This window comes from Mesoplodon mirus, assembly GCF_964341445.2.
Source record: "Mesoplodon mirus genome assembly, chromosome: 13".
Classification (NCBI taxonomy): Eukaryota; Metazoa; Chordata; class Mammalia; order Artiodactyla; family Ziphiidae; genus Mesoplodon; species Mesoplodon mirus.
This window is the reverse complement of record NC_138989.1, coordinates 66,572,239-66,644,327: the sequence shown is the minus strand read 5'-3', so window position 1 is coordinate 66,644,327 and position 72,089 is coordinate 66,572,239. Positions and strand designations below refer to the sequence as shown.

The following is a 72,089-nucleotide window of genomic DNA, read 5'->3' as shown; positions in this document are numbered from 1 at the left end:
CTTATCTTAATCAACCCTTCTTCCTTTCTCTGTGCCTAAGAGCACATGTTTTCCCACTGGCTGGGGTTGTCAGTATAGTAGGTACATTAGGAGAACAGCATGAGGTGGCATTGCCCCCTGCAGTGAAAATTGCACTGGACAAGGGTCAGGAGACCTGGCCTGCCATCCCAGCCTTGTTTACCAGCTGTGTGACCTTGAGAAAGTCATGATGCACATTTGCTACTGGGTGATCCAAGAAGTGGCCCAATGAGTCAACACAAAATCCCCGAGGATCTCTGAATGTGAATTTCTAGACCAGAGGTTGGCAAAGTATGGCCCACTGACCAAATCCAGCCCACCACCTGTTTTTGTAAATAAGTTTTGTTGGAACACTGTCATGCCCATCGATTGCACATTATTTCATGTCGCAATGGCAGAGATGAGTAGTTGCTACAGAGACTGTGTGGCCCATGGTCGCTAGTTAGCCAGAAATATTTACTATTTGGCCTTTTATAGACAAAAATTCCTGCCCCTGTTCTAGACTCATGTCCTGATTCCTTTTGACCTTGGAATTCCAGTCCCCACATATCAGTTCCAGAAAACCTTGGATGGCCCAGAGAATAACTAAACAAGTGCTTTTGAAATAGGATGCCACCTAAGAGCACCATCTCACTACGGAGAGCTAAGGAGCGTCCTTCCACAGGAAACCCGCGCTCCCTCAGCCTCGCAGAGCAGAGGGTGGGCACCTGCCTGCTGAACGGTCCTCATTTACTTCTTTTTTAAATTTTTTATTTTTTAAATTTTTACTGAAGTATAGTTGATTTACAATGTTGTGTTAATTTCTGCTGTACAGTAAAGTGATTCAGTTATATCTATATATACATTCTTTTTTTAATATTCTTTTCCATTATGGTTTATCACAGGATATTGAATATAGTTCTCTGTGCTACACAATAGGACGTTGTTGTTTATCCTTTCTCTATATAATAGTTTACATCTGCTAACCCCAATCTCCCACTCCATCCCTCTCCCAACCCCCTCCCTGTTGGCAACCACAAGTCTGTTCTCTATGTCCATGGGTCTGTTTCTGTTTTGTAGATAGGTTCATTTGTGTCATTTTTTAGATTCCACATATAAGTGATATCATATGGTATTGTCTTTCTCTTTCTGACTTACTTCCCTTAATACGATAATCTCTAGTTGTATCCATGTTGCTGCAAATGGCATTATTTCGTTCTTTTTTTATGGCTGAGTAGTATTCCATAGTACAATATATATGTACCACATCTTCTTTATCCATTCATCTGTTGATAGACATTTAGGTTATTTCCATGTCTTGGGTATTGTGAATAGTGCTGCTATGAACATAGCGGTGTATGTATCTTTTTGAATTATAGTTTTGTCTGGATATATGCCCAGGAGTGGGATTGCTGAATCATATTGTAACTCTATTTTTAGTTTTCTGAGGAACCTCCATACTGTTTTCCATAGTGGCTGCACCAACTTAACATTCCCACCAACAGTGGAGGAGATTCCCTTTTCTCCACACCCTCTCCGGCATTTATTATTTGTAGAATTTTTGATGATGGCCATTCTGACTGGTGTGAGGTGATACCTCATTGTAGTTTTGATTTGCATTTTTCTAATAATTAACCATGTTGAGCATCTTTTCATGTGCCTATTGACCATCTGTATGTCTTCTTTGGAGAAATGTCTATTTAGGTCTTCTGCCTATTTTTCGATGGGGATGTTTGGTTTTTTGTTGTTGTTGAGTTGAATGAGTTGTTTGTATATTTTGGAAATTAAGCCCTTGTCAGTTGCTTCATTTACAAATATTTTCTCCCATTCCATAGATTGTCTTTTTGTTTTGTTTATGGTTTCTTTTGCTGTGCAAAAGCTTGTAAGTTTGATTAGGTCCTATTTGTTTATTTTTGCCTTTATGTCTATTGCCTTGGGAGACTGACCTAAGATTGCTACAACCTCATTTATTCTTAATGCTCTTGCAGAGCAGGTGTGCAGCAGCACAGGGCGGCCCCATCCAGCACGACAGTGGTCTTCTCTGCTGCCCCGCATTTTTTTCCTGTTTTATTTCTCTGGGTTTGAAGAAATCAACCAACGTGATAAAGTGGCTGAAGGGGAGCAGGTGTGCAAGGGTCCCTCTTGCGTTTATGGGAATAAGACACTTTTTCTATGGAACCTAAACAACAGGAAATGCTTTCTTCACTAGTTCACGGTGTGAGTGAAAAAAATGTTGCCTGCCATATCAGTAAACAAGGGATGTTGCAGTCATCAGGTCACTACAACCAGCCCTGAGGGAACTCAGGTTGGAGACAAACAGGCTGCCCGTTACCAAGCCCTCAGCCACTGCAGTCACGCCAATTGTGCACTCTGAGGGGATTCAGGATGGAGAAAAGCAGGACACAGGCACCAGATAGCTGAGGTACATAGCAAAGGAATGATTTCAGTGAGCCCAGATTCTTGCATCTTCACATACATAGAAAAGTGCTAAATTCCTTAACTTGACCTATTTGGTTTTCTTTAATTAACAGTAATCTTTTGATGTCTGACTGCCTAGTCTTTGTTGCAAAAACTCCTAAATATCCTGGTTCCTCCCTTCCCTCTTTGGAGCAGTCCCTCCGAGCTATCTGAGAGGCTGCGTCCCGTGGGCTTAAGTTCTCAGTTTTGTCCATCAAATAAAACATAATTCTCAACTTTTAGGTTGTGCTTTTTTTTTTTTTTCAGTTGACAATGGCATGTTAGCAAGAGCTGGGAGAGGCCATGGGGCATTTCCAAGTTCAGTCCTTTCATTTTATACATGAGGAGCCCAGGGAAGCAGAGAGTTTGGCCAGAGTCAAGGTTAAAGACAGAGTCATATTAGAGTCCCCATCTCTCAGTGTCCAGGCCAGTGCTCTCTACTCTCATTTGCTTAGTCAACAGCCATTAATGAAGTGTCTGCTGTGGACCAGGAACTGTGGTGGCAGCTTGTTGTAAGTCATGACAAGACAGATATCATGGGCCTTTCAGTTCACAGCCAGCTCTCCAATGAATAATATATCTATCATAATACATATTATTAAAAATTGGGCTAAGTGCTATGATGGGAGTGAACAAGGTACAATGATAGAGAATAACAGGAAAAACCTACTGGCCCTATATCATCGATGCTAGACATGCTTTTTTATTTAACACTTTAATATTTCTGAAATCAAGATGCACCTTATCATAGATGAGACCTTAGATAATACGAGTGGCATTTTTACTTTCTGAGTGGTACATGGAATAATGGTATGTCTTACAGTTGGTGGTGTCTTATGACCAATGATACAGGGTGGGTAAGGCAGTCAGGGAAGACCTTTGTTCATTTCAGCCAAGTACTGAGCCTGGGAAAGAGTCCACAGTGCCCAGAACAGGAGAAAAAACATTCCTGAGGATGGGATTAGCATGTGCAAAATCCCCAAAGGGCTAGGTGCCCTTGAGGAACGGAGTGAAGGGCAATGCAGCAGGAGAGAGGAGACATGTCCCGGGAGTGTCTGGAACTATGTGCCAGGTCAATTAGGGGTGTGAAAGCTGTGATCTAGAGTCTGGATTTAAACAGGAGAGTGACACAAACAGCTTTGTATTTCTAACAGATTACCTTCTCAGAAGGGAAATATAAAATCCATGTTATTTGTTTACAGGGCAAGATTAAAATCAGGAAGCCCAGGTAGGGGGCAGTGCAGGCAAGGGAAGGCCATGGCCTCCATCAGGGTAGGCAACAGAGATGGAGAAGAAGGGACTGATTTGCCAGATCCTTAGAAGGTGCCCCAGAGAGGACCCCCTCAACATCTGACCACAGGCCATGGAGATGATTACAATGTCGGGGAGGGGAGCCGGGAAATAAAGGACACAAGCCTCCTAATAAGTTTGCTCCAGGAGGTGGGTGTGGCTTTCCTGGTTTTCTGCAGTTACCTCCTCTGAGGATATTCTGCATTCTCCTTAAGTCTTTTTGTTATGTTGTGATTTCTTTTGTGTTATGATTCCTACTCATCTTGTGTGAAACGTATGGGATTTAACCTATGTTAAGGCATGTTAAGTGGTCCAAAATGGAGTCATGGTGATCAAGGTGAACTTCCATAGTAGTTGTTTTGAAATGTCCACTGTAGGACTGTGAGTGTTTTAGATGGATAAACTAAGAGCGTTAGATAAGAAATCTGATGGTCCAACATTATGTCACAGGAACAGAAGGAGCAACTGATTGAGCCAAGACCCCCTCCCCTGGGGTAACTTTTGCTCCTTAAAAAGAGACCACGGGGCTTCCCTGGTGGCGCAGTGGTTGAGAGTCTGCCTGCCAATGCAGGGGACATGGTTCGTGCCCCGGTCCGGGAGGATCCCACATGCCGCAGAGCGGCTGGGCCCATGAGCCGTGGCCACTGAACCTGCACGTCCGGAGCCTGTGCTCCGCAATGGGAGAGGCCACAACAGTGAGAGGCCCGCGTACCGCAAAAAAAAAAAAAAAAAAAAAAAAAAGAGACCACGGAGCCGACTGACTTGAAGGCTCTTTGCTGGAGGACCCGACCCCACGCTACTGAGAGCTGCCAGAGCCCTGCTGGAGCATAAGGCGACTTTCCACTCATGCTGGTCATGAGACCCCCTTGCCGGACCGGAGATCACTGATCAGGCTGAGACACCTCCCTCCCGGACTTCTCCTTGAAGTGGTCCGTTACTCCCTTTCCTCTACTTTGACTAAGCTGTGTTGTGTGTAATACACCGAGTGATTCATGAATTGAATACTGGCTACTGTTTCATGTATCTCCAATCCCGTGATTCTTACCTGCCCTTCCTGCTGGGCCCAGTGACAGACACTTTTCCAAGCTTTGAACCAGGGAGCCTTCTTTGAGGGGAAGGAGAGGGATCCCCAAGGTGAAGAGGTGAGGTTGCCTCTTTCCACTTCTCAGCGTGTCTTCCTCAGTCCACCTTTCCTTCGGCTCGTATTTGCCTGATTAACCACTAGACACAAATATTGCGGGGAAGGTAGAATTGTACCTAATGTGATTTACCCCAGGCTCTTTGCATCTTTGTCTTTCACTCCAAAATGGTCTTGGCCCAGACTGGTCAGGGGCAAATCCTTAGGAGTCCGCTAAAAACCAGGCCCGCTCCTATCCTGAGGCCCCACGGAGGCCTGGGCAATTCCCAGGAAATGGTAAGGCAAGGACGTATCTCTGCTCAGGCCCCAAGCCCCAGAAGAGTCCACGGTTGGGGCCAGTGTATAGGAAGCCAGGGCTTTGCTCCTGCTGCCCCAGCCCCTGTCCTTCTCCATTTTCCTAAGCCTACAGGCCCCAGCAGTTGTGAAGCCACCAGGAAACCTCGCAGAGCATGTACCAGCCTCCCTGACCCAGAAATGGCTCCTCTGCCTGCTGCTTTCCCAGGGATTTCAGGGCCCTGTGGGTGCAGCTGAGTTTACTTCGGATAATGGCAGGGAACCGCATGAATGTTCCTGGTGACTGGCGTTCCTTCTGCTCGCCCACTCCTGCCAGCCTCCTGCAACCTCCACCAGTACCAGCAGGCATCACTAAAGCCCTGTGGGCCCCGCCGGGCTGGCAGGGCACCATCTCCTCCTGCCTGCTCATTCCGCAGCACCTGGCTTTGCCTCCCCATCATCTGGCACTTGTGAGACCAGTGCCAGTGACTGGCTGCTGAATCGGGGGTGGAGCCCTGTGTGCTGTCTCTGAAAATATCTGCTCCTGTGGGTTTTGAATTCCTCCAGCACTTGTCATCCTCTCTGCTCATTTAGCATTTAGCTTATGATGCCTGGAGTTTTAGGTTCATCTAATGGCACCATATGATATCTCTCCAACTGGCTAGTAAGGTCCTGGGGAAGCAAGCCTGTGTCACCTGGGCTGCACCCAGTGCTGTGAGGAGAGCAGGACTTCTCAATATATTGGCTGACCAAAGGCTTGACTGGGCCTCCAAATTCCCAGAAGCACAAACTATCTCCATAATTCATATCTTGGAATTGTGGCTCAGGTAGACTTGGCCTCAAGACATCCAAGTTGAAGAGAGAAACCAGGAGTAAGTGGACTCGAGACCAGATGAGGTCCCAGGAATGCCAACAACCCAAACTGGAGGATTGTGGTGAAACGGAAGTCACCCTGGATAGTATCAACATCCGAGGGGGCAGGGCCCTTCATCAAGAGCGACAAATGGCCTTCATCTTGATGGCCAGTGCTAATTCTTGAGTCGTTTCCTGGAATACTGCATAGAAAAAATCTTGAAGCTGTCCCATGACAGTGGGAAAGATTGCTGGGCTCGCTGGCACTGCTTGCGTGGGCCCAGGGGAGTGGGGAGAGAGCATGCCTTAGCCATTCTTCTCTGGACAGTGCTGGGAGTTGGGTGAATGGCAGAATTCATGGTTCCAGGGGATCCTTCTGTGAGCAGCAGAATCATGTCCAGAAGTGAAGATGAGGAAGGATGTTCTGGCCTTCATGTCAGAGTGAGAAGGCCTAGAAAAGGCAGCTGGTCATACAGTAGATAGCTCAGGACAGCTCACCTTTGGACACCTGGAGCACATATCAGGAAACAGATACAGAGGTGGGCACAATCATGGAGATGAGGCAAAAAAAAAAAAAAAAAAAAAGATGCACCTAGGGGAAGGTTTGGGCTCCCTGGATTCACCTTACCTACCGCAGCCACTAAGCTCTTGGCAACTAGACCCATTCCAGACCCTGCTCATTAGTGGAGCTGAGTGTTTTAATATAATGGCAGCCAGTTCAGATTTGCATGTGAGGCTGGGCCTCAGTTGGGAGCAGTGCTGCCAGGGGCAGAAATGAATAAACTTTGAGATCCTGTTCTCATCTTTAACCAGATAAGCACAATGGCCTCCCAGTCTCCAGGTTTATTCCACTCTAATTCTTCATTACTAACGCTGCCAGAATGTTCTGTCTGCAGCACACATCTTTTCCTGGTAGCCCCTTGTTAAGATTCTTCAATGAATCTTCTCCATCTACAGAATAAAATCTAAGTTCCCTAGTGTGACATGGGCCCTTGATGAGACACCTTCTGTTTTACTCTCTGGACTGATAAGAGTGTCCTTGTTTACCTGGAGGCCTTGGGCTATGCTGGATAGCCTTTGCTAACAAAGTGATTTATGGTTGAGGGTTCTTGGGTCACACAGTAGCAACTCGACCTCTGGAGGGTCTGGAGACTAAAGTCAGCCATGCAGGTGGTCAGCTAGGTCTATGTGACCAAACGCCAACAAAATCTTTGAACACCAGGGCTCAAGTGATCTTCATCGGTTGCCAAAATGCCATTCATATTGTCACATACTGTTGCTGGGAGATATTGGTATTGCCTGCATGACTCCACTGAGGAATCAGGAGGGAATGCTGGAAACTGTGCTTGGTGTTTCCTGGACCCTGCCCTGTGTGCCTCTCCCCTTGGCTGATTCTAATCCGTGTTCTTCTGCTATGATAAATATAACTGTTAGTGTAATGGCTTTGCTGAGTTCTGCAAGTCCTTCCAGCACATTGTTGAAACTGAAGGTGATCTTGGGGCTCTCCAAACCTGCAGTTGGTATCAGATCAGATGGTGGAATCGGGGACTCTTGAATATACAGTTTTGCATTCTAATAAACATTGTAGCAAGGAGCATCCTTCTTCATATATATTTGGACAGTGGTATGTTTCTTAAGGATAAATTCCTAGAAGTCAGTTGTCAAGTCAATGTTTTTGAACATTTCCAATTATAGCAGATTACGCTACACTGACCCCATGCCCAATAGTCTACCCAATTGACACTTCATCTTGCAGGTTGAGAAAGTCTGTTTTCTCATATTGTCAATCTTTCCCCCCAAGTCTAACAGGTTAAAAAAAAAAAAAAGGTAATCCACAAAAGAGCCTATTGTTTTGATTTGTGGGTTTTTTTATTATTAGTGAGGTTGAGTATCTTTTCATAACACATGTTGATCATTTATATTTCTTTGGTGAATTGTTGATTTGTGTCCTTTTCCTGTTTTTCTACTGCATTTCCATTTTTATCTTACTTATAAGAAAAACACTATATACATCAGGAATCTTAACCTTTTGTCTTCGACCTGAAATGTTTAAAATCAGAAATCCTACTTCCCTTCAGGGAAGTGTTCCTTTCAAAAGGCAAAGGGGTGTTTCTGCATAGTTGAAAAGTGACTAACACATTTCTCCAAAGATAAAACGGTATTTCTGTTAAGTCTTAAAGCTCAAACCTAGATTGCCTAATAGAGTTTAAATACACACACAAGAAAACTCAATCGTTCTGAGTTTAGGGATAAGTAATTCCATGCCAAACAGTAATTTAAAAACTGAATTATTGGGCTTCCCTGGTGGCCAGTGCAGGGGACACGGGTTCGAGCCCTGGTCTGAGAGGAATCCCACATGCCACGGAACAGCTAAGCCTATGTGCCATAACTACTGAGCCTGTGCTCTAGAGCCCGTGAGCCACAACTACTGAAGCCCGCACACCTAGAGCCTGTGCTCCACAACAAGAGAAGCCACTGCAATGAGAAGCCCACGAACCACAACGAAGAGTAGCCCCCGCTCACCCCAGCTAAAGAAAGCCTGCGCGCATCAACAAAAACCCAATGCAGCCAAAGGTTAATTAATTAATTTAAAATATATATATATATATAAACTGAATTATTACAGCAAAAATGAGATCAAATCACAGACCTCAATTTAAAGCTTTACTGTGGTTTCATTCAAATTCATCACCCCCAAATCACAGTAAGTTGTCTTTTATAAAGCGTATACTGTTTGAGCCATGTTTCCATTCAAAGAGTTAGATTTACGCTAGACCATCCCTGATGTCCCTTGAGGCCAGTACCACCCTTATGCCTGGACAAGAGGGACCCCAGCCTTGGGCCTGTGCTTTCAAGGACCCGCATCACACACGCAATCAAAATTATGTGCCTCAGTCATTCAACGTAGTCATTTAAAAGACATAGCTTTATACATTGTGGGGTGTTTTCTGATACCACTTCTAACACCAAATGTGTGTGGGTTTTTCCAGCACCAACAACCAATTTTCCAATTCTCCAAGAATAACCAGATGTCCAACAATTCAATTCAATTCTTTCACTAACTATCCTGAATAAGTGCATACCTCAAAGGTAAGGGCTCAGCCCCACGAGACAGCCCCCATTTCAGATGCCACTGACAAGTCCCAGGGACCTATACTTCTGGCTGACAGGCTACTATTTGGGGGGCTCCCACAACCCCCTTCTCAGGTTCAACAATTCTCTAGAGTGACTCACAGAACTCAGAAAAGCACTTTGCTTACTATTATGGGTTTATTATAAAGGATAAGCTCAGGAACAGTTAAATGGAAGAGATGGACAGGGCAGGGTATAGGGGGAGGGTCTCAGAGATTACATGCCATCTCCCATCATGGGACACATCATCCTCCCAGCATCTTGAGGTGTTCACCAACCAAGAAGCTCCTTGAACCCTGTTGTTTAGGGGGTTTTATGGAGGTTTCATTACATAGGCATAATTGATTGAATCATTGGCCACAAACCAAACTCAAGCTCCAGCTTCTTTCCACTCCCTAGAAGTCAGGGGATAAGCCTGAAAGTTTCCATTCTCTAATTATGGTGTGGTCTTTTTGACCTGACAACCAGCCTCTATCCCAAAGTATCTAGCCCCTCCCCCCCATCTCTGGCGCCATCTCATTAACATACAAAAGACCGTATATTCCAAGGCTTTCAGGGGCTCTGTGCCAGAAACTGGGAACAAAGACCAAATAGTTATTTTTTATTATACCACATACGTATTATTAAGTTTCAGGGTTTATGAAGGTATATTTGTCAAGGCAGAAACAAAACTTTTTTTTTTACAAAAACTGTAGCAATTTTTTTTGGATCTGTCTCCTAAGGCAAAAAAAATAAAAGCAGAAAATAAACAAATGGGACCTAATTAAACTTTAAAGCTTTTGCACAACAAAGGAAACTATCAACAAAAAAGAAAAGGCAAGCTATTGAATGGGAAAAAATATTTGCAAATGATTTGACCAATAAGGGGTTAATATCCAAAATATATAAACAGCTCATACAACTCAATATCAAAAAAACAAACAACCCTATTAAAAAATGGGCAGGGGCTTCCCTGGTGGCGCAGTGGTTGAGAGTCCGCCTGCCGATGCGGGGGACACGGGTTCGTGCCCCGATCCCGGAGGATCCCACATGCCGCGGAGCGGCTGGGCCCGCGAGCCATGGCCGCGGAGCCTGTGTGTCCGGAGCCTGTGCTCCGCAACGGGAGAGGCCACAGCAGTGAGAGGCCCGCGTACAGCAAAAAAAAAAAAAAAAAAAAAAAAAAAAAAATGGGCAGAAAATCTGAATAGACATTTTCCCAAAGACATACAGGTGGCCAACAGGCACATGAAAAGATGCTCAATATCGCTAATCATCAGAGAAATGCAAATCAAAACCACAATGAGATATCACTTCACACCTGTCACAGTGGCAATCATCAAAAAGATCACAAATAACAAATATTGGTGAGGACATGGAGAAAAGGGAACCCTCGTATACTGTTGGTGAGAATGTAAATTGGTGCAGCCACTGTGGAAACAGTATGGAGTTTCCTCAAAAAACTAAAAATAGGGCTTCCCTGGTGGTGCAGTGGTTGAGAGTCCGCCTGCCGATGCAGGGGACGCGGGTTCGTGTCCCGGTCTGGGAAGATCCCACATGCCGCGGAGCGGCTGGGCCCATGAGCCATGGCCGCTGAGCCTGCGCATCCGGAGCCTGTGCTCCGCAGCGGGAGAGGCCACAACAGTGAGAGGCCCACGTAACGAAAAAAAAAAAAAAAAAAAAAAAAAAACTAAAAATAGAACTATTGTATAATCCAGCAATTCCACTCTGCTCCCAATGTTCATAGCAGCATTAGTACAATTGCCAAGATATGGAAGCAACCTAAGCACCCATCAACAGATGAATGGATAAAGAAGATGTGGTATATGTATTTATACAATGGAATATTATTCAGATATAAAAAGAATGAAATTCTGCCATTCGTAACAATGCAGATGGACCTAGAAACTATTATGCTTAGTGAAATAAGTCAGAAAGAGAAAGACAAATACTCTATGTTATAACTTATATGTGGAATCTAAAAAATAAAACAAACAAATATATGGAACATAACAGAAACAGACTCACAGATATAGAGAACAAACTAACAGTTACCAGTGGGGAGACGGAAGGGGGAAGAGGCACGATAGAGGTAGAGAATTAAGAGATATAAACTGCTATGTATAAAATAGATAAGCAACAAGGATATATTAATATAGCCATTATTTTATAATAACTTTAAACGTAATATAATCTATAAAAATATTGTAATATAATCTATAAAAATCTATAAAAATATTGAATCACTATGTTGTACACCTGAGACCAATACTGTAAATCAACTATACTTCATAAATAAATAAATACATAACATAGCTTCTTTAACAATTTGTTAGCTGGATTTATAACTTTAAAATATTTATACATTTAGTCATGTGGGGCACCCTTTGCAACCTGTGCAATCCCACAAATATTAGGAGCCAGCCTGCCTGAGGCTGGCCAGGTTAAGGGGAGATAGATTTTGTGTCTGTGGGTCTTTCCTACTGATTTCCAAAGATGGATCTTGAATCTCTAAATTAGAACACTTGGGAGCAGCAGAAAGTAGTGGCCAAGTAGCTTCAGAGTGAGACAGACTGATTTCTATCTTAGCTTTGTCATTTGCTTTGTATGACCTTGGGCAAATTATTTCACCTCTGAGTTTCAAGTTCCTCACCTGTAAAAGAGGGATAATACCCACCTCACTGGGTTGTTATAAGAATTAAATAAGAAAGACCATGAAAGGTTTAACACAGTTCCAAGCACTTAATAAACATTCAATAAATGGCTTCTATGGTACTGTTGACATTACTGCTACCCACACCACTCTGGGAGCTTTTAGAATAGACACGTTAGTAAATGATGCCCACAGTTCCCCAACTAAATACAATGCTGGAAACCTCCCACTAAAAATCTGTTCAGAAAGGAGGATCCCTGGAGTTGATCCCCTACTCTCAGATCCTAGGGACTCTCCCTATCCATTTTGGGGTGTGCTTAAGACCCAAGTCACTGGAAACCAAAAAGTAGAGAATCCCATGTGGATCTAGAGGCCCCTCCACAGGTTCCCAGGAAGGGAGACTCCAGCTTGTCGGATGGAGACAACAGGTTTCTGAGAGGACTGAAGATTCCTCAGCTTGTCTTGGGTCTGACCTCACCAAGTGTACTCAGCTTTGCCCACTTGGCTGATCAGGAAGCCTTAAGGAGGAAAGGAAGTTCTCTGAACTAATTTGTGGACTTGAATTTTCACACCAAGAGTCCATCTGATTGCCATAAACAGCTCACACTACTTACCACTCTGGCCTTTAATTCAAGAATAGGTAAAAAGCACAGTATTCTCACCATCGCCTATGGTCTGAATGTTTGTCTTCCCACAAAATTCATATGTTGAAATCTTAATGTCCAATGTGATAGCAGTAGGAGTTGGGGTCTTTGGGAGATGCTTAGGTCATGAGGGTAGAGACCTCATGAATGGGATTAGTGTCCTTACAAAAGAGACCCTGCAGAGCCCCCTAGCGCCTTCCACCACGTGAAGATACAGTGAGAAGTCTAAATAACCTAATTAAAAATAGACAAAGGATCTGAATAGACATTTCTCCAAAGCAGATACACAAAATGCCAATAAACACCTGAAATGATGCTCAACGTTATTAGCATCAGGGAAATGCAAATTAAAACCATGAGAAACCACTTCACACCTACTATGGTGGCTATAATCAGAAAGTCAGATACTAACAAGTATTGGCAAGGTTGTGGAGAAATTAACACCCTCATACACTGGAGGGGCCTCACCATGATCTCAGACTTCCAGCCTCCAGAACTGTGAGAAATAAATTTCTGTTTTTTATAAGCCACCCAGTCTGTGGTATTTTGCTATAGGACCCAAATGGACTAAGACATCATTGAATGGGATGCAGAGATCAACACTATGTGATGATGATGATGATGATGATGATGATGATGATGATGATGATGGTGGTGGTGACAGGACTTGACATTTGAAAAGCATCTGGACCTACCTAATGGAAAAAATTCAAACCATTATCATTGTCATTAATAATATTACAATAAATGAAGATAGAGCTTAATCTTGGGAATGCAAGAGGACCTGGAGCATTTTCTCCAAGAAAGCCTCTTGACTGTGCTCTTTCTTCCATCATCAATAAATGGGGATTATTTGTGTTTTCTTTTCTGCAGAGCAAGAAACAGTAGGTAACTTGTCTGTCAGCGTTCGAGCTGTTTCAAGTTGTTCTCACTCCCATCGTCCTGTATGAGTGAACTTCTCTTTCACTGATATATGAGCCCATGTGATTTCTTTCCAGCTTAACTTCTGACATATTTAATGGAGGGGGAGAAATCTCCACCACGGAAGTAATTGGATTTTAGAGGAAAGATGACTCTGAGTCTTGTATAATTGATTAATGGGAAAATGTGATTATTCCACATTTTCAGCTGCACAATCTATTTGACACCAGCCAGCTTGGTCAGCTTGCAAGAGCAGAGCCTGGCTTCTAAAGAAAAGTGAATGTGGAACAACAGCTGTGGGACTGGAATGGACCTTGGCCTTAGGCTTGACCAACTCTCTCTTTGTAGGTTAATGTGCCTATCCGGAATGCTGCACAGAGAAGATTCTGGGAGAAAAACATGACATCATTTCCCATGAAGGAAGATCATTTTATTATAGATAAATGTTCAAAGCATAAAAAAGCTCAGGAAATATTATATAATGAGCATATCAGAAATTCTCTGCATCTGAAAAATTTCTCCTTTTAAGATTAGAAGTAGAAAAAAAAAGAGATAGGAGAACCATCACCAATTTCTACACAGTTTCTTAAAATGGTGTAATGAGGGGAGTCCTGGATGGAGGCTGGTGGAGCTGAGTTATGTCACTTACTGTGTAGGATGTGGGCAAGTCATATCACCTCCTTAGGCTTCAGTTTCTTTTCTTGTAAAATAATGGTGTTAAACTAAATAATTTCTAAGGACTCCTACAACCATCAAAAGTTCAATGCAAAGTTATTCCTCCTGCAAATCCTCACCAGTTTCTTCCAATCTTATGAGAGCTTGGTTGATAATGATCACTTGAGAGAGTGCAGTGAGCCTTTATTCACTTTAATTAAAATCCTAGCCTGCCTGAAAACTATTTCTATCAAGCCAGGGACATAGAAGCCTATGTGAATTAACATAGATTGGCATTGCCAACATTCTTCATCAAATCATATTTTCCATCTTGGAGACTAATAATTTTGCAACTTCTTATTTCTGAGTTGTTTTTAATGCTTGACACTATTTTGGGTGGCCATGATGTGTGATTTATTCTCTTTTCCAGATTGTTTAAGTTAAAAAGAGTTGGGCCAAAGGGTAGTTCTTCAGCACTCTGTCAGATGCCACCAACCAAGCCACCATATGGTCTTTTGCCCTAAGTGTGGCCTTTCAGGCCGAGACAGTCTGTTTAGAATGAACAGATTCTGAATGTCAAGTCTCAGTGTACCGACCCTTGTATTTTTCTGACTGCTTTCCTATTTTAATTAGAAACAATAATTTGTATCTTCAATCTACATCCCAGGAACCTTCCTCACTTGCAAGAGAATAGGCCTAACTCAAGAAGTAATGGTGATGTTGACGATGATGACAGATGACATTTGCTGAGGCACCAGGCACTATGCTAAATATGACTGTGGTATAGGAAGAAATATATGGGGCTTCCCTGATGGTGCAGTTGTTGGGAATATGCCTGCCAGTGCAGGAGACACAGGTTTGAGCCCTGGTCTGGGAAGATCCCACATTCCACAGAGCAAAAAGGCCTGTGCGTCACAACTACTGAGCCTGTGCTCAAGAGCCTGCAGGCCACAACTGCTGAGCCCACATACCACAAATACTGAAGCCTGCACACCAAGACCCCGTGCTCCACAGTGGGAGAGGCCACTGCAATGAGAGGCCCACACACCGCAACAAAGAGTAGCCTCTGCTTGCCTCAACTAGAGAGGGCCCACGCGCAGCAACAAAGACCCAACACGGCCATAAATAAATAAATAAATAAATAAATAAATAAAATTTATTTAGAAAAAGAAAGAAAGAAATATATGTGGTCTATGTCCCCAGTTCCTGGCAAAGAGCTCCTAAAACAGTTGGAATTTCCTGAATGATAGTGAAACCTAGCAGGACCCTGAGGGGCTCCTGGGCATGGAAGCCTTTCCATGTCCCCCATTTTTTGTTTGTAGGGAACAGACTCCAGCCTCCATGACCTTTCCTGAGTTCCAAAGGGCAGATTCAAACAGTTGCTAACCAGGGAAGGGAGGGGATGCAGAAACAAAGGAGGAACAGCCAAGAAACAATAGTACAGCTTTGGGGCAGGGTCCTGGTTCCACCTCAAAGGATACACATAACAATACCTTTTGAGCTCTTTACAGAACTAAAACCCCCAATAAATGGAAGATGCCAGTATTCTTCATTCCAGAGAAGACCACCTGAGGTCAGAGTAAAGGAACCAGAGAAGCTCATCAAGAGATTACCTGAGACCAGCTTAAAGGAGTTCAGGCCCTGCACACACGCTAATTTTATCAGCAACCCCATCCTTGAACTATTGCTATAAAATTCCTCACCAAATCCTCCCAGGTTGGGACACACAGGTTTTCAGGGCAAGAGCCTGCTGGGTCCCCCTTTGCCTGGCAAAGCACTAAACCTATTCTTTTCTACTTCACCCAAAACTCTGTCTCCAAGATTCATTTCGGCACTGGTGCACAGAGGCCAAGTTTTCAGCATCAATAGGAGTGTCTTTTGTTCTTTTAAGGGACCCCTTTCATCACACCTGAGTTTATGCTAATGAGGGAACTTAGGGCGGGGTCACTATATAACCTCAGGATGGGGCTTGTCACCAGAAAGATCAAGTGATTAGAGAGTGGGAACTTTCAGCCCCACTCATCAACCTCTGTGAAGTGGGAGGGGGTTGGAGACTGAGCTCTATAAAAACTCTTGAACAAGATTCAGAGAGCTTCCATGTTGGTGACCACATCAAGGGGCTGGCAGTGTAGCGTATCCAGAGAGGGCATGGAAGCTCCATGCTGTGTCTCCCACCCCATCCCTTACTTGACCCTATGTATCTCTTCCATTTGGCTATTCCTTAGCTGTGTCTTTTAAAATCAACTAGTATATATGAGTAAAGTATTTCCTGAGTTCTGTGAGCCATTCTAGGAAATCACTGAATCTGAGGAAGGAGTTGCGGGAACCCCTTATTTATAGCCAGTTGGTCAGAAGTATGGGTGCCCTGGGACTTACAAATAGTGTTTGAGGTGGAGGCAGTCTTGTAAGACTGAACCTGAGCAGGACCCTGTGGGCTTCTGGGCACAAAAGTCTTTTCGTGTCCCCAGTTTTTTGTTTGTAGGAAATAGGCTTCATTTAGCCTCCATGACCTTCCTTGAGTTCCAAAGGGCAGGTTCCAACAGTTGCTAATCAGGGAAGGGAGGGGATGCAGAGACAAGTGAGGAGCAGTCAAGAAACAATAGTGCAGCCTTGGGGCAGGGTTCTGGTTCCTCCTCAAGGGATACACATAACAATGTCTTTGAGTTCTTCTGCAGAACTAAAATCCCCACCAAATGGAAGATGTTAACCCCTTGATGTTAACTTCTTTCCTCTTTCCAGAGAGGAGGGAGACATTCACAGTTCGATAACCTTGAGAACAACAGAAGCCAGATGATCCCTGGATTGGAGGAATGCAGGCCCTGCAGGCACCCTGATCCTTATTCAACAATCCTGACTATAACACTCCTCACAAACCACCCTCCCTCCCCCCCGGCTTGGGACACAGTTTTGAGGGCATTAGCCTGCTGTGTCCCCCTTTGCCTGGCAAAGCAGTAAAGCTACTTTTTTCTACTTCACCCACAACTCTGTCTCCGAGACTCAATTCAGTACTGGCGTATAGAGGCCAAATTTCCACTTCAGGACTAAACTCTTAAATCTGTGGTAGTTAGTGTCATAATTGAAGAATTATTGGGTACCCAGTTGGTGTCCAGAGAATTGGTTGTTAGTGTTGAAAAACACCCCAGAATGACACATATTATCCCATATTGAATCCTCACAACAGCCTTATGAGGTCAGTACTATTATTATGCTCCTTGGACAGATGTGGACCCCAAAGCTCAAAGAGGTGTCCTTGAGTGACGGTCCAAGGTCACACCATAAGTGGTGTAGGCAGGATTCAAAACCCCACCGTCTGACTCCTAACTTTTTCGATACCTCAAAGAATGAAAGGAGAATGGGATGGTCCCCATACGTGTGAGTGCTCGGCATAGCAGCAGCAGAAGTAAAAAGACTCTGTGGTTGAGTTGGTCAGCCTGCACTTGCTTCTGCAATAAGGATTTATGAAAGATCTACCATGTGTTTAACCGTATGCAGCATCTTTAGCACCTGCAGTGACCCGACAGAGTCTCTGCACTCGGAGAGCTTGCATCTAATGAAGGAGCCACTAAATGTGTAGAGATATGACAAAGGAGGAACAGAACATGATAAGCGCATGGAAGATTCAAAGTACAGGAGATTCAGGGCAGGTCAAGCCTTTCGAGCTGGAGGGACCAACAGAAAATTGCAGGCTCTATAAACAACTTTTCTTATCGGAAAAACTGACACCACCCACCTCGGGGCTTCCTTTTTTGTTTTTATTTGTGTGTGTTTTAACACAAATGCATGGAGAAAGTCAAATGCCCGTGACCTAGTGTGAGTGAACCAGCCGCTGTATGCTTTCTTCTTTTGGGTGGAACCCAGCAAGTTCTACCCCACTGATGGGCAGGAGGCTCTTCCTCTGGGGAGCAGGGTCTGCTGCCACCATAGCATCTAGCCCAGATGACCTGAAGTTACAGCATCTCCTTTTCCTGGTGATAAGGGAGGCTCTCCACCGTTAGCCCTGCTCACCAAGACGGCCCTCTTAAGGGTGGATCTTAGCGGGTGAGACCCTTGAGCTCAGGCACCATGTCAGTTTCATGCAGAGCTGTGAGGCTCTTTCCAGGGTCATCCTGGTTTAGAATGCTATCCTGCTGTCCTGTGGTACTCTCCTACTAGTCAGACACACTCCTACTTTTAATTTTATGAAATGTGGGTGCTGGAAACTTAACAAAGGATACTCTGAAGCAGGAGTCAGGAATCTGGGACCTTGGACCCACCTCTGGTACTAACCTGGATGATCTTGGACAAAAGACTTCCTATCCTGGAACCTCAGCTTTCTCATCTGTAAAATGTGACAATCAGTCTAAGCTGAGCACTACTGACCATTTAGTTGGGACGATTCTTCTTGGGAAGAATTGCTCATTGTGGCAGGTTGTTTAAGGTCCCTGAATTCTTGGGCTCTAACTGCCAGTTATAAGGCCGCACCCACAGTCATCATGAAAACCAAAACCACCTCCAAACATTTCCAGATGCCCCGTGGGGGGCGGGTAGGGGAGAGTGGGGTAACACTACTCCATTTAAGAGTCACTGAACTAAGTGATCTCCAAAAGGGCCTTCCAGCCATGATTCTAGTTGATAAATGTTAGGATAGAGGCTTGTCCCCAGGCTATTCCTCTGAAGTATATGAGGTGTGCTGTGTCCACAGGGCTTGCAAGAGCGTTATCAATAAAGACCTACTTGGTTATCAGGTGTGCTGGAGCATTCGATGTCTTAATGTTGATGTTTCGTTCCATCCAAATGCCTATAGTTGTACAGAGTGCTGAACTGAAGCCATCTAGGCCTCGGGAAAAGGCTACTCTTGCCAGCCCAGCTCTGGATTCTGACCAGGCAGAACATCCAGTTACGAGACAACGAGTTTGCTGCTTCTTCACCTTCTCTAGTAGGTTTGCTATTTCTAATTTGTACCTCTTCTTAGCTATCAAGAAAGTTCAGATACTAAGACCTTCTAGTTTATCACAACAAATTGCACCAAATTAAGAAAAACCCACAATGGCGCCAAGGAGGCCAGCATTTCCCATATTCAAATCAGCCACTAGAGCTTTGGGCCTGACAGCTAGCCACCTCCTTGCAGGAGCTCTCTCTACACCGACAGCTGGCAGAATTTGTGCTGCAAATGGTACCACTTTGCTGTTCATTGAAGTGAAGTGGCATACTGTGTTTAAGAGACCCGAATGCCTGTATGTGTTTATGAAGCATGAATAAGTTATGACTTTCTGTCTAAGAATCTCCTTTGAAAGCAGCTGCTCTGTGCTCCCGGCCGGGCCCCCGAGCTTTGAGCTCTGTGGCCGTTCCGGGCTGTGGCTTTGCTTAGTCAACACCTGTGATATGCAGCCTATTGTTTTTGTCTTTTGAAATCTCTTCTTCTAGCAAGGGCTTCAGAAAGCAACCTGTAAAATGAAATGCTTGTCACGTTTGCTTTATGACCCTCCCTCCTGAGCCACGAGCAGAGGACCCCGTGGCTGAAATTAACAAGCACTGATGGGGACCTCATCCAGCGTGTGGGGAGCCGGAATAGCTCCCCTGTGTCTTGGGTTCCCTCTGCTCAGGCCAGCAGCCCCAGGGGGCTTTTCTCCAGCAGTAACTGACAAGATGAACCGACTCAGAGGGAGTGCCAGGAAGCCAGCCTCAGGCAGGAGCCAGGACTTCAATGCTTCCCAGGCTGAGGAGGACGGGCCAGGCACAAGCGCACTGTCTGAGCCAAGGCCAGAGCTGGCCTTCATCAAGGCAGTTAGAAAAGTGGCACTCTTGCTGGTATTACTGCTAGGCTGACATATGAAATACTCTGCTCTGTAGAGAATCAGTCTTAAAATGTGCCTCTCCTGAGAATGTCCACTATGCAGGAAATGGAAGCATTTTCATTTTTCTCTGTCCTCGGCCACTGCAACCTCATTAAGCGCTGTTCTTTATCTCTAGTTTCAGTTTCTAGTCTCCTCTCTCTTTCCCCAACTCTGGCCAACACCCTGATCCAGACCCTGACTGATGCACACTTCAGTTACTGTTGTAAGCCCTAGGATAGAAACCAAGTAAAGAGGGCTATAAATGTTCCTCTTCCCATAGACCAAAAACCTTACAGTTTCCCAACAAAGACCACTTAATTCACTGATAATCATGGTAGAACAAGTCAAAAGCTCTGGTTATCTAGGATTATCTGAACACTCTCTGGGGAAAAGACATGGGAGGGATTCCCACTGTCAACTGAAAAAAAAAAAAAAAAGAGCACAACCTAAAAGTTGAGAATTGTTTTATTCAGTGGACTTGCTGAGGATTTATGCTGGGCACACAGCCTCTCAGATAGATCTGAGGGACTGTTCCAAAGAGGTAAGGAAGGAGCCAGGATATATAGGAGTTTTTGCAAACAAACAAACCAAAAAACTCAGGTAGTCAGAACATCAAAAGATTATTGTTAATTAAAGAAAAACAAGACGTCTCAAGTTACTGAATTTAGCCTGTTTCTGTGTATGGGAAGATGCAAGGGTCTGGGCTCACTGAAATCATTCCTTTGATATGCACCTTAACCATCTAGGGCCCGTATCCTGTTTCGCTCCATCCTGAAGCCCCTCAGGGGGTGGCTGCAGTGGTGATGGCTTGATGGCTGCAACACCTTTAGTTTACTGATATGGCAGGCGACATTTTTGGTCCACACGTCCCTAATCTGTTTCCCCACCCCCACTTCTAAACCACACTCACAGTGCCCTGTGCCATAAGCGCTCCCAGCTAAAGAGTATCTGTCTGAGTCGCTGCCGTAGGGGGATAGGGGAAGCAGATGGAATCAGAGGGAAAGATAACCTCACCTCCCAGAATTCTCAGGCAGGCATCACATCCATTCAGCCTCCCAGGGCTGCCTTTCCAAATACCCTAGGGTGCTTGGTCATAACCCTTCATTGGAGAACCTTTCTTACTTGCTCAGTATTTAGAATCAATTCACATTATGTTGGCCCAAATCCTGCTATTGAAGGACATAGAGAAAAGCTTCTCAAAAATACAACGCGGGATTTGGCTCTGTGTTGAAATTTTACATTTTGTCGCAAACACTTAAATTAGACTCAGTCAATATTTCATACAATGACACTTGTAATTAAAACGTAGGATCTAATTCCAGAACATTTTACTCTGTTAGAGGGATGGGCAAACTACAACCCGTAGGTCCACTACCCGTTTTGGTAAATAAAATTTTACTGTCACACATCCACACCCACTCATTTGCATATTGTCTATGGCTACTTTTGCTTCAAGGGCAGGGTTAAGTAATTGGGACAGAGACCCTATGGCTCACAAAACCTAAAATCTTTACTACCTGGCCCTTGCCATCACCTGCCCTAGAACCACCAGGAGATGACTAATAAAGTCTCAATGCTCCTTCTGTATGCAGGGCAACAGTCCGAGAATACGGGCTTTGCCTTCAGACCAACTCAAATCCCAGGCCTCTCACTTATTTGCTGTGGGATCTGGTATAAACGGGCACCCTTGTCCTCCTCTGCCCAGATTCTACCCACAGTAACAAATATCCCAACTCAAATAGGCTAAAAAGATTATAAAAGATGTCACTTCACATAACAGGAAATACAGAGGTAAACAGCCCCCAGGGTTAGTGGAATCAAAGACTCAGCAATGTCTTCAAGGCACCAGGTTCCTGGCATCTCTCTTTCTCTGTCGCTCTCAGTGATGTTTACATGCTCAGGCTGATAGCAAGTGAGCTGTCGCAGAACCAAGTAACACATCTAGACTCAGATTTCCAGAGGAAGACAGAAACCATCTTTCCCTTTGGTTCTCTCTTGGGAGCAAGGACGAACTCCCTAAAGCCCAACAGCTGGTCTCCTCTCATCTCTCGTTGGCAGATATCAGGTCACATGGCCATAGCTCTAGGTTGTTGAATTATAGCATTGGTTTAATTCACAGCCTCATTCATTCTTATGTAAAAATTTGGGCATATAAAATGAAACAGATATAACGGGAGGATCTGAAAGCCTCAGAAGGAGCCTTTCCTTTCCCTTCTGATGAGGTTACCCTTTCCTTGCCCAAGGACCCCTAAAGATCATGGCTGACATGGTGTCGACTAAAAAAATATTCACGGCCTAAAAGTTGAGAGTTAGGTTTTATTCAGCAGAAATGTTTAGGACTTCAAGCCCGGGAGGCAGTATCTCAGGTAACCCTGAGAGAGAACTGCTCCGAGGACGTGATGCAGGGGAGCCAGGATATATAGTTTTGCAACAAAGGGCAGGTAGTCTGAACGGCAAAAGATGATTGTTAATTAAAGAAAACCAGGCATCTCAAGTTAAGAAATTTAGCACTTTTTTATGTATGAGAAAATGCAAGTGTCTAGGCTCACTGAAATCATTCCTTTAATATGTACCTCAGCTATCTGGGGCCAGTATCCTGTGTTTTCATATCCTGAGTTTCCTCAGGGCGCACCAGCTCACCAGCAGGTGGTGGCTGCAATGGCTGATGACTGTGACATCCTTTGTTTACTGATATGGCAGGCAATATTCCACTTCTCAGTGGGTACCTTGCTAAGGGAGCCCAGTCTCCTTATGATTCAGTTCTGCCACCCCTATTTGTTTCCAGGCTTTTGATTAGATTCCAGTTTTCAGTACCTGCATAGCCTGGGATGTAATTACAAAGATAAACCCAGGAGAAGATGAACACACCAAAATATACGTAAGGTATTGCTAATTTTTATTTTCAAAACCTTGTAGAATAGGGCTCTAGACTAAGGAGAGGGAAACATAATGTTACATCAGGCTGAACTTACTGGTATTTGTGTGTACCCAAAACTCTGAATTCAATATGCCAGGTCAAGCAGGTGGAAATGATTTTCGTTGTGTTTTCAGTTAGGTGACTGATATCTGAACTCAGGGGTGGCCTAACTGCAAGATGCTGAGATGCCAGAAATTCGCTGGCATAACTGCAAGTTAGTGCTTCTCAAGCTTTAACGTGCACACGAATAGCATGGAGGTCTTGTTAAAATTCTGACTCAGTAAGGTCTGGGAGAGAGTCCAAGATTCTGGATTTCTAACAGGCTCCAGGTGATGCCAGTGTTCCTGCTCCTCATACACTTTGAGCTGTGAGGATACAGGGAAAGGATCCAATGCCTTGGGGTACAGGAATGTTGAAGTAGAATTATCATGGGCATCCCACTCATCCATTTCCCATGTACCTCAAGAGAATCCATAATGTCCTTCCTTTACCAAGCTCTTGAGAATTACACTGGTGAAAGTATTGCTATCATCTTCAAAAGTAATGGTAGGGCCTATTCTCTACAGGCTGAGGATGCTGGTGGGAGACCCTGCAATGGAAATGAGTTTCCTGATTTCAATGACAAAGCTGGGATTCCAGGGTGGATAAAATCTAGGAGCAGTGTTCAACTCCCAGAGACAAGGTAGAGGTGGTTATTGAATAGGATGTGGGACCAATGTAATAGAATAGTCTGACCCATGGGGACCTTTGGCAATGGTCATTGACCATGAGCTCTTTAGAACTGAAATAAATGGCCAGTCCATTTAGTTCCTTCTTCAGTATAACAAACGAACAAACAAAATCGAATTCTGATAACAGAGACCTGAGCCACCAAAATTGTTATGACTCCTGTTTTAGGTCAAGTTCTTTGGAAGCAGACCCTGAAATGAAGATTTCTATGCAACTTATTTACTAAGGAAGTGCTCCCAGGAGAAACTGGTAAGGACAGAGAAAGCATGATAGGAAAGGAAAAGAAACCAAGCAAGGTGCAATTTCCAGCAAAGTCTCAGCCTCTGATCCCACTAAGAAATCTGGAGTTTAAATTATCTCAGAGTTTGTCCAAGCTCCAGGCAAGGAGGCTATGCTTTCACACTCTTGCTGCAATCAGTCATTGACTAGAAGTCCGAGGAGGGAGGGGGTCATAAGCTCCCAGGCACTTCCGGCTCTCTGTGTATATGACCAAAGGGCAGGTGTCTGAAGACAGTTGCAGATATGGACATCAGAAGCAGAAGAACCCCCAAATCAGGGGAGGGTTTCACACAAATGTTAAAAGGGATCCAAGGGGATGTGGGTAGACCCAGAATGTCTACTAAAGCACCTCATCCCAGACTTTGTTAATTGAGACTTGAGTGCCCTGAAGGAAGGGGCATTGTAAGGGAAAAATCCTGCTGACCATCCCAAGTATACACTCCAATTGTTCATTTTAGTCTTGGCCAAAGGGAACTGTGGCAACTTACTAGGGTAAATGGGGAATGGTAATGATCCAGACTTCTTGGGGATTATCAAACACAGGTTCTGAGCTAACAGTAGTTCCTAAGGTCCCAGAATACTACAGTGGGTCATCGATTACTGAGGGAACTTGTGATGGTCAGATGATGAGTGAAATTTGGCCCAAGTTCATCTCATGGTGGTTCCAGTGGGACTCCAACGGTGATTCAAGGTTTTTGCCCCATTCTCGAGAGTAGAGTTAGAAAAAATATACCCTACAATGGGCAGAAATTCCACACTGACTCCCTGATCTGAGGAAGAAGGGCCATTATGGTAGGAAGAAACCAGAGGAAGTCCCTAGATCTCCCTGTCCTCCTAAATAATAAACCAAAACCAATACTGCGTCCCTAGAAGAACTGAAGATCTTTTGAAAGGTGCAGGGGTAAAAACTCATATTGCATCACCTTCTTAATCATATGTTGAGTTAGTATAAAAGACAGCTAAGTCTTAGAAAAATGATACTAGCTTAGTCAAGTGATACAGCATCTGTGACTGCTGTTCCAAACGCTGTTTCTATCAAAACATATTAACACAGTCTCCAGAAACTTGTATGCAGCTGTTGATCTACTGGGTGTTATATAAAAATCTATCCTAAAAAACCCCCCCAAAACAGAAAATGCCTGTCAGTGGCTGCAATACACCTTCACAGTTTTGTAGAATGTTACACTTTCCAGATTTGTCCTACGGTTTTCTTGTAGCTGTGTTGCTCTGACCCATTTATATGCTCCAGCTCTGAGTGGAATCCACACTGAGAGAAGTCTCTTCAGCTGCTTCAGTCTGCTGTATCAACAGCTCTGCCATGTGGTACTTTTGACCAAGGAGATCTGAGTGACTATGGTGGATGGGCATGCCATAAGGAACCTATAGCAAGCCCCCAGTGGACAATTTCAGCCACAGCTCTGAAAGGTTTTGAAATAAAACCACTCCCTCTTTAGAAAGTAACTTCTACTTTTGAGAAACAGTTCCTGGATTTCTACTAGACACTGGTAGTGATTGAGTACCTGGTCACTATGTGACATAGAGTGTGAGTTTCTCCTCATTAACTGGGGGTTTTCTGATATACTAAGCAATAATTTCAGATGTGTCCAGTAGCACTCCATTAGCAAGAAGCAGCACTATGTGGTAGTCAGTCTCACCCCAATGATTCCACCTCTGGTATTCATGCCTTATGTAGTCCTCTCCCACATGGTATCAGGTTGGTCTGTATGGCCAATGGAATACAGCAGAAATGATGGTATGTAACTTATGAAGCTAGATTATAAAAGACATTGTGGTTGATGCCTTGTTTTCCTTCCTGGATCACTTGCTCTGGGCCAACTAAGCTGCCACATCATGAAGACACTCAAGTAGCCTATGGAGAAGCCCACGTGGCATGTGACTGAAGCCTCCTGCCAACAGCTAGGGAACAACTGAGACCCCCTGCCCTCTGCCGTGGGAGGGAGCCACCATGGAAGTGGGTCCTCCAACCCTGGTCCAGCCTTCAGATGACTGCAGCCCCAAATGACACCTTAATTACAGCTTTGTGAGAAACCCTGAGCCAGAACCACCTGGCTAAGATGCTCCCAGATTCCTACTCCTCAAAAACTATATGTGATAATAAATGTTTGCTGTTTTAAGTTGTTATGTCTTGGTGTAGTTTGTTATGCAAAAATAGATAACTGATACACAGCATAGTGTATTTGAAAAGCTCTTAAAGTCACACGTAAATGTCGTGAGGAAGCTCACATTCCCAAGGGCTTACACCCATCACAGTGACACCCCTCCCTCAACAAATGGGGAGTTTGCTAGAGAGTTTGAATTTTCGGAACACTCTGTATGTTATGTAGGTGCCAGTGGAATGACATAATGGGCTTTAAGGTCAATACAGAAGGGAATTCCTCATAACAGGCAGAACTTGAAGCTGTGCATCTCATTGTCTGCATTGCTTTCTAAGCCTGCCTTGTGCCCAAAGTATGGACATGTAAAACCAGGCTCCACCAATTAGACATACCGAAGTGGGTATTACTCAACAACTAATGCAAAAAAAGCAGGAATCTATTCTTGTGAGGGTGGTGGCAATAGGAAAGGCTATGTCCAGTTTCCAGTGGTTACAACATTGTCCAGGGCCCAGTATTGATGGTACCAGTGACACCAGTGTAAGTGGTATCTTCTTGGCACAAGCTCCATGGAATTATTTTGGACATTGTTACTGGACTTGCTTCTACAGCACTCTAGGATTGATCTCTATTATTTTCAATTAAGAACCTTGAGTATGGGACCTAATTAAACTTAAAAGCTTTTGCACAGCAAAGGAAACCACAGACAAAATGAAAAGACCACTTACTGAGTGGGAGAAAATATTTGTAAATGATATGACCAATAAGGGGTTAATATCCAAAATATATAAACATCTCATACAACTCAATATAAAAAGAAAACCACAAACAACCTGATTAAAAAAATGGGTAGAAGACACAGATAGACATTTTTCCAAAGAAGACATACAGGCACATGAAAAGATGCTCAACATCTCTAATCAAAGAAATGCAAATCAAAACTACAATGAGATATCACCTCACACTTATCAGAATGGTTGTCATCAAAAAGAACACAAATAACAAACATTGGTGAGGATGTGGAGAAAAGGGAACAACTGTACACTGCTGGTGGGAATGTAAATTGGTGCAGCCACTGTGGAAAACAGTATGGAGGCTCCTCAAAAAACTAAAAATAGAACTACCATATGATCCAGCAATTCCACTCCTGGGTATATGTCAGAAGAAAACAAAGACCTTAATTTGAAAAGATATGTGCACCCCAATGTTCATAGCAGCATTATTTTCAACTGCCAAGATATGGAAGCAATCTAAGTGTCCATGCAACAGATGAATGGCTAAAGAAGATGTGGTATATACATACAATGGAATACTTCTCAGCTATAAAAAAGAATGAAATTTTACTAGTTGCAACAATATGGATGGATTTGGAGGGTATTCTACCTTGCAAAATAAGTCAGACAGAGAAAGATAAAGACTGTATGATATCACTTATATGTGCAATCTAAAAAATAAAACAAACTAGTGAATATAACAAAAAACAAAGCAAACTCACAGATACAGAGAACAAACCAGTGGGGGGGGAGGGGCAAGATAGGGGCAACATGGGGTAGGGGATTAAGAGGTATATACTAGTATAAAATAAATAAGCTACAAGGAAATATTGTACAGCACAGGGAATATAGCCAATATTTTATAATAACTATAAATGGACTGTAACCTTTAAAAATTGTGAATCACTGTTGTACAACTGAAGCTTACATAATATTGTAAAGCAATTATACCCAAATAAATAAATAAATAAATAAATATTTTTTTAAAAAATGTTAAAAAAAAAAGAACCCTGAGTAATAGATTTGCTATAGTTTATTCCCTCATATCACTATACTTCTTTCTGCCACAGGACCTTTGCACATTTTCTTCCATCTGCCCAGAACATGCTTTCTTCTCACTTCATGAATGAATTATTTCCTCTTCACTTTGAGGATCTCAGCTAAAGTATACTTCTTAAAGAAGGCTTATCTGATTCACTATTAAATATTCTCATAGTATCATTTACCTCTCCTTCCCATTATTTATCATCTTTTCATGGCTATTTGATTAATATGCATGTCCCTTCTAGCATATAAACTCCCTCAGAGCAAGGACCATATCTGTTTGGGTCAACATTGTATTTCAGGGACTAGTCCTATGCCTTGAGTATAATAAGCACATAATAAATATTTGTCAAATGAATAAATGAAAGAAATTGAAGATGTTTCTCCAGCTACTCAAAGGATCACCATGAGGAATGAAATGAGCACATATGTAAAGCAGACATCAGAGTTTCTGGCATAAAGAAGTAGATCAGTACATGTTTATTCATTTCCTTGTAGCTTTTTTTCCTCTATTCTCCCAACTCATGTCCAATCCTTTCTTGGTCTTCAGCTATATCATCTAAATAGCTAAAGGATATTTTATAAATCCTCGAAACACAGTTGGTGGCAACTACTGCAGCAACTAAACTGTGAAAACTTTAGTTACTCCGAATCTCTATAATCAAAACTAAATTGCTAAGTTGAAAAAGACTTTTCAATTTTGTTCTACCTGCAGAAAGAATCAAATCACTCTCAAAGACCAGGCTCTAAGCTAAGAAGTGCCTTTTTGTTCTTAGTTTCATTCATACAGTGTAGTTTTGTCTATAGACTTTCCGTCCCCCTCACTGATAAATTTATTCGGTTTCTCTCCTTGTTCTTAGCTGGAAGTACCGATTTGAAGCTGCTTTGGGGTAGCTGATATAAGCATATGTGACGGATTACATACGGCTACATGAGGCTTTACCAGGGAGGGTGATGCGCGTGAAACTCACGAGCACACACACAGGGTGAACTTGCACTTGACACAGGCCCATCCGCCCACACGCAGCTTCACAGACACGTTGCCATGGCATTTCTCTGACAATGAGAAAGACTCCCTGCCTGCATGCTATTGTTCTTCTAGAGATTCTCCGGCACCTGTAAGGTCTGTTTAAATGTCAGACCCCAAAACAAGGCCCTTACTACTTTGTTATTCACTTTTGCCCAAACGGAACACAAAGGCACCAGCACCCTAGGACGGGCTCATCGACGGCTTCAGGGGGAGATGCTTTCCATTCAGAAGGTTTTAATGACTGAGTTTTATGCATTCACTTAATCATTTGTTAATTCAAAAGGGCAAAAAGCTACTGATTTTTTTTTTGTTTTTTGTGGTACGCGGGCCTTTCACCGTTGTGGCCTCTCCCGTTGTGGAGCACAGGCTCCGGACGCGCAGGCTCAGCGGCCATGGCTCACGGGCCCAGCCGCTCCGCGGTATTTGGGATCTTCCTGAACTGGAGCACGAACCCTCATCCCCTGCATCGGCAGGCGGACTCTCAACCACTGCGCCACCAAGGAAGCCCAAAGCTATGGTTTGTAAATCCACTAATTTCTAGTTCTCCATCCAGTTTCATTTTGAAGGCTAAGATTAGGCAGAAAGTCTAAATTACCTTTGCAAAGAAGGCAGCTCAGTTCAAATTACATTTTATGTAACTCACCCTAATAGGACTGCAAAAGCGCTCAGCAAGGAATCCAGCTGTTTGCTGTAGTGATGCTCTCCTTCTCTTTCTACTACTGAAATTAGAGCAGTCACCCATTTTTCCGTCACAAAAACCAGACATGTAACACTCTGGAAATTATTCTTCCTACCATTGCAGGAGGAAAATATAATAAAAGGAAGTCGTTTAGGCAGTAAAGAACATTCTAGCAGCGTTGAAATAACACTCGCCTAGATTAATCCTAATTCAGCTTCTTTATCCTGGAAAATCAGTGAACAGCATCAGGACCTCACCCCACCCCTTACAGATCCAGGGAGCTCCAGGCAATGGATGCAACGCCTGCCCCAACCATGGCATCATAAAACTGTTGGATATCAGCCTCTCGGAGATGCTGTCCTGAAGTTTTATGAGGTGTGTGGGTTTTTTCTTTTTATATCCACTTCATCTGTGACATTTACTTGCTGCCGTAGGCCAAACCAGGACCTTACTGAACTGAGACTGAAAACAGCAATTGAAAAAAAAAAAGAAAAACAACAACAACAACAAAAAAACCCAGCAATTGAATCTGCCTTGCTTCCAGGAGCACAACACACTTTATTTTTTTAGGGGAAAGGTCGGATAAGGGTTGTGGAAGAGGATTTATTTTTATTAAAACAGGAGAGTAAATTGACTTTGAATTTGTCAACTTGAGTTCTATCCCAGTGGCATCCACTGTCTAGCTGGGTCCTGTAGCCAAATTACTTTCTTTCTCATTTGCAAAATTGGAGTTGGATTAAATATTCTCTAAATATCAGAAATCAGAACGGAATTCTGTTAAATCAAACCTAATAAACCTAACCTATTGTAGTAAAACAGGTATTAATCAGAGAGACAATTTCAGAAAAAACATAAATAACAGAGATGCCTGAATGTCCTTTGCCAACAGATCAGCAAATGTTTAGTGATGACCTGCTTTATGCTGAGCACTTTCATAAGTGATTTTAGTTCGGCTTGTTTTCTTTTTTATTTTTTTATTTTTCTTTTTTCTTTTTTCTTTTTTTGCTGTAATGGGCCTCTCACTGTTGTGGCCTCTCCCGTTGTGGAGCGCAGGCTCCGGACGCGCAGGCTCAGCGGCCATAGCTCACGGGGCCAACCGCTCCACGGCATGTGGGATTCTCCCAGACCGGGGCACGAACCCATGTCCCCTGCATCGGCAGGCGGACTCCCAACCACTGCGCCACCAGGGAAGCCCCGAGGCTTGTTTTCTTGATGGCCCGAAGAAAAGGACTCCAGGGACCCTAATTTTGCCCATGGCACTTATTACTGTTAAGCTACACAGTCCTGGCCTCTCTAGGAAGTCTTAATATGGAGCGGCTCTCAGCCCAAATATGTAACATGGACAAGAGTCTCTGGGTTCAGTTGTCTTTCTTCTGGCTCGTGTTTCTAGTTGGGCTCAAATGTGCAACAGCCTAACTGCCTGAGGCTAACTAGCCAAAGGGCATTCAGTGGAGATGATTTTAAAATATTTAATAAGTGGTAAGGCCCTTGCTCTCACCAGTCAGAATGAATACTGACCATCTTGACGGTCTGACCAGTGCAAACAGCTGAAAGTCAGCCCTGAGTTGATGCTAACCGGGATGTAGCACAATGCCACAGGGCTTTTGCACGTGCTGTTCGCCCTGCCTGAAATGATTCCTCCCCCCTCTTCACCAAATTTGCCTCTGAGTCACTCAGGTAAGCTAATTCCAATCAACCTATGCACAGAGGTGCCCCAAAACCACTAATTTTCTATGCAGACCCAACGGTCCTTGGTCTTGCTACTTCAGCAGCAGCACTGATTAAACACTAGCAGTATGCATCACATTGAAACATTAATATCTGCTATTCTCTATGTGGGGTGAGAATGCCAGAAGTTTAGCAAAAATTCCCACAGTAGGGCTTCCCTGGTGGCACAGTGGTTGAGAGTCCGCCTGCCGATGCAGGGGACACGGGTTTGTGCCCCAGTGTGGGAATATCCCACGTGCCACGGAGCGGCTGGGTCCATGCCATGGCCGCTGAGCCTGTGCGTCTGGAGCCTGTGCTCCACAATGGGAGAGGCCACAACAGTGAGAGGCCCACGTACCGCAAAAAAAAAAAAAAAATTCCCACAGTAATTCCTTAGTTCCCTTGTCTCTACCCACCCCACCACCACCACAATCCCAAGAAAGGTGTTTGGCGAGGCCTGATCTCGTATATCCATGAATTATATGCATAGACCAATAGAGGCTATTGAACTCAGGTATGCTTCATGTAATAACATTGGCCTGCTCTTGAAAGTGGTTTGTAAGACAAAAGTTTCCATTATTTCCCATTGGTCTTCATTAGAGTTAATGTTGCCACAGAGGAAACACTTGTCTTCAAGAACAATTAAGAATACTGTTCAGCAATTAAAAGGCCACAAACTGTATGATTCCATTTATATGACATTACAGACAAGACAAAACCACAGGGACAGAAAACAGATGAGTGGTGTCTCAGGGCTGGGGATGAGGGAAGGAGATTGACAGCAAAGGGCCAGGAGGAAACTTCAGGGGTGGTGATAGAAATGTTTTATGTCTTGACTATGGTGGAAGTTACATGACTGTATGTGTTTGTCAAAATTCAAAGAAGTACACATCTTAAAAGGGGAAATTTTTACCATATTTAATTTTCACCTCAATAAACCTGACTTACAGTAAAAAAAAAAAAAAGTGCAACTAAAAGTGAAATAAAACTCCAAAACTTACCATGTAAGAATATGTGTGACTTTCTGGACAGAATAATAGCTGGCTCGGGTGATATTGCCCTTTCTTTTATGGCACAAGTGTCCCTAAGTTTAATAAGCAGGACATTTTATGTGACACCCCTGACAGGGTCATGTCTGAGAAGGGGTGGAGTCTGGGATTGAAGGGCATGTCCCCAAGGCCAAGTCGAAGGCTACATTGCTTTGTTGTCAGGCCGTATGTGCAGGGCAGAGATGAGGGAGTAACTTCTGAGCTGAACAGTGGGAAGCAAAGTAGTGGGCCAGGCCGGAGAGAAGCACAGAGAATCCGGATGCCGGCTGGACAGGGGGCAGAGCGTATAGAACTGGTGGAATAAACTGAGGCCGACATGGAACTGGGCCCTAAAGGGGTGGAAACCAGGGAACCCTGTGGCTCAAAACAAATCCTTGCCCCCTTCATTCTCTACTTCATTAGATTCACACAAGCACACACTCCAACGAGGGCAGTATTCCCTGATGTATCTTTGTCACCTAGAATAGTCTCTGGCATATGTTAGTGATTTAATATATATTTCTTCTTAATGGAATGAACCTTACATACCACCTGGTGGGCAGTAACCGTGGACTTTGAGTTTGAAAGAGCTGGGTTCAAATCCCAGCTGTGGGACCTTGGGCAATTTATGTCACTTCTCTGTGCCTGTTGCTCATCTATGCAATGGGGGCTAACCATCCTGGGGCCATATTGTAAAGTGAAGCGGGAACTTGTATGAAAGCCTTAGCACAGGGCCCAGCTGGCCGTAAGCACCAATAAACCAAAGGTCACAAGTGAGCAGTTATTGCAGCCTAAATCCAGCTCATGGAAATGTTACGGCCCACGCAGAGGTTTTTTTTTTTTTTTTTTAGTTAATTGCCTGCACTGAAAAATTGGGAACTTTTACCTAAATAGATGGATCTGGGGCTTTTCTTTAACAACTGGGCCTGCCTTCTCCCAGGCAACCAGAGGCTGGAACTCACTGGAAGCTTCCCCTTTTAGACAAGTGCTGTCCAGTTTTGTGTTGTCCCAGCCCACGTCCCTGTGACATCACCCATCTGGTCGCTGTGGACCTGTGTGTCTGCACACAAGCAGTAAATGGTAGCGGCATGATTCATGCTTTTATGATGGCACTTAATACACAGCTGCTATTCCACCTGCTATTCCATTCCCTTTTTACATTTTCACGGCCACTGGAGAGCAATACAGATGCAATTTTTTTCAAAAACAGCAAAGTTAATATTTTTTTAAAAAACATTTTACATATGTAATGAGAATAACTTTTTTAAAACAAGAACAATATTGATAGATGACACACTGCTTTTATTGTTAACATCGTCCAATATAAAGAATAGGTGAGGGCTTCCCTGGTGGCGCAGTGGTTGAGAATCTGCCTGCTAATGCAGGGGACACGGGTTCGGGCCCTGGTCTGGGAGGATCCCACATGCCGTGGAGCAGCTGGGCCCGTGGGCCACAACTACTGAACCTGCGCGTCTGGAGCCTGTGCTCCGCAAATAGAGAGGGCACAACAGTGAGAGGCCCGCGCACCGTGATGAAGAGTGGCCCCCGCTTGCCACAACTAGAGAAAGCCCTTGCACAGAAACGAAGACCCAACACAGCCAAAAATAAATAAATAAAGCAATTAAAAGAAGGCTCAACATTAAAAAAAAAAAAAGAATAGGTGAGACGCCATCCATCCTCAGCAGGGACCAGAGACCCAGGTAACTGAGACTCACCCACCTAACCAGCACATATGTTCTTCCAACCTCCCAGAGCGTGAATCCTGGCCTTGACTCACATATCACAGGCCAGTGTAAGGGTTAAGAGCAGAAACTACAAGGATAAATCACCCAGGTTCAAATCTCAGTTCCGTGGTATCTGGCTGGTAACTCAGCCTTTCAGTGCACTGTTTTCCACGTCCATAAAAGGAGGATGAAATGAATCTACACATGCAGGACCAGCTCCACCGGTTTGTGACCAGTACAGTCTCACAGACCCCCTTCCCTCTCCTCAGAAAGGCCTCGTTCTTGGGCTTTAATGCCCACTCACGCTCCCCCATTGCCATCTTGGAATTCTTAATGATTTTATCTTTGATTTTCTTGTGGTTTGTAAGTGAAGTCTGATGAGACAGGAGAGCACGTGCCAGGGACTCGGAGCCTCAGCCCACATGGTCGTGCCTTCCACTGTCACCCACGATCGACCCTCTGCCACCTGCTGCATGGCTCCGGGCCCCTGGGGCAGTGACAACAGTGAGGCCAGTGAGAAGGTGTCCTGTGGGAACACAAATCTCTGATAACCAGCCCAGCGTTCAGGGGATGGGGAGGCCTCCGTGCTGAGTCTGAACAGCCCACAGAGGAGAGAGGGGGAGGGAGGGAGGGGGAGAGAGTGGGGTGGAGAGGGAGAGAGAGAGAGAGAGAGAGGGGGTGGGGGAGAGAAAGAGAGAGAGAGGAGTCTGCAAAATAGGACAGAGAGGAAAGCAGGGAATCAACCTGTAATAAGCCGGCTATGACTGACAAACAGTCCTATTAACTCCAGCAAGAAAAACTGTGGACCCAGATAGAATTATGAAAGGTTTAGCACTTCCTTCAAAATTAAGTATGTTTATATGGCTTCTTGATGGGTGCTTCTAGATGATCAAATATCTATGTTGTAAGAAATTTTCTTTGATCTAACTACTAATGATCTCAAGGTGGTATAAACCATATGGGTTCTTGGAGGAAACAGAGATTTAAGAGAAATTCAAAATCAGATGGACATTAACAAGATAATATTTCGGCTTTTTTAAATTAACATTTTAAAGGATTCATAAATCCCTATGACTCAACTGAGAATTCTCTAATGACTATAAACTCACATTATCATTGATAGTATTATAATAAGGAAAGCAGTAATAAGTTTAAGTAGCTTAAAATGCCTTAAATAACTAATCTGGGACTTCCCTGGTGGCGCAGTGGTGCAGGGGACATGGGTTCAAGCCCTGGTCCAGGAAGATCCCACATGCCGCGGAGCAACTAAGCCCATGCACCACTACTACTGAGCCTGTGCTCTAGAGCCCGCAAGCCACAACAACTGAGCCCACGAGCCATAACTATTGAAGCCCGCGCGCCTAGAGCCCATGCTCTGCACAAGAGAAGCCACCACAATGAGAAGCTGGCGCATTGCAACAAAGAGTAGCCCCCGCTCGCCACAACTAGAGAGAGCCCACATGCAGCAACAAAGATCCAACGCAGCCAAATAAATAAATTTATTTTTTAAAAAAATAACTAGTCTTAGAAGGGTTCAAGCCCCCCTCCCCCTGAATTTACGTGAAGTATTAGTCTTCTACCAAATTTGATTACAAGTTACGAAAGCAATTTTCTTTAATTATCCCCTTACGTTTTTGATGGTAAACATTTTAAGAAAGCATTATGATTTTAATTGTATGCTTAAGCCTATTATCCATGGCTTTTAATTTTATTCCTCAAAGTTATATAGAAACTTGGTAAATAATATCATCAACAAATGATAAAGTTGTCATGCAGACATAGATTGAGAACCTTATCTAGATTTATGAAATAGAAAATCATAATGCTTCTTTTTACTCTTGCAGCTTTCACAACCAATTTTTCTCAGATTACAAAAAAACTATTTTATCACTTACCCCATTGTATGATGAGTGAGTCTCACATTTAACTTAAGAATCACTTTATAGAAGTTCCAAAGCTAGAAAGATTTAGCAACATAGCTTACAGACTTTTCTGAGATACTATAATGTTGTTTAGAAAAATCTGGAAGCACCCCAAATGCCAAACAATAAGGAACTAATTAAATAAATGCATCATATGAAAGAGTACCTAACTTAAATGATGTTGTAGGATAGTATTTAACAACATTGGAAAATGCTTATGATCTAGTCAATAAAAAGGACCAATTATACATATATTGCACAAGACTCTTTTATACACTTAACATATAGCTGGAAAGAAAAAAATAACTGGAAGAATGTATCCCCACTCTTAACAGTGTTCATCTTTGGGAGGGGGCGCATTTTCTAATGACTTTTCTTGTTTTCTTTACTAATTGCTATGTGTAAGGCACCACATCTGGTACATTAAACCATTTCTGAAGTACATTTCTCAACCATGGATCATACCTGGACTCCTAGTGAGCAGGCAGTTTGTAAATAATTTATGATTTATCTTTTTAAAAAGAGCAGATTCTGATTTATCCCCACAATGACTTTACTGCTCCCCTTGTAGTCTGTATACTCTCTTAAGCAGGAGAGAAAAGGGTGGGTAGAGGAGGTAGTTGGAGATTAGGCATTACCCCTGGATCCTTCCTGGGCATGTGTCCTGCATGAGGATGTGCATGATCCTTCTGCTTGGATCCCTCTCCTCATAATCACCCTTGGGCCTTGGCCTAGATATCACTCCTCCCAGAACACTTCCTTGATCCCTATACATTTATGTTTGGTGTTTCTGTGTGTCCTTACAATATCCTGTACATGTACATCAAAGCATTCATTGCACTAATATTTTTCACCTACTTAGCTGTAATCCCTCCTAGAATATAAGCTTCATGGAAGCAAAAACTCATATCTTTTTTTTGTATCACTGATCTCCAGGCTCTAACACATCTGAGTCAAAGTAGATGTTCAATAAATATTTGTCAACTGGAGAAACGGATCTATCTTGTCTATCAGACTGGAAAAAAAAGATGGAGGACCGCTGTGCTAAAGCTTCTCACAGGATCTTCCATAGAAGCCATGCTGGCTGAAAGGGGCATGAGGGAGAATACCTCAGGAGGCTAGGGGTTCAGACTGCATGCAGCCAGAACAGGCTGAAAATAAGGTTGGGTTTAGGAATAGATGCAGGGTGAGCCAAAGGGTAGATACAAAAGATGATTCAGAGATGGCCAAACTAGGAGATCCAATCAGATAACAAAGAGAAATTAGTAGCTAAGAAAACTGGGCAATCACTTTCCATCCTCATAAATAATTCACATGATCCATTATGGCAGGGGACATATTTCACCATCTAAGATTATAGTCACCTAGAAGAGGTCCAGATAACATGAGATTTAACCTTTTATAAAATTAAACATTATACCCCACCAAATTTCTTGGGGTCCAATCTCTTAATGTTGTGAACAAATATTTTAAAAACACAAAGATTGTTTTTATCATTGTGTCCTTGCTCTGGTGGTATACACAAGCAGAAAATCACATCTGACTCATGAATTCCCAACCTGTAGGGTCAGAACACTGCTGTTTACTCATCTCAGAACTGGTACTCTGGGCTTCAGAATCTTGGAAACATGGCAGTTCACGTGGCATGGAGTCTCTTCTGACTCAGAGCAGGTCAAAGAGGCAGAAAGGGTAAATGCCCTTCTCACTCCTCCCCCAAGACAGAAGTCAGCTCACACTCACAAATGGCAATGGTGTTTGTGAATAAGCATCTCTGAATCCAGTCCCACCTCCGAGGAGAACCTCAGAATAGAAGAGAACCGCCCACTTCCATGCCCTACCCACACATAACAGCAAGGCTTGGGTGTTCCAATTTAGGGAAACAAATGATTGTGTGATCTATCATGGTCTCCAACTTGGAAAGGATTACCAGAAATGAATCATTATTTCTAGCTTATTAATACCAAGAGCTGCTTCTGATAACACAAAGGACCAGAGAAGAAGAGAGAGCTGGCAAATGTACATTCCTCAATTATTAGAGTTGATAATAAAAGTATAAACAGAAGCACACTTCTGCCAATATTCTTCCAAGCTGTAGAAACAGGCCAGGATTAAGTCTAGGTATATATGTGTCCTGCGGGAAGAAATTCCTAAATCCAAAATACACATGTCTAAAACAGAAAATTGTGGCTCTCTTTAGTCTTTACTCTCAGTAGGAAAATATTAATGGATCCTTCAGAGCACACAGCAGGCACATGACATTTTTTATTACTAGTGATCCAGGGAAATAATACATGTAATATGTCTATATCCTAGAAGGTTACCTTGCTGTTCTCATCAGAAATGTCAAGAGACAGCTTCCTAGGTTCTAGTTCCAGTAATGGAGGAATAAAATGAACTAACTCTCCCACAGATAACAATAGTCAACTCTATTCAAGTTATTTAAAGAAAAACAACAGTTTGAAGGCTCTGGAAAATGACCCAAAGCAGGCAGAAGTGGAAGGACTATGCCCCTTGAAAAAAGGTATTGCACTGGGTAACTTCCATATTTAGAGAGGTTTTTCCCCGAAGGTATTCCCCAGCTGTGTGCAGGTAAACTAAAATTCAAATAGAAAGCTGCAACCTTACCTTGATTCAAGGTGTCACAGGAAGGACTTTGGGAGTGCCAGAGGCGCTGGAAATAAAAGGGTGAAATCCAGAAACGAAGGAGCCACAGAGGGAGAAGCCCCCAGATCTACTCATACATTCCACTCAAGCATTTGCTGTGCACTGAGGAAAGGAGGGGTCTGCGAGGAGCACGTGGGCAGCAACAGCTGAAAGGATGAAAAAGTCGAGTAAAGCTATCAGCTGCTGCTCATAAAGGGGAGACAGAGCTGGATATTGAATCTTCCTGGGTTAGAGGGGTTTACTAAACATTGCTAGCTTTCCATTGAAACGGCAGAAGGGCCTTAGGAGTAAACAACCTAGGTCCCAGGACTAGTGAGTGAACAGATGGGGAACATACACATCGTGGGAATACCAGAAGCGGAAGAAAGAGAGAAGAAATATTTGAAGTAATAGTGCATGAGAATTTTCCAAAATTAACAACAGATACCAAACCACAGATCCAAGAATCTCAGAGACCATCAAGCAGGATAAGTACCCAAAATCTACACCCAGGCACATTACATTCAAATGGCAGAAAACCAAAGAAAAAGAGAAAATCTTGAAAGGAGTCAGAGGAAAAAGTACCTCACTTAGAGAGGGACAAGGATAAGAACTGCATCGAACTTCTCTTCAGAAACCAAGCAAACACGAAGAGAGTGGAGTGACATTTAAGGGGATGGCTTAAAGAAAAGAAAAAAAAAACAGTAAAAATGATCCTTCAAGAGTGAAAGAAAAATAAAGGCTCTTTCAGACAAACAAAAGCTGAGGGAATTTGTTGCCAGTAGACCAGGCTCACAAGAAATGTTAAAAGAATTTCTTCAGGGAGAAGGAGAATTATACAGGTCAGAAACTCAGGTCTGCATAAAGACAGGAAGAGCCTTTAGAGAAGAAATAAATGAAGATAAAACCTTTTATTTTTCTTATGTTTAACTGATCTGAGAGATAACTGTTGGTTCAAATAAAAATAGCAATATTAAAAAACTAAAAATAGAGCTACCATATGACCCAGCAATCCCACTACTGGGAGTATACCCTGAGAAAACCATAATTCAAAAAGAGTCATGTACCACAATGTTCATTGCAATACTATTTACAATAGCCAGGACATGGAAGCAATCTAAGTGTCCATTGACAGATGAATGGATAAAGAAGATGTGGTACATATATACAATGGAATATTACTCAGCCATAAAAAGGAATGAAATTGAGTTATTTGTAGTGAGGTGGATGGACATAAGAGTCTGTCATACAGAGTGAAGTAAGTCAGAAAGAGAAAAACAAATACCGTATGCTAATGTATGTATATGGAATCTAAGAAAAAAAAAGGTTCTTCAGAACCTAGAGGCAGGACAGGAATAAAGATGCAGACGTAGAGAATGGACTTGAGGACACAAGGAGGGGGAAGGGTAAGCTGGGGTGAAGTGAGAGAGTGGCGTGGACATATATACACTACCAAATGTAAAATAGATAGCTAGTGGGAAGCAGCTGCATAGCACAGGGAGATCAGCTCGGTGCTTTGTGTCCACCTAGAGGGGTGGGATAGGGAGGGTGGGAGGGAGATGCAAGAGGGAGGAAATATGGGGATATATGTATATGTATAGCTGATTCACATTGTTATACAGCAGAAAATAACACACCATATAAAGCAATTATACTCCAATAAAGATGTTAAAAAAAATAACAACAGGGCTTCCCTGGTGGCGCAGTGGTTGAGAGTCCACCTGCCGATGCAGGGGACACAGGTTCGTGCCCCGGTCCGGGAAGATCCACCATGCCACGGAGCAGCTGGGCCTGTGAGCCATGGCCACTGAGCCTGTGCGTCTGGAGCCTGTGCTCCGCAACAGGAGAGGCCACAACAGTGAGAGGCCCGCGTACCGCAAAAAAAAAAAACACAATAATAATAACAACAATGTATTGGGTGATTATAGCTTATGGATAAGTGAAACGAATGACATCAATGTTATAAGGAATGGGAGGGAACAATTGGAAATTTTCTCTTATAAGCTATGTGCACTACCTGATATAATGTTATTTGAAAGTGGACTTCAATTAGTTGCAAATGTATGTTAACAAATTCTAGGGCAATCACTAAAAAAATTTTTTTAAGAAGTATAATTTATAAGCTAAGAGAGAAGAGAAAATTGAATCATATAAAACACTCAAAACCAGATAAGGCAGGAAAAAAGAGAAGATTTTTTTTTAATGAAAGACAAATGTAGCAAATAGAAAACAGTAACAAGTACGGCAGATGTTAATCCAAATATATCAATAATCACTTTAAATGTGAATTGTCTAAATATACCAATTAAAAGATAGAGACTGACATAGTAGATAAAAAATCAAGACTCAACTATATGTTGTCTATAGAAAACCCATTTTATTATAAAGACAGATAAAAGTAAAGGAGTAGAAAGAGAGATGCCTTGCTAATAATAATCAAAGCAGAGGTGGAGTAGCTATATTAATTTCAGACGAAGCCAACCTCAGAATAAGGAAAATTACTAGAGATAAAGATGGTCATTAATGATTAAGGGGTCAGTTTTCCAAGAAGATATAACAATCCTTAATGTGTATACACCCAACAACAGAGCAGCAAAATACATGAGGCAAAAAGACAGAACTGCAAAGAGAAACAGACAAAGCCAGTATTATAGTTGGAGACTTCCAACATCCCTCTCTCAGTAATCAACAGATGCCCCAGGCAGAAAATCAGTAAGGACATAGTTGAGTTGAACAGCACCATCAATCAACTGGATTTAATTGACATTTATAAAATACTTCATCCAACAACAGCAGACTACACATTCTTCTCAAGCTCACATGGAATAGTCACCAGGATAGACCACATCCCTGACCATAAATAACACCTTAACAAATTTGTAAACTAGAAATCATACAAAGTATGTCCTCAGACTAACATGGAATTAAACTAAAAATCAATAACAGAAAGGTAGTTGGAAAATCACAAAATATTTGGAAATTAAACAACACACTTCTAAATAACACCTGGGTAAAAAAGGAGTCTCAAGAGAAATTTTGAAGGAAGAAAAATAAAAAAACAACTTACCAATATTTGTGGGATGCAGTGAAAGCAGTGCTCAGAGGGAAATTTAAAACAATACAGCCATGTTGGGAAACAATTTGTCAGTTAAAAAAAAAACTAAACTAAGAAACTAAGCATGCAGCTACCATGGGATCCAGCAATTGAACTCCTGGGAATTGCAGTCCCAGATAAATGAAGATTTACGTTCCCACAATAACCTGTACGTGAATGTTTGTAGCAGCTGAATTCATGAGAACTACGAACTGGAAACAAGGCAGCTGTACTTCAACAGGTGGAACAATTAAGCTAACTATGGTACATCCACACCGGGGAGCACTACTCAGCAATAACAAGGAACAAACTGTTCGGGTTTTTTTAAATTTTTTTATTTTTGGCTGTGTTGGGTCTTCGTTGCTGCATGCGGGCTTTCTCTAATTGCAGCGAGTGGGATCTACTCTTCGTTGCAGTTCGCGGGCTTCTCATTGCCCGCGACATATCAATGTCAATATCCTGGTTCTGATATTGTACAAAAATTGTGCAAGATGTTACTATTGAAGTAAAAAGTATAGGGTACAGGGCTCTCTCTGTATTATTTATTACAACTGCACGTGATCCTATAATTATCTCAAAATAAAAAGTTTAAGAAAAAAACAAAAAAATGATACAGGTGTAGTTTACATGGGTATATGCACTGGTCAATACTGATCTGTGTCCTTAAGATCTGTGCATTTTACTGTAGGTAAATTTAATCTCAATTTTAAAGAAATGATGTAGCCTCCTAACCACCTAATTTACTACTTTTTAATACAGCAGAGCAAAAGGGTGTTCACAATAATTTGAGGTACAACTTGCTAAATACCATAATTTCCTTCTTTTAAAATAAATTTATTTTTGGTTGCATTGGGTCTTCGTTGCTGCGTGCAGGCTTTCTTTAGTTGTGACGAGCAAGGGCCACTCTTCACTGCTGTGTTTGGGTTTCTCTTGTTGCAGAGCACGGACTCTAGGCACGGCACACAGGCTTCAGTAGTTGTGTCTCGCAGACTCCAGAGCGCAGGCTCAGTAGTTGTGGTGCACGGGCTTAGTTGCTCCGCAGCATGTGGGATCTTCCCGGATCAGAGCTCGAACCCATGACCCCTGCATTGGCAGGTGGATCCCCAACCACTGCGCCACCAGGGAAGCCCATACCTTAATTTCTGATAAATATTTCTCGTGTGTGTTCCTTAGAGACTTAACCTAACCTGAACAAACTCCAATTGATACTATATTAAATTACTCTACTTTCTAATCATGCATATAGTCTTGGAACCAGTTTGAGTAATACTGTTTGAAATATATCCAGGAAGAGTCCTCAATATCTTGAGTAACCCTTCTTTTATGCCACTTGTATTAATAGATATATTTATGGAACAATGGCGATCATTTATTAGGAGATGGAATGTTTCATAAAAGAAATCATTTGGGAATTCCCTGGTGGTCCAGTGGTTAGGACTCTGCACTTCCACTGCAGTTGGCCTGGGTTCTATCCCTGGTTGGGGAAATAAGATCCCACAAGCCACGTGGTGCGGCCCCCCAAAAAATTAAAAACGGAGAACTTTAAAAAAATTTTAATATTATGGAGCAAAACTGCGCTTTATAACATGTAGGTCTATTCAACATACCACAGAAGTTTCCTTTATGATCAAGTGTAACATTTATAAATTGTGAAATCTTAAAACTATTTCTAATAAGCAAAATTAATTAGAAAACTAAAGATGTTGGCCGAAAAAAAATAAATTTCCTTAGTCAATGGAAGCTTCTTTTTATTATTTAACTAGTAACTGAGAATTTCAGTATTTCTTGAAGCTTAATACTTTACAGATTCTTTGGGTAAAATATGAGCATTCCATGTAATTATCAGAATTTTTTTTTTACAATTTTTTATAATCCTGTCAGAGAGAAGAATTTCATCATATTTCCCAGAAGTAACTGGGTATATTAGAACCATAGAATATTAAAACTAGAAGGTCCTGAGAGAAATTTTTGTTCAACCATCTCAATATATACAGGAGAAAACTGGAGCCTGGAAAGATGAAATCACTTGCCCATGGCCACAAACTCTGCCAGTTACTGTGTGTTCAGGAAATGTTTATTTATCGCCCTCTACTGGAAAGCCCTGTGAAAGTGACTGAGGACACCACAGTGAATAAAAGGGAGAAAAACTCCTAGTGTCAGTAGTTTATATTCTAGTGGGAAGAGAAAGACAAATAAATTGGTAAAATATATAAACCACGAGATAGACATTCATGCTAGGAAGGAAAATAAAGCATGGAAGGAGAGAAAGTGTTGCAGAGGGAGATGTAAATATAAATGTAAGGTAGTCCAAGAAGCCCTAAGGGATCAAATGACATTTGAGCAGATATAAAAGAGGTAAGGGGGAGGGTCACATGGGTGAAGGATGAGGAACTTTCCGGGCAGAGGCAACAGCCAGTGCAAAGGTCTGAGGAGACTCATGCTGGGCCTGTTCCAGAAAGAGCATGGCGGCCAGAGTGGCTGGAACAGAGTTGGGAAATGGACGAGTAGGAGACGGTGCCACTGTACTGATGAGGGACCCATGAAGGGCCTCGCGGGCCTTTGTGAGGATTCAGCCTTCGCTCTGTAAGAAATGGGGAGCTATTTAAGGTTTCTGAGTAGCGGAGTGACCTAATCTAACTTTGGTTCATGTGGAGAATAGACAGTAGTAGGGCAAGAATTAACACAGAGACCAGTTAGAAGCTTTGAATTAATCCAGGGGAGATGTTTGGAACCAGGGTGGTAGCTTGTGAGACGGGGTCAAATTTTTTTTTTTTTTGAAGAATGGTTATATCATTTATTTTTGGCTGCATTGGGTCTTCGTTGCTGCGTGCGGGCTTCTCATTGCAGTGGCTTCTCTTGTTGCAGAGCACGGGCTCTAGGCACGTGGGCTTCAGTAGTTGCATCACTCAGCCTCAGTAGTTGTGGCTCGCGGGCTCTAGAAAGCAGGCTCAGTAGTTGTGGCACACGGGCTTAGCTGCTCCGCAGCACGTGGGATCTTCCTGGACCAGGGCTCAAACCCGTGTCTCCTGCATTGGCAGGCAGATTCTTAACCCCTGCACCACCAGGGAAGTCCCTGAGAAGGGGTCAAATTTTTGAAGGCAGAACCAAGAGAGAGCAAATGGCAGAGGTAGGACTAGAACCAGGTTTCTGCGGCTTAAGTTTTCTTTTTGATGCACCATGTTGCTGAATTATTTTGTAAAGTTGAAGAGAGTATCCCCAAGAAATAATCTGCTTTCTGAGTCACAATTAAGGATTGGAGTTGTAATTTTTAGTATGCAGCTGAGGCACAGCTCACAATCACTCTGCCAAGAAAACTTTTGTAATTAGAAGTGCCCACATTTGTCATGTTGACCCATCAGAAGGAAGGGAATTTTAATTACTTGAGCTTTGTGAGTTGCTGCATTGATCCTCGATTTAAAATATGAGTCTGAGATTGCACTACAGCTGTTAAAAAGACAGGCAAGTAGGCTCATCAAGTTAAACCTGCATTAGAAATGAACATCCGTCCATGTTCATCACCTGCAGAGCATATGTCCTGCCTGAGCTTATCTGAAAACACGGTTCACTAAAAGTGACACATTTCCCAGATACCAAGCTTTGTACACTGTGCATCATTTCTCAGTGCAGAAGTTAGATGCCCAATACACTGCTTTGTGTGTAAACGTAATAATATTTACATCCAGCATGCTTCAAGAAATTTCATCTAACGCATCAAGTTCAAACACCCAGCCTAGGCTCAGTGAGCAGTGCTGGGAAGCATGGATACAGGAACTTGAAGTTCACAAGTGCCTGAAGGGGCACATGAGCTCACGACTGATGGCAAACAACCTTTCCTTCCCGGCTTCACGTCACCAGCCCGCAAGTTCTGATCTGTGTTTTCATGAAACGTAAATATCTAATCAGTACATTTGTTTCACAAGTATTCTAAATTTTATTAGGAAAAAAATGTTAACACATAAAATTAGAGAGAATAATACAATGAATGCTGTTCTAACCATCAGCTAGATCGAACAATTAACACTTTATCATATCCACTCTATGTGTGTATCCAATTATATTGCTTAGCCTTTTTTTTTTTTTTTTTTGCGGTACATGGGTCTCTCACTGTTGTGGCCTCTCCCGTTGCGGAGCACAGGCTCCGAATGCGCAGGCTCAGTGGCCATGGCTCACGGGCCCAGCCGCTCCGCGACATGTGGGATCCTCCCGGACCAGGGCACGAACTCGTGTCCCCTGCATCGGCAGGTGGACTCTCAACCACTGCGCCACCAGGGAAGCCCCGCTTAGCCATTTTAAAGCCTATTATGTTATCCCTAAATAAATATCTCAGATGCACCTGCAGAAAATAAGGATATTCTCCTTCATAACCATGACTATTATCATAACTAAGAAAATGGATACTAGTTCTCTTACAGCATCTAATGCACAACCTATATTAAAATTTCTACAAAAAAAGAAAATGAAACGGCTGAAGAAATTATATATAAAGAAATTACATATAAGGAAACTATAGGAAGAGCCTCTATACCCTACTGTTGGCTGGTTCAAAAGCTCACAAGGGCCTTATGTTATAACATATCTGATAAGTCCTCCCCCTCGGACCTCTGATAGCCTCCGGCAGTGTCGTAAAATATTCAGTATCACGTGAAATCTCTTGTCAACTTTCAAAGCTGTGAACTCCTTTATGTCAGCTTCCACTACAAAATAATGGCCTGAAAATAAAGATATTAATGTTAATTTTTTTTAAATGTCTATTTGGTTCCTCTGCAAATTTTTTTTTTAATTAATTAATTTATTTATTTTTGGCTGTGTTGGGTCTTCGCTTTCTGGGCAAGGGCTTTCTCTAGTTGCGGCAAGTGGGGCCACTCTTCATCGCGGTGCGCGGGCCTCTCACTATCGCGGCCTCTCTTGTTGCGGAGCACAAGCTCCAGATGCCCAGGCTCAGTAGTTGTGGCTCACGGGCCCAGTTGCTCCGCGGCATGTGGGATCCTCCCAGACCGGGGCTCGAACCCGTGTCCCCTGAACCGGCAGGCAGATTCTCAACCACTGTGCCACCAGGGAAGCCCAATGTTAATTTTTATTAGGACAACTTTCAAGATGAGTCTTTAATGTATTACATTATGACTATGAATGGCATTAATCACTTTTTCCTATCATTATCCAACCACAGTGAGAACTGGTATTCTTGCTAAAATAATAATTATTCTTTAAACTGAAGTTGCATGTTTATGTAGCATTTCAGAAATGTAGCCCTGCTTATTATATCATTGGCTATCTGCTGGTATCTTTTGAACAATTCACTTTTCAAGACGCAATATGGTAGTGGTTAAGAGAATGAAACCCACATCAGCTTTATCACTTAACTGAATGACCTTGGGCAAGTAACTTAAGCCTTCTTTGCCTACTCTGAAAAACAGGAATAATAATAGTACACAACTCATAAGGATGCTGTGAGGGCTAAAGCCCTTAGTACACTATCTGGCACATAGTAAGTGCTATAGTATAAGCATGAACAACTGTTATCATTACTATTCTAATTCTGAAAATATTGGATATCGTTCCATAATAGACTCTAATGCCGTATTTCTCAGCCTCGGCACTACAGACATTTTAGGATAGATAATTCTTTTTTGTCAGGGCTGTCTTCTGCATTATAGGGTACTTTAGCAGCATCTCTGGTTTCTACTCACTAGATGCCAGTAGTACCTCCAACCCCAGCTATAACAACCAAAAATGTCTCCAGAGATGGCAAAATGTTCCCTGGTGGGAAAACTGCCCCTGATTGAGAACTACCTCTCTAGAGTTAGAAGTTTCTGGAATTAATCTTGTTTCTCATGTTTAGTTACATTCCAAACAGTTGACATGTACACATATATATACCCTCATTTTACCTTTGGTTTCCTTCGTTTCATCATCAATAAATCTGTGATAGAGATTTCTGGCCACAGAACTCATAGACTTTTTTGGTTGATGTAAGATCTTATATTTACTAACTACTGCCTTGTTGATTTCCTTAATAACATCATTAATTTGACAATAGGTTAAGCGTGATTTCATGTACCTGTAAAAAAGAAAATGATTAATTTTTCTAAAGAATCATCATACACAATTGTTTTCTTTGCAAAACATTTACATATGATGACTTTATACAGTAGCAAAGCTATTAGTACTCTATATAAAAAATTTTATACCAACTTCCAAATAAACCAGACACATCTCAACCGTTGAAAAATTAGAGACCACAATATATTAGTGCTTATCTTCCCTAGTTATGTCTGGATACATAAATTCCTATTCTCCACCTACAGAATTAACATTACAATTTAAAATAGGCTTTCAAACTCTGATTCAAATAGACTGATTAATTCCAAATAGAAGTTTATTTAAATATTTTTAAATGTTTGTGAGCAAGGGAAAGAAAAATGTAAATATTAATAAATTATATAACTCATACCACTCTAGCTTCCTGCAAAAATGGATCTGTTCAGAGAGAAAAAGAAAAAAGGAGGAGGAAGAGGGGTAAGAGAAGATGAAGGATGACAAATGTGACAACAAAGATGACAATGCTGATTGAGATGAAGAAGAACTGATGGTGCAGGGACTGCAAAGGGACAAAAGGGCCCGGAAGTTAAGCTGCACAGCTGGCCGGCAGAGGAGAACTACAGGCAGCCTCGACGGACAGCTCACTATTCATTCTGAACTCAAATGCCCTTAAGCATTGTCTCTTTCACTCTAAAGCCCACTCTTCGAATCCAATCTCCCTCCTGCCGGTCCTCTCAGTCACCAGAGTCTTAGAATATAATAGGAGGCCCTTGATTTTGAGTGGTCTGTACAGACCAAAAACAAAATTTTCATGATCTGCTTCAATTTTTCCCTTCAACAAATCATGGATTCATTATGCTAGCAGCAATTTTTTTTTTTTTTTGCGGTACGAGGGGCTCTCACTGTTGTGGCCTCTCCCGTTGCGGAGCACAGGCTCCGGAGGCGCAGGCTCGGCGGCCATGGCTCACGGGCCCAGCCGCTCCGCATCATGTGGGATCTTCCTGGACCAGGGCACGAACCCACGTCCCCTGCATCGGCAGGCGGACTCTCAACCACTGTGCCACCAGGGAAGTCCATGGATTCACTATGTTAAACTCTGTCTTTTGCCTCTATTCAAAGGGGTAGTTTTCTAATCGAAACTTCCTTAAGAAAAAATAATATATAAATATGTTTAAAGGAAAATGTTCATATTGACCAAAATCCATTCATTTTCATTATTCCCTTCCTCTCTAGATTCATTTTCACCACTCATTTTTCTAACCACAATTTCCACAGTTGATGCCACAGCTCAATACAATGCAATTCCTTTAAATCATGTGAACTATTTCCTAATTTCCTCAAAACAAGTGCCAATGTTTTCCACTTTAATTCCATCTCAGTATTAACTTTTTAAACATAAATAAAGTCCCATGCTTGGAACACATTCTTCCTTATCCTAATCTTCTAACTTCTCTCTTTCGTTAAATAACCCCTTAGTTTAAAAATGAATACTCTACCATGACTATTCTAATATCCTCCCTTCAAGGAAGCATTTTCTGAAGACTCTTCTATTCCAGTGTTCTCACAGCCATTTGTTCTTCCCTTCAGCTCAGCCGATGAGCAACAACAATAACAACAATTTAAAAAACTGAATAGCATCAAACAGAATTTTAGTGACAATAAAGCTGCCAATAAAGGAAAGGACCAAGGGACCAAATCAAACAAACAAACAAAAAAACGAAAGAGAACTGTCAGCCTCATTCCTAGTCTCAGAACAGTGAAACTGCCAGATATTTTTCAAGTGGCTACTATGCATATGAAAAGATGGTCAACATCCTATGTCATCAGGAAACTGAAAAGTAAAACAATCAGGTACATTATACTCACTAGAATAGCTAATAGAAAAAAACGAACAAAACTAAATGCAGGTGAGTATGGGGAACAACAGGAACTCTCATTCTGCTGGGAATGCAAAATGGTACAGCCACTATGGGAGACAGTTTGACAGCTTCTTACAAAGCTAAACAGTTTTACCATAGGATCCAGCCATCATACTCCTAGGTGTTGACCCAAGGGAGCTGAAAACATGTCCACGCAAAAACCTGCACGTGAATGTTCACAGCAGCTTTAGTCATAATTGCCCCAAACTGGAAGTAACCAAAATGTTGTTCAACAGACGAATGGATAAACAAACTGTGCTACATCTACACGACGGAATTTTAGTCAGTGATAAAAAGAAATGAGCTATCAAGCCATGAAAAGACATGAGGGGAACCTTAAATGCATATTACTAAGGCTAGAGTGTATGACTCCAACTATATGACACCCAGGAAAAGGGAAACTATAGAGACAGTAAAAAGATCAGTGGCTGCCAGGGGCTCAGGAGGGAGAGATGAAAGCGTGGCACACAGGGTATTTTTAGGGCAGTGAAACTATTCTTATCATGGTGGACACATGACATTACGCATTTGTCAAAATCCATAGACCGGGGCCTCCCTGGTGGCGCAGTGGTTGAGAGTCCGCCTGCCGATGCAGGGGATACGGGTTCGTGCCCTGGTCTGGGAGGATCCCATATGCCGCGGAGCGGCTGGGCCCGTGAGCCATGGCCGCTGAGCCTGCGCGTCCGGAGCCTGTGCTCCGCAACGGGAGAGGCCACAACAGTGAGAGGCCCGCGTACAGCAAAAAAAAAAAAAAAAAAAAAAAAAAATCCATAGACCGTACAACACAAAGAGTGAACCCCAGTATAAACTACAGGCTTTAGTTAATATCTAGTTAATAGTATCTAGACTGGTTTATCAATGATAACAAATGTACCACACTAATGCAGATGTTAGTAAAAGGGGAAACTGTTTCCAGGTATGAGAACAATGTACTATCTGCTCTAGTTTTCTATAAACCTAAAACTGTTCTAACAAATAAAGTCTATTGATTAAAAAACAAACAACAAAATCCAGATGGACAACTCTCAGACAAGTAAAATAATCATGCCCTTTGCCCCAGGGATTCTCCTCCTAGGACACTATCTCAAGGAAATAAGGAATTATAAAACAGACTTGTCCAAAAGAAATTTCATTGTACCATTCTTCATAACAATGCAATCAACCCAAATACTTAATAAGGTCATGCTTAAATAACTTATAGAGTAGCCACACAATAAAATATTATACAACTATTAAAATCCAAGTTTTCCATGATAGTTAATGATGGAAAAATGCTCATGATAAAAAAAAAGTAAGTAAACTATATTCACAGCATAACTACATTGTCGTAATGACCATCAGAAACAACTTGTTATGTAGGGGAAGTTAAAATATAGAAGGAAATACTCTCTCTTGTCTGAGTGGTGGAGTTACAGATGAGTTATCTTCTAACAACAAACATTTTCTAACAACGTGCATTATTTGTGTAAGAAAGTAACAAGAAATGTAATAATATAAAGCCAGAAGCTAAGTAAAGCCCTGGAATTATGAGAGTTTAAAAACATGGATTTTGGGCTTCCCTGGTGGCGCAGTGGTTGAGAGTCCGCCTGCCGATGCAGGGGACACGGGTTCGTGCCCCGGTCCGGGAAGATTCCACATGCCGCGGAGCGGCTGGGCCCGTGAGCCATGGCCGCTGAGCCTGCGCGTCCGGAGCCTGTGCTCCGCAACGGGAGAGGCCACAACAGTGAGAGGCCCGCATACCACACAAAAAAAAAACCCATGGATTTCCGTAATTGGTTCCCCATGTCACCTGTGAAGAACAAAGGAGCCCTCTCTCAGGGGAGGCATCTTGTCTTATTCACCCTGTATTCTTTTCCTCAGTGACCCAGACCCCAGAATAGAGCACAGACTCAAACAAGTGTGTGGCATAAGTTAATGGACAAATGGAAACCAAACAAACACAGCACTCTCTGTTCTAATTCTCAAACCTATACAACACACTCACTTTGCTTAAAATTGCAGCAAAACTGAAGCTACTTCTGAAATGTAACTGGATAAATCTGTATCATAAAATGACGCTGAGAGGACTCAGCAACAAATTGATCCATCTCTAGATCTCTCTATGAAAAGGTTTTACAACTAAACAAAAAACATAGCTTTTTTTTTTTTTTTTTTGCGGTACGCGGGCCTCTCACTGTTGAGGCCTCTCCCGTTGCGGAGCACAGGCTCCAGATGTGCAGGCTCAGCGGCCATGGCTCACGGGTCTAGCTGCTCCGTGGCATGTGGGATCTTCCCGGACCGGGGCACGAACCCGTGTCCCCTGCATCGGCAGGCGGACTCTCAACCACTGCGCCACCAGGGAATCCCAAAAAACGTAGTTTTAAACATCTTCAACAAAAGATTTCCTGCATTTGCACAGTACAATGTAAAACTATTTTAGAAAAGATCGATGTTGGAACACAGCATGTTACAATTAATATAATCAAGGCTTATACTTATCAACATGTATGTTGATTATTAAAGAGTTGAATTTATCTTAAAATTTATCTGAAATACTTACGCAGGAATGCCATTAAACTCATCAGAAGTTATAAATGGCATTTCTTTAACAATTTTTTGTTCTCTGGAGGGCTTCTTTGTGGGTGCAGCTTCTTCAACTTGGACTCGTTCTTCAGGGTCAAGATCTGATCCATTAACACTGCAGAATAGAGATGCACAGATGTACAGGTAATCGTCAGAAGTCTGCAGCAAACCAGAAAGCTTTGCAACTGAAAGTGATCAGTATCAAACACGATTCATCTTGTTGTAAGTTTACAGCCAACCTTTTTGTCTATCCCTACCCCTAATGCTCATGAAGATCTGAATAGTGAGAATGCTAAAAAAGCAAGTCCCTAAATCTTCAGTAATATAATTGTTCTTTACACACTCAAAACATGGTGTAAGTAGAACATGCGCCAAACATCTTCATCAGTTATCCCACTGGTTCCTCAAAGTCAATATGCGTAAAGTTGAATTTAACTTCTAAATGGCTTTTCTTCCTGACTTCCCTATTTCTGGACATGGAAACATCAATCACCTTATATTTCTATCTTTCTAATGTATCCCATTGGTTGCTAGTACAGTAAGTCCCCTACAAACAGATGAGTTCCGTTTCAAGAGTGCGTTCGTAAGTCCAATTTGTTCCTAAGTCCAACAAGTTAGCCTAGGTACCCAACTAACACAATCAGCTATATAGTACTGTGCTGTCATAGGTTTATATACTTTTCACACAAATAATACCTTAAAAACACACACAAAAAATAAAGAAAACATGTTTAATCTTACAGTACAGTACCTTGAAAAGTACAGTAGTACAGTACAACAGTTGGCGCTTCTTAGCAGTACCAGCTATATCACCGCTGCTTTTACTCTTGTTTCTGGATATCCTGGGCTTGAAATAAAGATACTGTACTACTGCACTCTATACAATACTGTACTGTACAGCAAAATACACAAAAGCATAACCACTTGTAGAGGATGCATGCATGTGACAATGCACACGCATGTGATGATGCACGCATGTGGCAATGTACGCCAGACACATGAACTAACTTACATGATTGGACATGCGAAAGCATGTTCACATCTTTGAAAGTTTGCAACTTGAATGTTCGTAAGTAAGGACTTACTATATCAATCCTGCCTGCTACAGACTCATTTTAGTTGCCAGCAATGAGCATGGGTCACCCTTGGCTCAGTCCTGCCCAATTTCTGGAGTCAATGAGATGCCTAATATAGCTCCTACCCACAAGCAAATAGAGTCTACAAATAGGCTGTATCTTCTAGGTTGTTTAACTGCCAAGGAAGGAATGGAGCCCTGCTGCCAGCAGCAAGTCAAGCGATAAATGGAGATGGAATACAGGAAAGAGAAGATCCAACCCAGGAGCAAGGGAAGGGAATCCCAGGAAAGACAGGGAAGTGAGATCCCAAGACGACAGCTGAGTACCAGACACAGAGGGCAACCAGGCCTGACTGAGGTGGCGTGATGAGGATACGGCCACGTGGTGGGTTGTCAAGATGAAGATGCCCGATGTTATGGTGGCATGATCCTTACGTGAATCCTTAACCTGAGACTCCATGGTAAGCCTGGCTGATTCTTACCTGTACTTGCTTATCTTTAGGCCCTGCTGTGTGTATCAACTGAAAATAACCATTTCTACCTCTAGAAAGGTTCTGCTGTGGCCTGGCCCTAAAAGCTGACGCTAGGCCATAGTGAGTTTAGAAGAAAATTCCTCCTATTCCTCGGGCCATATTCCTGCTGGGTAGCCAATGTCCAGCCCAACAACCCTGGCAGATATCCTATGATGACCTCTGTTCCTAGCATTTATTCATGACCTTGCCCACTAATTTTCTCTTCTTGGAGTGAAATTCCAAGGTACCCTGACATGCAAGGGACTCTGTTGAGCTTATCTGTTCCTGGACACCTTCAACTATCAGCAGCAACATGGCTCTTTTCCTACACAGCAAGGTTCGTGCCTTCCTTTCAGTTTTCAAACTTAAGCAGCATGTTGTTTGTGGAAACACATACGCAACACTGTGGTTATCATGAACTCCAGGATGGTTACCTCTTTGACAGAGGGAGGGTCTGCAGTAGGAAAAGTGCTGTAGGAACTGGTAGCGTCCTATTTCTTAATCTCACTGGTGGATACGCTGACGTTTATCGTGCTTCTTTAATTTACACTAATAATGCCTTAATTACTTTTCTGTATATATGATACATTCGAAAGTTAAAAAGTTAAGTTAGCCATGAAATGTTTTTACATACTTGGAGCCCCCTTTTAGAAATACAATTTTGTAAATCAACTACACTTCGATAAAGTTAAAGAAAAAAAGAAATACAATTTTGGGCAGAGGACTGGAGAGATGGGAGTGGAGAAATACTGGAAAGACAAAACACAGGAGCTCCCCAATCATGAAGACAAAAGACGACGGAAGATCTCATGGAGCCAGACAATCAGAGGGAGGGCTGGGACAGACAAAACCCCGCAGAGGCCGAATGGACAGCTGGGGCTACGAGACAGAGAGACAGGTTGAAGACGCCGAGTTCCTGTCTAGGTGATGGGTGGGTAACAAGGAGACAGTTTAGTCTTAGACACGCAAAGCTGGAGGAGAGAACAGCTCATTCATGAGATTCCCAGCAAGCGATTAAAACAGAACTAGATGCCATGCCAAGGCCAGAGTTGGACATTTGAGAGCATTAATAATGGTGTTAAGTCGGCGTGAGTAAAACAGAGCTTTAGGACACACTTGTAATTTAAAAGAGGGCAGAGAAAAAGGAGGCAGCCTAGTCGAAGATGTAGGATGACAACTAAGAAAGCACAGTGGCAGCGCAAATAACAGAATTCCAAAAAGATGGGCAGCAAAATAAAATCTGGGAAGAATCGGGGCTGAAGAGGTATTTTTTACCTCTTTGTGACTTTCAAGCAATCATTTTCATAAGTATGGTAGTAATTAACAGCCAAAGGCTAGGTTTTAGGGGCTTCAGGAAAAGGGCAGGCATGAACATACACTGGCAGTGAACAGACAGAGGTAGGAAAGTACTTTGAGGGTAAAAATAGAGCTAAGTTTTTGTTCCTTGAGCTGTTTTTAAGATGGGAAGCTCATTAAGTTTAGTCTTACCCTAAGGCAGTGGTTCGCAAGGGTCGGGAAATTCTGCCCCGTGGAAGACATATGGCGATGTCTGGCAACATTTTTCATTGTCACAACTGGGTGGAGGGGTGGAGGTGGGAGGGGATACAGGGGGCTACTGATTTTAGTTGGAAGAGGGCAGGGATGCTACTAAACATGCTATTTTCACAAAAAAGAATTATCTGACCTAAAATGCCAATAGAGCCAAGGTTGACAAACTCTGCTCTAAGGGAAAGAAATGAGAAAAAGTAGAAAAAGACAGTCTAGAGGAGACTTACCCTTGGGAAAGAGGGGGAACATTTTCCCCAGAGACTGTGGGATAAGAAAACTGGTAAAGATGGGGGAAAGACTATTTCTTGTATAAGTAACAAAACAAAACAAAACAAAACCCCTGGATAATCACTAACAAAATTGCAAGTATATAGAAAAGCAAAAAGATTTGAAGTGTTTGTTTTAATAGTTTTATAAAACCAGATAGTAAAAATAATTATAAACATACTTACAAGTTCTGGGTTACTGTTACTTGAGGCAAATGGGAAGGAATGTTTTCTTTGAGATGTTCCACATCTTTATAATCTTCTTCAAGACATTCAAAGAGTTCCTAAAATTAAAAAAAAAAAAAGCTCACAAATAAGCATCTGTCCTGCCTGTGTGTGTTTTAACATGTTAGATAGAACATGAAAGGGGCTTCCCTGGTGGTCCAGTGGTAAAGACTCTGCACTCCAATGCAGGGGGCCCAGATTCGATCCCTGGTCAGGGAACTAGATCCCGCATACCGCAACTAAGAGCCCGCATGCCGCAACAAAGATCCCACATGTGGCAACGAAGATCCTGCATGCTGCAACTAAGACCCAGAGCAGCCAATTAATTAATTAATTAATTAATTAATTAATTATTTTTAAAAAGGAGCATGAAAGACTATGTACCACAACCACAATGATTCTGAGTATTCAAAAAGCAGAGCGGTGAAAAAGCATTGAATACAGCAATATTTAAAAAGAGCCCTTTGGTTCTCGAGCTGATTTTGGACGGCGATATATTATTTTTCTCTACTGGGTTTTTTCAGAGGACAATTGTTAGAATAACATTACAACAGGCAGGGTTGACATTCATGTCTTTCTAAAATACTTGAACCTTGGGAAACAACTGAAAAGTATATGAAAGATTTATGTTTCTCATTCTGGTAAAGTGCTCTTGTTGACTTAGCAAACGTTCCCCAGCACCGGAGTGATAATGCATTCCCGGAATGCAACGATGAGATACTGCTTGGAACGGCTTTCATATATTCCAGCTTAATGAAAATTCCTCCTTGATCACAACCATTTTCATTTTGTGTTGTCTTTATTTAACTTCCCCTAGAACTCGAGGTTATGAACTCACGCAAATTTAATAAGGAAAATACTCTGAACCTTCGGATTCCCGTCATCTGACTTGCAATCATAATGTAAATAAAAATTCCAAATAGTCTTTAATCCTGAGTTGAACATTCTCGAAACCCACACCTAACCCTGGGCATTCTTGGGCAGGGTAGAAGTGAAACCATTATTAGTTTCTGTTTTGAATTTGTATAACATCTTTCTTTTAAAGAGATGACTGATGTTCAGAGATACTAATTTCATTTCAACTGATAGTAGGATAGGCACAATCATGCCCAGTCCCAGAGCTGAAAAATCTTTGCAGACATTGAGGATTATAAGGCTTAAAAAGGACCAGAGAGGCCACCTTGACCATATCAATGCTCTAAGAGCATGAGGTAATTATGGTACAGATTGAGTATCTTCCCATCCCATCAGAAAGTACACTAGCACTTTGATTAGGTGAAGGCTTATTTAGAATAAAATGTGTGTGTGAATGAGGCTCAAGTTTTTCTTTGCTTGAGAATTGCTTGAGAATTCTAGAGAAATAGAGAAACGCAGAATAGAAGGCACCCAAGAAATAGTTCAGTATGACCCATTACTTTTCAAATGAGGACACTGAAGCCCCATGAGGAAAAATGACCTTCTCAGGGTGGCAGAAGGTGCTTCGGGGAGCCAGGGTGAGAATCCACATCTCCAAACCCCAGGGCAGGCATTCCTCCTACACCACACTCCCAGGAGATCATTTATTTAAATTAAACCTACCAAGAATTATTTAGGAGAGACTTCTCTGGTGGCGCAGTGGTTGAGAATCTGCCTGCCAATGCAGGAGACATGCGTTCAATTTCTGGTCTGGGAAGATCCCACATGCCATGGAGCAACTAAGCCCATGCTCCACAACTACTGAGCTCACGCATCGCAACTATTAAGGTCCGCATGCTCTAGGACCTGCGTGCCGCAACTACTGAGCCCTTGTGCTGCAACTACTGAAGCCCGCACGCCTAGAGCCCGTGCTCCACAAGAGAAGCCACTGCAATGAGAAGCCCGTGCACTGCAAGGAAGAGTAACCCCTGCTTGCTGCGACTAGACAAAGCCCACGCACCACAACAAAGACCAAACACAGCCAAAAAAAAAAAGAATTATTTAGGAAATATTCCTTTTTAGTAAATAGATTGGCTACCACATGGAGGAAGAAACACATCTGGAACTCTGGAGTCCTTTATACTGGGAAAATAAAATGCAAATGGCACTCTTTACTGTTAATAATAACTTACAAAGCTAAGAACATTATAAACTTAAAGAATCTTTAAGAATTCCCTGGTGATTAGGGACTCTGTATCTATTGCCTTTTTATTTTGTTTTTTTCACTAGAAAACCATTACCTTGAGTGAACTGTTGGTTTGTTCTTGATACTGAATTTCCAATTCCAATTTATTTAGAAGTTCATTTACTACAATGATCTCATCTCCTATTTTATTTAATATAGTCTTCAAGGTAGGTTCTTGCCCTATTAATAAACAAAGATAAAATGGAAAATAAAATGTATAGAAAAGCAAAAAACATACATGTATCCAACTGAACTCTTGGGACAGAGCTCTACCTTAAAGAGACACTGAGGGTTGAGAAAGAACTATCGTTTCAGCCCCTAGGAACTGTCTCTATGGATAACCTTAAGAACTCATTTCTAAGTAAAATGAAAAAAAAGGAAGGGAGAGATAATTACACTGTATCCCCTGAATCTTTTGCTTCTGGAGAACTGTTCCACTAATAAAACACCTAGAAATGCTAGATAAAATACATACCCCTTTACATGCATAGTTGAGCTCTTATGAGAAAAAGGTAAATCACCAAGGGCTTCCATATGAAGAGTGAACCACAGACCAGGCAGTACGTGTCAGCTGATGCTGCAGCAGCCCTAACGGTGGTGGGGCAGGGGACGAGGTACAGAGGAATGCTGGAGAGAGGAGGCTGTCACTCTCAGCAACCTAATATATTTGGTTTTAATGGGGATAAGAGCCAAGGCTTTGGGACTTCAAAGCACAGGATGCTGAAAGTGAGAATCCCAAACGAGGCCAGGATCCCTCTTCATGGGCTATATCTTCAGTGAATGTGTAAACCTGAAAAATTCTAATCGCTGGCCAGGAAGATAAGCTTATGTTTTGGACTGGCCTGCAAGAATGGGTGGGAGGCGGCGGAGAGTAGCCTGCTCTCAAATTCCCAACCCCACCTCCTAGTCCCTCTCTCTAGCTTCCTAGATACGAGGATGGGAAAACCAGAGTCCCCTCCTCCCTAGAAATAAGAGAAGTTGTAAAAAAAAAAAAAAAGAATTTTTAAGGGAAGATCAAAAGCACAAAAAGGAAAACTATCCTCACAATCAAATCTTTCCATCTTCTAGCAACCAAATCATGAAATACACATAACTGAAAACATCCTGTGACCACATGTATAACATCCTGTGACCACATCTATAGATTACGGATGCAGTAGAGTGAAATGGCTAAAGCCTCCAGGCCTGAAGTCAGAGACACCAGTACCTGCCCTCAGAGGGTTACTGAGAAGTAGGAAAGTACATATAAGATGGGTGAGCACTGTGATTGGAACCTAGTAAAGCACTCAGTAAAGGCAAACTATTATTATCGACGTAATCTAATAAAGCAATGCAAATTGCATTTGACAGTAGGTTCATAACAACTAAAAGAAATTAACAAGTAAATTAGAGTATTGATGTCTCTGCTAAGGTTAATTGCAGGGGGTAAAACAACTAGTTGGATATACTGGTATCTCAAATAACTTAGTCACCTAAATTTTAGGGCCTTGTTTGCTGACTTGTAGTGAAATAAATTCACTACTTTTGATAGTAGTGATCTAGTAAATTACAGCAGCCAAAGTGGCAAACAAATTACTAGGCTTTCCTAAATAGGCCATGGAACCAAACAGACAAATTGTTCTCCCCACATACAAATGATGGTTACCCAGTGCGTAGTTATCTAACAGGTCAGACTGCTTCATCCAGGCTTCATGCTTTGATGGGGTCATTTGAATTCAAGGTTTGATCGTTAACAGATCTCTAAATTATATTTTTCCAATAGTAATCATGCCCTCAGAAAGAGAATCTAAAGAAGACTACTTATTAAAAACCTAAATGTCCTTTTTCAGATTATTCAATAAAAGTGGCATAGAAGTAGACACGTACTACACTGGGAATCGGGACACAAAACCTGTAGTTCCAAATGACCACCCATGAGCTGGGGGACTGGGGCAAGTCACCTGACTTCTGAGCCTCAGTTTCCTCATGTGTGAGAGCACGGGGCTTGAGAAGATGAACCCAGAGTCGCTTCAGCTTTAATTTTCTACAGAATATGTCAGCCACCAACTGTAAAATGGATGAGGCTCTTTATTAGTGGTGCCCAAAAAGAGACGGAGAATATCAAAGTCTCAGAAGGACATGTATAATTTGAAAGGACATTCCAACAGTATAATTTCATATTTGAATTTTCTTAAATTATCAATTCATAATACAAACTACAATAAAAGTTCAACAGGATCTTCCCAGCAGATGGAATTCCACCTATCAATAAATCTCTAGCTTTCCTAGATATGGCTGGGAAGTACATCATTTTTGTAAACAATATTTTTCCAGACTTCACAAGGATCTCCTACTTCTCTGCACTTCCACTGCATCATCCACTTTCAGCACTTCAAAATATCTTGGAAGATGGTTACAATTTACAAGTTTCCGGATGTTTAAAAAATTGACTTCATTTTCAGTTAGTTGTTTCCTAGTGATATATATTGATCAGCTTCCTCCAAAGCAGTCTGTAAGATGGGTTATGGGCTACTTCTATCTCTGTGGATCTTTTCCACTTCTGGTTTTTTCCTTGTCTTTTAGTACCTCTACTTAGCTCTAGAACTAGGAACATTAAATAACCTTCAAATCTTACTATTCTGCCTTGTGTGTCTCAGAAAAACATAAGTAAATAAATATAATTAATAGCTAGTTCATTGTTCAATGTAACTTACATTTTAGTATCCTCTGCAATATTCAAAATACTGAGGGCAGACTGTTTTAAGAATCACCATTCAAAACTTAAAATTACCTTTCTAAGATACATTCACTTAACCAGGCATAAGATATCAAGGTGGGACAATAATCATAATGCATTTTGTATGTACAAAGTCAGTGGAATCTGTTTTACTTACCACAATTTCTTAATGACAGAGTTTTTTTAATATTGCCAATCTTTTCATTAATATGAGAGCATAATTGTTCCAGATCTGAGGAGGCCATCCTTTAAGCCTCTGAAGAAAAAGATATACATTTATAAAAACAAGGGAAGCCAGACAAATTTATATTCACTTTCAAAATCCAAGAATGGTAAATACCCAGTAAGTCACATCTCCCTGAAAAGAAAGTACAAAAACTCAAGAGAAATATCTTTCAATTCTACAAAATTCAGTTTCTGGCCAAAGTCCAGTACTGACTTGTCTTAGAGCTTTCTGTAGTTAATGTATCCCAAACCAGGGTACAGGGGATAAGCCTGTGTCATTTCCTTATAGATTTAAGGGGACAAATGCCTTTACTTACACATAAAGACAACATTGGTATTTTCTTTGAAAACTCAAAGACCCAAGAATTTTAAGGAAAAACACAGTAAGTTCAAAGAAACGGGTCCAGGTAAGCATTTCTCCCATGCTGTTGGGTTTGGGGCTTTACTATTTGGGGTCGGTAAGGAGGTGGAGGGAAGGGAGGAAAGAAATCAGGTACTATTCACTCCGAGGGTTGATGAGGTCTAAAGCATCCACCCCGGCTAACCTGGCGAAGCAAGGTCAAGCCCTCTCTTCCGCCCCACGCGGCACCGCCCCGAGCCCCCCACCCCGCCCAAGCAATGCCTTCCGCCCGCTTCCGAAGGCGGGATCCTCAACACCAGACTCCAACCTCGTACGGGTCCAGGAGCAAAGGGCCCACTCGGTGCGGTCGCGAGGCGAGAAGACCCCTCCAGTCTCCACCGGAAGCCCAGGATGGCAAGACCCGACTCCAAGAGCGAAATTCAAACTGCCCGCCGGGTCTTGGTACCGCGCAAGCGCACATCAGCGCTCGCGGAACACTGCTTAGGGGCCTCCTGCGTTTCCAGGTTTACCCAGGGCCGCAGCTGAGCGGGGCCGGGGGCGGGGCAGTGGTGCGGGGCCGGGCCGGGGAAAAGGCGGGGTTGGGTTGGCTCGGGCGCGAAAGGCTGCCGGGACAAATGCCCCTCCTACTCCGTGCCGTAACGGGTGATTTCAGTCGGTCACCCAATCCTGACCGTCCAGCAGCCAGGGCCAAGCGCTCGGGGGATCAAATCGCGAGTTTAAACTGGGCCTCCAAATTGGCTACACATTAGAATCACCAGGGCAGCTTTTACAAATTCCAGTGTCTAAGCCGTACCTCAAATCAGTGAATTCAGACACTCTGTAAGTGTTGATTTGTTTGAATTAGAATCCAAACAATATTTACACATTGTTGTTTGGTTGATACATTTCTTAAATCTCTTTTAATTGCAAAAGGCCTACTTATTTAGAGCTAAATTCTTTTAGCAGGAACAAAGCCTTTCATTGTAGGACTAAGTGTAAGGCTTAAAATGTCAACATTCTATGAAAAATAACATAATAAGAGAAATTCACCCTGCAGCATCAAAGACAAACATTATCAGATTACTTCCCCTGAGAAAATAAACAAGAAGAATAGAGCGTAAAGGCACTGAATACAAGACGAGAGGGGGGAAATGAGGAAAAAATATAGAAATGAGCAGTTGGATCACTGCCTACTTCTTATTTCCTTCTGGGACTGGTTTACTTGGCAGGACTCCTTCAGTTGCAATGACAGAAACTCTATCCAAACTGACTTAAGCAAGGAAAAAGACTTTATATGGCGTATAAAACTATAAAGTGTGTGTGTGTGTGTGTGTGTGTGTTCAGTTACAGCTGAACCCAGGTACTCAAGAATACTATTAGGAAGACATCTCCATCTCTCAGTTGTGCGTTCCTCCCTGTTGGTTCCATTCTCAGGCGGCCTTTTCCCTATGGTGACCTGGGGTACCTCCAGACTTATACCTCAATGGGTTAGCAGTTCTTGCTTTCCTAAGAGATCTAGCAAAAACCCCAGGATGGAATCTCATCAGCCTGACTTGGGTCATCTGCCCACTCTGAATCAATCAGTCTAATTTGGAGGGGTGAAATGGTCTGATTCGCTAGGTAGCCTGGAGCTGGAAGCCAGGACAGCCCTACCCAAAACACAAAGTCTGAGAGTAGGACACAGGTAGTTTCTCAGGAAAATCTAGCTGCTTTTATGAGACAATGGGGACAGGGAGAAGTAAAAACAAAACAAAAACCTGTCTTCTTCGGGGTTATGACTCATTCAAGGTGAAGGAGACAACTTGCCTCACAGAAATTATGTTATGGGGAATTAAAATTTATTGGTATCCCATCTCTTCCCACAGAGAAGCTATGTTCCATTGTCATCCCCAAATTACAAGTAGGAAAGAGAGCTATTCTGCATTGGAATGATTGTATTGCTGATGTAATTCCTTAGAAAAATTCCAGAACCATTGCTACAATTCATTATTCAATTTCATAGTGTTCTGAGAAGGATTTTACTTATGATACTGATATTGTCAAGTTCTGAATCCTTTATATATTCATCCATTCTCATCTCCATCTCTTTCATTATGTCAAGAAGATTCTTTTTTCATTCTTTTTCAAGCTGAGATGGTTGGTTGAGAGAAAGTTATTTGTGTTTGGAATCTCAATAATTTATTTCTTCCAGGATAGCAATGTCCTGACCTGCACCTATCTTCCCTTTCCTGTTGAAGTACCTCTGGACAGTCATATGACAAGAGGGAAAAAAATGAAAAGAGCAAGATATAAGAAACTGCTGGACTGTTCCTTGCAAGAAATATGAGCAAAAGTAATGTGAACTCTAGTCTTCAGAGAAAAATAGTAATAACAATAACATCAATTAAAATTTATTGGGTACTTATTCTAATTCAGGCATTTTACATAAATTATCCTGTTTAAACTTTGTAATAAATTTATGAATACTTAAATTATGATCTGCACTTTACAGATGAGGAAGTCAATAAATGGCAAAGTGGATCCCTGACCTCAGAACTGTCCTCTTTACCATGATGCTCTGCTGCCTCCCCAGGAGAAAGGGGTCATTTGCTCCCATGTTTTGTGTTTCTGAACCTATAGACTTCCATCATCATTTAATTCCCTCATGACATATCACCACATGAGCAATTTTAGATTACCTATAAATTTGAAGTTTTTGATACCCAATTGACTGTGACAGAAAAGACTTTATTCGTACTTTTTGTACTTCTCTTTGTCTTTCTCTTGCAGCTAAATGTCAAGCTTAACCTCTGGATGTCGCTAAACTTTCACTGTAGACTAAAGATCAAAGATCTCGTTAAGCAACAGGCCTCTGCATTTCTAGGCAACTTGGGAAATATTTATTCCTCTGGTTTTGACCGATGGCTAGTGACCAGTGGGTCCAATAAGTTTGGGGACAGGTTCATAGCTCTCTAGTGCTGATGGGTCTTCCTTTCTGAGATGCCTCACTGATCATGCAGGATAAGTCTGACCTTTTAGGGAGTTATAACATCCAGACAGATTATGTTTTTACATTTACCTATTAAAATACTCTCCTTTAGCTTGTTTTATTTATTTATTTATTTATTTTTGCCCTGCGTGGCATGCAGGATCCTAGTTCCCCAACCAAGGATTGAACCCAGGCCATGGCAATGAAAGCACCAAGTCCAAACCTCTGGACCACCAGGGAATTCCCTTTTGCCTTGTTTTTAAAAGCCATTTTCTAGATGACAAAATTAAAATCCAAAGCATGTGCTTGTAATACATATCCCACAGGGACTATTTCTCAATTCTCATTAGCTGTCATAGTAGCTGAGGTCATCCCAGAAAATCAAAACTTGTCACTTTTACAATGTTTCATACCCTAAAGTGATTTATAGGGGAGTTTCTTTTAAACCAGAGAGGAGAGGAAAAAGAAAAAAGCTTACACTTTCCCCCAGTGGTCTTTCTTAACTTTACTGAGTCTTTATCTTATGTATAATTTTTTAGTTTTATAGTCAAGCTGCAATTTCTGTGCCAGCAGGCTGCTCTTAACAAAGGCCCAGAGGTATGTAATATGATTAGAGGCAGGAAAGGAAAGTCCCCAGCATGAAAACTTCCCTCTCTCTCTCTCTCATCTAAAAATTCCACCCAATAGTAAGACAGAGGAAGATGCAAAACAAAACCATCAGGAGACCTTTTCATAGTCCCAGCTCAGTCATTAACTGGCTCTGTGAACTTGAGAAATGAACCACTTCTGAGATCACATCCAGCTCAAAGCATCAGACATTTTTTTCTTCAAAAACACTTTCTCTCTTCCTGTAACTTGCTTTTTAAATATAAATATGACTAGGTAAGGATAATAGACTTTTAAGTTAGAAAAGAGAACTAAGATTGTCCCATGTATTTTCCTTTCCTTACTTCTTAACAAATGTACCTCAAGTAACTTTTTTAAAAAAAAAAAACCCTTTCCCAAAAATCACTAATAACTGTCGACAAAGAAAGAGAGATAATGTAAGGGAATAAACAGTTAAAACTGATGTCAAGGAGGGAAACAAGATTCTGGAGCAGAGAGGAGAAGCAGAGCATGGCCTGGCTCCTAACGACACCACCACCCCGGAAATCATATTGGAGAACCTACATATCTGAGAATTGAAGGAGATCTGAAGATTACCACCTGAGGGATAGTCTTTCTTTTTCCCTTTTCTCGGCCATGGCTCTCTCTCTAACTGAGTCTAGTTTCCCATTGGAAAATGATCCAAAGTTTGAGCTATTCCCCAAAGCAATGGACTATTACTTGATATTGTGAAAAGCAGAACATCGGTTTAGGGTGTCTTACAATGAAAGAAAAAAGGGAGAAAGGAAGGCAAGGAAAGAAGAAACCATGCAAAGACTGATAAAGAAAATGACCTACAGGAATACATATTTAAAGGAATGGAAGAAATTTTATATCCATATGAATTGTATATATATTAATTAATTAAAAATAACACCTCATAGAAAAGAGAATAAACAGAAACTAAAGAAAAAGATGTAAGGAGAGCATTAGACTTAAAAATATAAATTGAGAGTCCAAACAATACCATTATAGAACTAGTATGCTGAAGTACAAATAGCAAGAAATAGAAAAGACACCATTGAAAATCAAGTTAAAAGAGAAGTTTAAGATGATTACAGTACATGCAGTTGAAAAAGAAAAGAAAGAAAGTAAAGTAAATACAGAGAAGCTCACAGAAACAGAAGATAGAAATGATCCAACATGAGGATAACTGGTGTCTGAAATGTAAAGTACACCAAAAATGGGCCAGAAGAATCCAAAAGATGTAATAAAGGTGATTACCTGGGTGGGGGGAGGAAACATTGAGCCTCTAGATTGCATTCCAGGAAATTTTACTAAGAGATACTCTACAACTAGAAATATTCAAGTTAAGTTTTTCAACTTTAAAGATAAAGAGTTCTTTAAGCATTAAGGTAAAAAGCAAATTGGCTACAAGAAGGGAAAATATCAGGGTGCCTCAGATAACTGCACTTAACTTTTTATTTTGAAAAATTTCAGACATACATAAAAATCGAAACGAGCAACAAACAGTCATATATCCTTCACTTAAATTCTTCAAATGTTAATATTTTGCCATATTGTGATATATATGTACTTCAGAAATATTATTGTATATTGCAAAATCTAGGGAAACCACTTGTATATGGCCGTACTGCTCAGCTTGCGGGATCTTAGTTCCCCAACCAGGGACTGAATCTGCACCATGGCAGCGAAAGTGCCAAGTCCTAACCATTGGACCACCAGGGAATTCTCCAAAATTTTTTAAAAGAAGAATAATTGTTTACTAATAAAGAATGCTCAACTAAAACCAGAGAAGTTAAGAAAATAAGCCTCTGGTGACAAATAGAAAATAGTTACAGGGCTTCCCTGATGGCGCAGTGGTTGAGAGTCCGTCTGCCGATGCAGGGGACACGGCTTCGTGCCCCGGTTTGGGAGGATCCCACATGCCGCGGAGCGGCTGGGTCCGTGCGCCATGGCCGCTGAGCCTGCGCATCCGGAGCCTGTGCTCCGCAACGGGAGAGGCCACAGCAGTGAGAAGCCCGCGTACCACGAAAAAAAAAAAAAAAAAAGTTACAAACATTGTTGGTATTAATCCAAATATACCAATAATCACTTTAAATGTGAATGGGTCTAATTACACCAATTAAAAGATAGAGATTGTCAGGCTGGATTTAGAAAAAATAAACACACACACACAGGACCCAACTATATGTTGTCTATAAGAAACCCACTTTAGGGCCTCCCTGGTGGCGCAGTGGTTGAGAGTCCGCCTGCCGATGCAGGGGATACGGGTTCGTGCCCCGGTCCCGGAAGATCCCACATGCCGCAGAGCGGCTGGGCCCGTGAGCCATGGCTGCTGAGCCTGCGCATCCGGAGCCTGTGCTCCGCAACGGGAGAGGCCACAACAGTGAGAGGCCCGCATACCGCAAAAAAAAAAAAAAAAAAAGAAAAGAAAAGAAACCCACTTTATATATAAAGAATCTAATAGATTAAAAGTAAGGAGAGAGGTAAAGATAGACCATGATAACACTAATCAAAAGAAAACTGAAATAGCTATATTAATTTTGGACAAAGTAGACTTCAGACCAAGAAAAATTATCAGAAATAAACAGAGACACTACATAATAACAGAGGGGTCATTCTCTAAAAAGACATACAGTCCTAAACATGCATGCACCTAACAACAGCATCAAAATACATGAGGCAAAAACTGATAGAAATGAAAGGTAAAATAGACAAATCCACTCTCACAGTTGGAGACTCCAAAACCCTCTGTCAAATAACCAACAGATCAAGCAGGCAGAAAGCATTAAGGATATAGTTTAACTGAACAACACTATCAATTTGATCTAATTAGCACTTATAGAATACTCCATCAAACAACAGCAGAATACACATCCTTTTCAAGCTTGAATGGACCATTCACCAAGAGAGACCACATTCTGGGCCATAAAATATACCTTAACTAATTTAAAAGAATAGAAATAATACATAGTATGTTTTCAGACAACAATGGAATTAAAATGGAAATCAATAGTAAAAAGGTAGCTGGAAAATCCTCAAATATTTCAAAATTAAACAACAAACTTCTCAGCAACACATGGGTGAAAAAAGGAGTCTCAAGTGAAATTATAAAATATGTGAGGGTTTCACTTCTGGGATGGCAATGTGGGGAGCCCCCCCAGCAGAACAAACATAACTAGTGTAGACTCTGAAGGGGAAAAAAGCCATTTAAAATGTCTGGAAGTTGTCTGAAGGGCATACAGAAAATTAAGAAATATTTATTCATAAAGGCTACTAAAACTTAGTTAAGACCAGTGAAAGTCTGTGGGCCTTGATCCACCACCTCCTTCCTGTCTTTCCAACTCCAGCTCGGCTTGATGGAAGCTCTAATCCAGGCAGTTGTGGCCAAGAAGACAGTGGGGATCGCTCTCCCCTCGGGTTTCTATTAGGGAACACAGTATCTCACCAGCAGGGCAAGCCACCAGTATTGCTCATTCCCTCCAACTCTGAGTTGAAAAGGCTGAATTTCTGGTGAGAGCGACCAAAAAGTCGGGGGATCCCCTTCCTCTACGCAGCCCCTCCCTACAAAGAGGCTCCACCCCAGGCTTGGCAGGCTGAGACTACTAGGGCCCCAACGGCCCTCCCTCCAGCTCATTCAAGGGCAGAGGGTCCATGCTGGGAGGGGCCAGCCACGAAGACCCCACCCAGCACCCAGAGTAGTGGTTCACAGATTTTGCCCTTTGTGTAGCATTTTAATTTTCACTTTTGCCTTTTGATGTACTCTTTAAATCTTTATATGTAAGCATCTGTCATTTTAATGAAAAAGTAAACCAGTATGGGCTTTCTTTAAACGGGGTGAGGGTGGGGTTTGGACTGGAAGCAAATATGTCAAGTAGGCTAGCAGTGGTTATATCCACTGTTACTGCTGTGATAGGATTTTTGTCCCTGCATTTTCAATACACATAAATAAAGCATTCACGGTCTTAGCTTGAGCTTCTTTAACAAAATTTATAGTCTCAGTGTCTTAAACAACAGACATTTACTTCTCACAGTTCTGGAGGCTGGGAAGTCCAAGATCAAGGTGCCAGCTGATTCGCTTCCTGATGAGAACCCACTTCCTGGCTTGTAGACAACCACCTTCTCCTTGTGTCCTCCGGTGGCAGGAGTGGTTGGGTTGGGGTAGGGCGGGGATGGGGAGAGAGGGAGAGAGAGAGAGAGAGAGACATCTCATCCTCTTCTTATAAAGGCCACCAATCCTATCGAATTAAGCTCCCCAGCCTTATGATTTCATTTAACCTTAATTGACTCCTAAAAGTCATATCTCCAAATAGTCACAATGTTGGGTTAGGGCTTCAGTATATGAATTTTCAGGGGACACAATTCAGTCCATAGCAAGGTTGGCAGTCTCCAACTGAGACTGGGAGGCTAATCTTTTATATCTCTGGCTTCTAGAGTCTAGAATTTAAAAATTTTTTTTTAATTTTTTTTTTTCAGCCGCTCCCTGTGGCATGCGGGATCTTGGTTCCCAGACCAGGGATCGAACCCATGCCCCCTGCAGTGGAAGTACAGTCTTAACCACTGGACCACCAGAGAAATCCCTAGATTCTAGCATTTTAATGTGACAGAATGTGTATATGTAATAGTAGGATAAGATGAGAGGATCAGCTGCCTATTTAGAGGAAGGGACAAGGGCACAAATGAAAGAAATTACTTAATAATTTTTCAGTAATAAGAAAATCCATCCTCTTTCTCATTCACATATTCTAGAGAATGGTTGCTGCATACAGGGGTATAAAATGTCCAACGCAAACATTAGCAATGTATGAATAATCCCTTGAATCCTGGCAGGCTGTGGGTGACCTGACTTCAAGAGAGACTCAGAGCTGCCTGGAAATTGGAGCATTGGTTTCTATCAATACTTAAAAGGAAGAAGAGAGGAATATTAATAGAGTACATTTGTAATACACAATTTCTCCAGTTTTTCACAATTAGAGGTTGTGTTTTAGCACTTTTTTGGGCATATGCTTAGTTCACACAGAGGAAGAGAATAACTACATTGTATCATTCAATACCTTGGCAAGAATCAGACTGAAAACTCAAAAGGGATAATTGGAGGAGAATTTAATTAAAAAGCTACCCACAGTGTGTAGGCAGAGATTACAGAAGGTAACAAGTGATGGCGAGTTTCCCTGGCGTTCACAAACTCAAGGACCAGTTATTACCTCTAAGCACGAATACTAACGGTCACGTGACCATGGGGAGACAGTTCTATGGAGGTGCCACCAGGCAGGAGCTGTGGCCTCTGGTTAGGTTCAGAGCACACCTGTCAGGAACATAGCAGGAAGGAAGCTGGGAGAATAAGTACCTGCCTCTACTGTCCTCCCACCTGTGGATCTTCCCAGTCCCATTGGCTACATCCAACCTGAAGTCAGAAAGCAAAGGACACTCTTGAAGTAGTCTGTATAGGTCAGGCCCCCTGGGTCCAGGGCTGGATGGAAGACCATGGAGAGTGGTTACTGAGGGGCAAGCAGAAGGCAGCCAGGACATACAGTTAGATTACAGCATTCATATATTGACATACTTTGTGAATTTGGTAAAATATTTCTTAGAACAGGCACCAATATTTATATATAAATATTTGAAATCGGGTACTGTAATGTTACATAACTGTATCTTTTATTTGATAGACACTTTTCCCAAAGCACTGAAAGGATATTATTATATTGATATTTACAAAGTGGGCAGTTGTCCGATTCTTGAGATAGAGAAGAGTAAATCTTGTCACATTTTCCAGAATCAATTAATTGTGGAAATAGCTGCCAATCAGATCTCTAATAACAGGGCACAGGAAACCCAGAAAAGACTGTTTGGGTATCATTTATATCAGTGTGTTCATTTTGCTGAATATGTTCTAATTTCCTGGAACTAAGGTGTTTTTCTTGCTTACCTTCTGAAAGTTCTTCTCCTTAAGAAAAACTTAGCAATGAAAAGGAAAACTCGGTTAGAATTTCATTTTATTAACTGTCATTTTGATGTCCAAGTCTGTATGATGAGGTAATTTCCATGCTCTGGAAAACTTCTGTCTGCATGGATGCAACCAAACATACTGAAGTACGTTCTGTATAACAGGTACATTTACAAATCTTGTGTAAGCCTTATTTAAATCTAAATTAATAATAACTCATGCATTTCAAAGGTGCTTATAATAAATTGGAAGATTTTCAATCTTTGCCTCAAAGATTTATCAGAAATCATCAGAGCACTCTTAGGATTTACTATATCCCCCAAACCTCCAGATAAACTTCCTGGATAATCTAGAAAATGGTCAAATTACACCAGGAATCTCTCACCATGTGTTGTAATACTATTGTAGGAGAGGCAACAAACCCAAGCACAGCACATTTACCCTCCCAGTTGCTACTGATGTTTGAGAGACAAGGTGACTCAGGAGTCTGAAGTGCAGATGAGGGCTCCCGGCCACACTCACAGCAGCACAATCACGCCAGCCCATGTGTGCCTGCGCCACGCCAGCGCCTGGAGCAGCAAAGCTCGGCCCGCCAGAGCTTAGCAGTTGTGCACATTCAGCAGTTGAGTGGCTCTAATCCCCTTCACCACATCCCAGTGAAACTACTCCCAGGACCTTCACTAGCCCAGACTTTCCCCTCTGCCTTTTCCCTTGTACCCAGCATGGGTCCTTACACCATGTCTTTAACCTCAATGCCTGGACCCAGCTGTTCACCTCCCTTCTCCCCTCCCCACAATGCATTTCTGCACTATCCACCCCATTGTTTGTCTGGGTCCAGATCTCCCCACCATCCATTATGCTCCATGCATCTTGCCCAGCTGTTGTCCTGCTCCTTCCACTCTAGCCTGACTCACTGCCATCCATGGCACCTTTGGGTGTGGTAACAGCATTCTTCTTCGTATCTTTTGACTCACACTTGTTATTGTTTACAAAAGTAGAATCAGGGCTTCCCTGGTGGCGCAGTGGTTGGGAGTCCGCCTGCCGATGCAGGGGACACGGGTTCGTGCCCCGGTCTGGGAAGATCCCACATGCCGCGGAGCGGCTGGGCCCGTGAGCCATGGCCGCTGAGCCTGCGCCTCCGGAGCCTGTGCTCCGCAACAGGAGGGGCCACAACAGTGAGAGGCCCGTGTACCGCAAAAAAAAAAAAAAAAAAAAAAAAAAGGTAGAATCAGAACTGTGATTCAGCTGACTTGAGGGCAGCCAAATAGGGGAGGCAAGGACGGGATGGTCAGGAGTGAGCGCAGTGATCATGGTGGGTCTCAAGGCTCCCTTTCTGAAATGCTGAAATTGATGCACAAGTCCACCCTTGACCTGGGCCCTGCCTGCCTCCTCATCTTCATCTCCCAGTACCTCTTGTTTGTGGGGATACACCCGTGCCCCTGTGCATGAGCCCTGCCAAGACACACGCAGACCCTGCCATCCTATCCGTGTTATTTGACCCCTCTGTGTCTTTGC

General features: G+C 42.3%; 1 protein-coding gene across 1 annotated transcript; it reads right to left on the bottom strand.

Moving 5' to 3' along the window:
- Nucleotides 1–45,392: 45,392 nt before the first annotated feature.
- Nucleotides 45,393–61,594, bottom strand: SKA1 (spindle and kinetochore associated complex subunit 1). Its single transcript, XM_082641344.1, has 7 exons — nt 61,379–61,594; nt 60,643–60,741; nt 57,825–57,949; nt 55,591–55,688; nt 51,981–52,118; nt 47,372–47,541; nt 45,393–46,192 (listed from the first exon to the last, which is right to left on the bottom strand). The coding sequence occupies exons 2-7, from the start codon at nt 60,728–60,730 to the stop codon at nt 46,044–46,046; spliced, it is 768 nt and encodes a 255-aa protein (XP_082497470.1). The 5' UTR covers nt 60,731–60,741; nt 61,379–61,594; the 3' UTR covers nt 45,393–46,043.
- Between the last annotated feature and the right edge of the window lie 10,495 nt (nt 61,595–72,089).

Excerpts from the sequence above, each read along its gene's own strand:
- SKA1 (XM_082641344.1), bottom strand. The coding sequence starts at position 60,730 with ATGGCCTCCTCAGATCTGGAACAATTATGCTCTCATATTAATGAAAAG. Across the intron at positions 55,689-57,824 it reads AAACCAACAGTTCACTCAAG|GAACTCTTTGAATGTCTTGA; the intron begins GTAATGGTTTTC and ends TTTTAATTTTAG. Across the intron at positions 52,119-55,590 it reads GTAACAGTAACCCAGAACTT|TGTTAATGGATCAGATCTTG; the intron begins GTAAGTATGTTT and ends TCTATTCTGCAG.